The following is a 72,089-nucleotide window of genomic DNA, read 5'->3' as shown; positions in this document are numbered from 1 at the left end:
GTTATTTCAAAATAATGGGCTTGGTAGTGTGGACGCTCCACTTGTTACTTCGAAATAAGGGGAGTGTAGACTAGGGATGTTAAGTAGCAATTAATTTGCTAGTCAAGTAGTCAATGGAAGAGAGATCCATGGGATGAGCTACCGCTGCTCTGTCCCTTTAAGAATTCAGTGTGACAGTGGAGGGAGGATTGGGGGACTTGTGCTGAGACACCTGCGGGACCAGCTGCCTCTTCTCTATCCCTTTCAGAATACAAAGTGGGGGGAGGGTTGTTCTGAGATCCTGAGGGGGACCGGAGACTGAGCCAGAGTCTTTGCACACTGGCATCCCTCTGTCCCTTTAAGAGTGCAAAGCGGCAACGGGAGGGGGGCGGGTGATTGAGTAGTCAATAGTGCTACCCGATATGCTCTTGTTTATTTGGTGGTCGACTACTCGTTCACATCCCTACTGTACTCCAGGGCATAGTGGCCTACAGCTCAAGATGCAGACTTGGCTATCTTATTTGGAGCATCTCTGCTCAGATGATCCAGTGTAAGGAAGGTCATGCACAAACTTTTAATAAGATTTATTTTTGAAATGTGAGTTCCCTGCTTTCCATAACCATTACAGTAGCTCTGTCAGGAACCTGCAGATTGTCTCAGGAAGGGCACATCTCCTGGGAACAATGATACTTCCACAGACTACACAGCCCTTCCTTGTAAGATTTAAAACCAATGCCAGATGCCAGGCCAGACCGTTCCCCTTTAGGTACACTGAGATAAGTGCCAGGGTCAGATAATTTTGTGCTATAGATAGGATAATGGGCATGGCCTAATTATAGCACATGTACATTTCCTGTGCCAGAAGTACCTCCAGTAATATTTCTAGCTGTGTCCCATATGGCCTGCTTCTGTTCCCTTTGCAACATAGAAACATTGCTTGTAATCCATGCATCATTTCCAGAAAATAGTCCCACTGGGTCAAGTAGTTCTGTGACTTCCATCAAATTGTTATCTTACTCAATCACCAGTCTGACAGCTGACATATTTACATTTGAAGGGGACATAAAATGACATCCTCTAATTAGTTCTCAATAGGTGATTTTTAAAGTCAAATAATATTTTGTCAATGATTTCCCATGATCATAAAAATAATGCCACAATAAAACCTTGGTTTTGTTTCTAATTTGAATGTCACATGACAATTTTCCTATGCCTGCTTATAAATACCTTCTGATAAAGTAAACAATATTGACAGTAATCCATAGATTCTTCCATAGCAATGAACTTGCACTGTCAAAAGCCCTTTCAGCTACTGGGGAATGGGAAGTGTGTTGCAGAACTGAACACTGAGGACAACAATGAAATAAAACAGTGCGGATGACAAAACTAAATTAAAAGGGAGGGAATTAGGTGAAAGTGGAGATTAAAAGCAGGAGATGGCGAGAAGATGGGTGAGATAGCATGAGAAAAAGAGCTTTGACAGTGTCGCACTACAGCTGTAGCATAGAAATGGTAAGTCATAAAAGCATCATTCATTTAGGAGAAGGAGGACAGAAAAAAATCCATTATGTATCCCAAGACTGGGTATTTTTGTTTTGAAAAGCACGTGGCTTACAAAAGTTCAAGTCACATCATACAGATAGATAATTATAACCCCTCCCAAAGACCTGGTTTTACTAGACAGTGCTAGCTTGAGATGAGCTCTTAGCCTAAAATAGTGGACTTAACCTGCTACATGGACATGGCCACAATCCTGCTGTGCTCCACAGACCCCTGACTGGGGATTGCTGTAGCTGTACAACATTCAGCAGGCTTGAGGCTACTCTGTGTTAGTTCCTGCAACCTGAGGATCAAGAAATTATAGCCACCTTTATGGTTCCATGAATTGTACCAGGCACTCAATAGCTGGTGCCAACCTCTCTCCTATGTGGTAACTGACAAAAAAAAATATAAAAACAATTACACAAAATAGCAAGAAAGGGAGAAGTACTTATCCATCCACTACCATCACCACTATTTTTTAATCATTTGGCTCCCAGTCAGCTTCCACAGCCAATTTATAGCCTTGCTCCAAAACTTCAAAGTCATAAATGGCTCAGATCCCAGCTACTGGAGATTGTGTCTTCATTTATTAACCATCGAGACAGCTGACCAACCACAAACAGATGAGAACAAAGCCCAGCAGAGACAGAGGCAATGCATTCTGAGTTGTGGGGATCTGGCTGTAGAATGAATTTCCAGTGGAGATTAGATGAATCCAGACTCTAACCACCTTTAGGAAACACACCAAAGCCTTCCTAGTTGATAGATTTTCCACATAACAAGAACAATATTTATACCACCTGCAAGCTCGGAGATGGGGAAGGGTCAGGGGTAGGAGCAAAGGGCCTAGGACCAAGCTATTCAAAAGGGTTTGGGGCTCCCATCTGCCACTACTGCTACTGTGGCAGTAGAGGGGACCAGAGCCCCAGGGCCTTTAAAGCTCTGTCAGAGAGGCAAGACGTGTGCTCCAGGCAACTCTGAAGACTGGGGGGAGGGGCTGTGTACCACAGTCCAGATGGCACTGAGAGCTGGCTGCCTCCAGCCCCACCGCTTCCACTTGAGGCCCCACTCCTACTGGGAGCAGAGAGCCTGCCCTTCCCACACTGTGCTCCATGACCTGCAGAGGCTCTTGTTGCCCCGATGATCCACTTCTTTCTTGCTCCCTCCAACTCTCCCTCCCAAATACTCCTACAGAGCTTTATATAACTTGAAAAGGGAAACGTGACAGATTCTTTAATGTGCTCTATAGAATCTAGTACATAAGAAAGATACTTGATCTACAGTGAAGGGCTGCAGTGTAACAGGCATATAGTAGCATCCAGGATATGATATAGGCCCTACAATGCAAGGTGCTGTACAAACATGTAGTAAAAAAAGGCAATCCCTGCCTTACAGGGCTTTCATTCCAGTTTAAGGAAAGATACAACAGGTAGATAAAATAAAAGCACCAGAAATTTCCAGTGCTTTCATTATTAGCTATGAATAAAAATGAAAAGGAAATAGGAGAAAGATACTAGCCTTGAACACTGGGTCAATGGTTAGGAAACCAACAAAATATTTTCTAAAAGGTGATGTGACAAAGCTGGCTACAGTCAGTGCAATATGGATTGAGTCTAAATACTAGAGGTATCTGAGGCCTAAGTTATGAGATAAAGGAAGCCATGAATCTACAATGTGGTGAGTAGTTTCCAGCAACCGCAAAGCCTTTGATTTCTTCTACTGTATATATGCAATCAAGGGACTTACTGTCTCCATCAGACTGATATAATGTCTTTGGTTGATCATCAGAAATCTCTGTTTGCTATGGGACCAGAAATTGATGTGATCACGCAAAGCATCCAAATGACTTCCTACTTTTAACACTGTTATGGCCTCATCACTTCAACACAGTTTCCAAAACAAGCCTGGCTTTTTTTAGTTTTCTGTAGTATGGGCCAGCCAGCCTGTGGCCACTGCATATATAAAAGTACAATAACACAAAGGACATCTAGAAAAAAGATGGTCATCCCAGAAGAGAGATCTAAAATTGAGAACGGAAAGGGGTTTGGTTTTTTTTTTTTTTTTTTGGTAGTTTTCCCATCATTTTTAAATGAAGGTAAAAATCTTCCAAAACTTAGTAAACTTTTTGTATTTTTAAAACCAATTCTGAGTCACCAAAATGCTATTGCAACATTTCCTACAATCCCCTCAAGAAAAGAGTTAGAATATGGACTACACGAAAGGATTACACCCTCTGCTGGAAAAACACAGACTGAATTCACCAAAATCTTCATAACAAAACAATTCTCATAATCCAGCAGGAAACTGTCAGAATTTTTCCAAGAGACCTGTCTTTTCTTCATCATTGAGGTGAACAAGATTTAGTCTACTTGGGAGAACAAGGAACACTAACTGGATAGTTACAGCCAATTTTTCAGCTTAACAGCTACCCACACGTGTCCTGCCTGAAAAGGTCATTCATCAGCCAGCATGGCTGTTCTACTGTGAAGTCAAAAAATATACCAAACTATTTTTGTCTGGTGTAAATTGGCATCATGAAATGCTCTATCAAGGTTAATGGCTTCATCTTCCAAGGTGCCAAAATAAATCAGGCATTAAGAGTTAGATTTCTTTTTATCTTAAGAGTTGGGAACTGCAATCTCTGTCATTAGAAAGGAGACAGTTCAATAGCGACTTTTTTTTGCATTCCGCAGTAATCACCCATTTATGTCAGATGTGTAAAGTAATAAAGTAACAACAAACAATATTTTTAATGCACCAGTTTATGCTGACTATGTATGATACTTAAAACTAAAAGTGTGTTATCACAAAAGCTTAAGACAGCTTCTTACTAACAAAAGTAATCTTATCCTGGACCAAGAAATTTCTAAAGAGTTGGATTGTATTAGTCAAGATAACAATTATTACAAATGCTTTGTCTACACTACCAAATATTGTTGCCAAAAATTGTCTTTTGGCGACAAAGCAGCGAGAGCATTTGCACTGCAATGCAACTTTTGCCAGAAAAAACACCTACCCCTATGAGAGATGTATTTTTTGTTTCCCCTCCCTTTATTGTTGACAGAGAGCCAGTGTAGACTGTTTGTTTTCTCAATAGAACTGGCTTCTACCTTTATCCCACAATGTTTGCCCTGATGGTTCTGCTCAGTGTTTTGATCTCTGCTGCCTCATAGGCATTCACCCTTCCCCTTTCAAAGCTCTGGGAAGTATCTGAGCTCAGTGAGCTGCTAAGTTTGGGGAACAAACAAAGAACAAATAATTGGAATCTCCTGTTCTACCTTTCTAGGAACGCAGCAGAAGGCAGGCTGCTGTCGCAGCAGAAGGGCTGGAGAGACTGCTGTGCTGTTTTGACATTCCTCAACAAGGAGAGTTCACAGAGCTACTCACAATACCACTCCTAGCAGCTGAGAATGCTGTGGGAGAACTTGGAGGGAATCACAAGAAGTGCAGGGATCAGCTCTCTGCCTTCCCACACTTACCCACATTACTTTGCTCTAACTGTCAACAGGGGAGCTAGCAATGTGGCCATGAAACATTGACAATGGCAGGCAGAAAAAACAGTTTGCCGGGTTTTCACTTTTGCAGCTTGCATGTTGACAAGACTTTTATCAACAAACCTTCCCACTGTAGACACAGCCTATGTTAACAAGAAATACACATCAGTTATTACACTCAACTATTATACTCAATAGTCAATTATTAAAGGAAAAAGCTGCAAAATATCTAACTGATCTCTCAACGTTCTATTTATGGTAAATTACTCTCCAAACAAAACAAAATATTAATACTTAAGGCCCTCACTCCTGCCCCCACCCTTTTCTTCCCATTGTCTTTCTTCTACCCTTCCTTTTGATAGTGTCTTCAGCCTGTCCTCTTGCTTTTTCAGGTCAGAAAAGCTCTTAAGCATAAAACGATTACCGCTTATTGTTGTGTATACCGGACTAAATCTACAGCTGTGGCAAGCTTAACATGCAGTCGAGGAGAAAAGACAGAAACATGGATCGAAGCATAACTTTCAGCCTCCTGAGAGGTCAGAGCTTCTGAGAATCATTTCAGCTTCAAGCAACCCAAGGTTTATTGGAATCACTGTGCTGGCTGACAATCAGATGAAATGCCAAGCACGCTGGCACTGCCTTGCCACTCCCTACCCTGATATGTTCTCTGTGTTGAAGAGATAGGGGAGGAAAGTGTGGACATGGCAGCTTTATGCCTCCACACAAGGATTACCCTACATTCTGGGAATCTTTGGTACTCCTTAAGGATTCTATAGTCATAAATTCCAGTGTGATTCAGGGGACTGGAGCACATGACCTACGAGGAGAGGCTGAGGGATTTGGGCTTATTTAGTCTGCAGAAGAGAAGAGGGGGGATTTGATAGCAACCTTCAACTACCTGAAGAGGGGTTCCAAAGAGGAAAGAGGGTATGTCTACACTACAGCACTAATTCGAACTAACTTAGTTCGAATTAGTTAATTCGAACTAAGCTAATTCGAATTAGCGCATCTAGACTTAAAAACTAGTTCAAATTAGCATTAGGAGTGTGTTCAAGTTACAGTGGGGGAGGTCTAGGTTGAAAAAACTATTTCATGAGAGTGTGGTGAAGCACTGGAATGGGTTACCTAGGGAGGTGGTAGAATCTCCATCCCTAGAAGTGTTTAAATCCTGTCTTGACAAAGCCCTGGTTAGGATGATTTAGTTGGGGTTGGTCATGCCTTGGGCAGGTGGCTGGACTAGATGACCTCCTGAGGTCACTTCCAGCCCTAGGATTCTATGAGAAGAGTGTTGCTGTCCTGTAGAGTGAGGACGGGTGGGAGAGAGGAAGGAGGGAAATTAATTAAAAGTTACAATTGCTTTGTTTAAAGAAAGCACTTCCAGAAGTTCCACAGCTCCAGTGCCCTCCTTTCAGTCCTTTTCTTATGTACATAGGTTGAACCTCCCTGGTCCAGCACCCTTGCGACCTGAGTGGCCCTGAAGGAGGGAGTTTGCCAGACATGGGGAGGTCAGGCATGGGACTCTCCCGGGGCTCCCATCCTGGCCACCAGCCTGGGCAATGCACTGCCCCCAGCATTGCATTGTGGCAGTGGGGCTTTACTCCCGGCTGCCACATCACTCTGGCCAGAGGGGCTCCCTGTCCCTGGCCAGCAGATGTTCTCTGTCCCCAGCTGCAGGCAGCTCCATGTCCCTGGCTGATGGGGACTTTCTGGCCTGAGGCAGTTCCGCACCTCTGGCCAGCAACAGTCCATGTCCCTGCCAGGGGAGCTCCACTCTCTGCTGGCAGGTCTCCCACCCCGTCCTGCTCCATCTGCTGTCTGGGCTTTCTGCCCCCAGGCCACTGGCCCTCCAGGTTGCCTGCCAGCTGAGCTCCCAGCTGCTGGCAACATCTGTGGCCGGGGCTCTTTGGTCAAGCAATATCCGTGATCCTGCTGGACCAGAATTGGCAGGGCTGGCAGGCTCCCTACCTGGCTCCGTGTGGCTCCCTGGTATAAGTGACATGTCCCTCAGCTCCTAGGTGGAGAGACAGCTGTGGAGCTCTTCACACTGCCCTGTGTGCCCATCTGCAGCTCCCATTGCCTGGGAACCCCCTGCCCAAGCCCTCAACCCCCTTCTTCACTCAAACTTCCTACAGCCTGCACCTCACAGCTCCTCCTGCACCACTGACCAGCCCCTGAGCCCCATTCTGCACACACAGTCCCTCCCAGAGCCTGCACCCCACATTCCCTCCTGTACTCCAAGCTCCTCCCCCAGCCCGGAGCCCTTTCCCACAGCCTGAGCCCCTCATTCCAGGCCACATCCCAGAATCCACACCCTCAGCCCAGAATCTATATCCCTTCCCACACCACAATTTCCTGCCTCAGCCCAGAGCCCCCTCCCATATTCTGAACCCCTAATCTCCACCCCCTCAATCCCAGAGCTCCCTCCTACACGCCAAATCCCTCACTCCTAGTCTCAGTCCAGAGCCTGCACTGCAACCTCCTTGCCCAGCCCACAGCCCCTTCCCACATCCTAAACCCCTCATTTTTGGCCCCATCCTTGAACCCATACCTCCAGCTACAGTCCTTATCTCTTCCAGCACCCAACTCTCTGCCCCAGCCCAGTGAATTGATCGAGTGAGGGTGGGGAAGAGCAAGTGAGAGAGGGAGGGAGGGAGGAGGAGCAAGTAGGGTGGGGTCACAAAAGAGGGGTGGGGCAGTGGTGATTGCTTTTTTGCAAATAGAAAGTAGGCAACCCTATTCTGGGCACAGGAGCCAACCAGAGCAAAGTGATTTACAGAGCCAGAACAGAGACACTTGCATATTCCCCCATTATGATTAATGAAAATTAATCACACAAATCCTTGTAATTCACTAGACTAATAACGGCTTTTAGCAAATCAGAATTCAAGGGTTTGCATTCTATATTGTTACTGAGAAAACACTAAGGCTTGTTGAATAATAAAAAGGTTAAAGAATCACTTTTAGAACGAATGAACGTGGTGATGTGTGTGCCAATGTTACTGGCTCCAGAATAACTGGATGGCTGCCAAGTATTCTAGATAATGTTTCACACATTTAAATTGAAATTATGCAACACAAAATCTTTCTTGCTATTATTGCTATTATGATTGCCATTCTCTCTCTCTCTCTCTTTTTTTTTAAGAGTTCCAGTCATCCTATCAAGGAGCATAAAAATACAAGATTTAAGTGACCAGTCACACTCTAGAATGTCCATTCAACATGGCTCTGAACCAGGGCCACTCCAAGAATTTGGAAAGTGGTCAAGGGCCATACTCTTCCATGATATTAATGGAGGAGGTGTGAGGGTCTGGGATGGAGGTTGGGTGCAGAAGGGAGCTTGGGGTAAGAGATTGGGGTGGGGGTTGGGATCTGGGAGGGAATTTGAAGAAGGGGGTTGTAACTTGGGACAGGGGACTGGAATGCAGGAAGGGGTGCAGGGTCCAGAAGGGGTTATGAGTGTGCAGAATAGGGTTCTGATCTGGAAGAAGGGCTGAGAAGCATATGGGAGAGGGTTGTGACCTAGGACAGGAGTGCAGGAGGGGTTCAGAGTTTGGGTTGTGACTGGAGGTAGGGGACTGTGGTGCAAGTCTGAGAGGGGGTTGTGACCTGGAGGATGGGTGTAGGAAAGGGTTCAGGGTATGGAAAGGGGTATGAATGCAGGAGGGGGGCAGGGTGCAGAGGGTTTTGTTACATGGGGTAGGGGTGCAGGAAGGGAGACAGAGGGTTGGGTGGAGGAAGAGGCTTGGGTGCTAGCAGGCCAGCAGGTTCCTTACCCAGGGTCTCTGCCTTCCATGCCCCTACACATGCTCAGAGCAACTGCAGGGCCATGTGTATGCTGCTCTGAATTGAATGCTGGATCCCAGGGGAAGAGAGAAGGATACATCACATGCTGCCTGTCCTGTAAACAGGAAACTCCTATTGGCTAGAAACTGGCCAATAGGAGCTGCAAGATTTTGCTGGGAGCGGGGGAAGCATGAGAAATCTCTTCCCTAGCCCCCCAGGCTTGCAGCATTCATAGTAGGGATATAAAATCCCATTTAATCAGTAAACTGGTTAACCACTTAAACAAGGCCATGGGGGCAAGGTGGGAAAGTGCCTTCCAGCCCACCTGGGCTGGCACACCCTCACCCACAGCACACTGTTCCATCTGGGCTGGGCTTGCCATGCCCATGGTAGGCTTCTCTGGGCTGGAGCAGCTCTATGCCTGTGGTGGGCAGAGGGTTCTGCTTCAGTTCTTGCTGGTTAACCATAACCAGTAAACATCACCAATAAGGGTGATGCTTACTGATTAACCATTCACATCCCTAGTTCACAAAGCTCCGCGATGGCTTTTCTGCATGCTGAGGGAGGGTGGGGCAAGCAGGAAGCCGACTGAGGATCTTGCTGGCTGGATCTGGCAGCTTGGCAGCCTGGATCCGGCCACCTGTCCGTATTTTGCCCAGCCTTGCTCTGCACAGACACCAGGCTCCTCCTGCCAAGTGCACTTTTCAGGATTTGAACCTAAACAATAAATATTTGCATAAACTCTTTGGCAAACACATGAAGACAATTAAGATATTTGCAAAAAATCATGATTCTGCATGTAAACAATTAGCAATCAGTAAAAAGTTTTGCATTCCATATTATTCATGATCAATTCAATCAACTCTATAGTGACCATATAGTATCTATGGAAACCCAAGCCAATCAGAATGCAGGAAATTACATAACTTGGGGGGAAAAATTACAGCTATACAATCAATAATAGTACAGCATTGCTACACTCTAATTGACTGTGTCTATTCCATTTCAGTAGACTACGCTATAATTTATACCAGAGAGTGAGACAGTTAAAGGGTATTTTTGAAGATTTACCTCCCACTATGTAACAAGCAGGTAAAGGCAACAAGGAAGCTAACAATAGAGAGAATGCATGTTGAATTCATTTCCTATTTTTTCTACATTTCATTTGTTCTCTTTTTCTCTCTCCCTATGGGAAAAACTGAATAATTATCATTTTTTCCCCAATGTTCCTTGAAATGGAACCTTTATTTCAATAAGACCAAACTGCAAATATTTATCTTTTCCCTCTGCACTGGAACACTGGATCTCAGAGAGTGATCACTGCGTCCTCTTCAAAAACAACAGAATGAAAACCAGATAATCTCATGTTTGTGGTGTGCACAGAAGGTGAGAGGGCTTGTTTCAGTTGCATCAGCTATTATTCTGAGGCCTTGTCTGCAGCAATGAAGATTTGTTCCTATTACAATCAAACAATAACCAGCAACCAGAACAACAGTACAACCAGGCTACGTCTACACTGGCCCCTAAAAATGGAAAAGCGATGCAAAGCAGGTAAGTCAGAATAGGGAAATCCACGGGGGATTTAAATATCCCCCGCGGATTTAAATAAACATGTCCGCCGCTTTTTTCCCAGCTTGGGGAAAAGCCAGAAAAAAGCGTCTAGACTGGCGCGATCCTCCGGAATAAAGCCCTTTTCCGGAGGATCTCTTATTCCTACTTGAATAAGGAGGATTGCGCCAGTCTAGATGCTTTTTTCCGGCTTTTCCCCAAGACGGAAAAAAAGCGGCGGACATGTTTATTTAAATCCGCGGGGGATATTTAAATCCCCCGCGGATTTCCCTATTCTGACTTACCTGCTTTGCATCGCTTTCCGTTTTTAGGGGCCAGTGTAGACGTAGCCCCATAGTGCAGACAGGCAAATCCACCATTTGCACTGGTGAAGCTTGATCTAGTTTCAAACAAAGTAAATCCTACTGGAGGATACAGTAGCTTTGCCTGTGTATGCTATGGATCGTACTGCTGTAGCTAAAGGCTACAGTGTATTTGCTCCAAATACACCAGTGCCTGTATTTGGAGCAAAACCCAAGTGTAGATATGGTCTAAGGATTATTATTTACTGCATCTGAAACAAGACCAAGATAAGAAGCAAAATTTTCAAAAGTGTCTAAATGAGTTAGGTGCCTAAGTCTCATTTTCAAATGTTATTTAAATGTTTAGGGACATATTGCACCTAGGTATCCAACTCGTCAATGATTTGCATGAAATCAACTAAAGTCATCAATATCTACACTACCATTGTGAATAGGTGAGTAGCCATTCTATTTCGCTGGAGTTTTTTGTACACTTCTGACAGGAATGGAAAGATCTTGATCCTACAGTCTCTCTCCCCTCACCACAACCTGAGTTTCTGTACTGATCATTTCTGTAGGTTCTCTTCTTTGATAAGATGCAGGTGGTAAATGTACTTCACATCAACAACACCTGAAACTTAAGATCTGTTTACATGTTGGTATGGATTCCATGCAGTATAAATACCAAACATGTCAGCAAAATATCTAGTCAGAGATCTCCCTTCTGGTAGCTGAATTAATTAGGGCTGCGTTGTGATAGGATGGAAACTTGACCTTTATCTTGTTTCATTATTTATGATCACACATTGAAGTACATCAAAAGAGTTCTCTTTGGTTAAAGCTAGCTCTTGACTTAGAAATGCAATTTAATTTAATGCACAATAGAAACTAGGAAGCATGAAAAATTGTCATTTGTGTCTTCTTTTGAAATAAACTACTTTAATTCTTCAAAAAACCTGTTGGCTTCTTCTGCTCTATTAGTTCTAGGAGCTCCTACCATAAGTTCCTATTGTAAATCAGGATAAAAGACATCCTGATTTTTCCAAACAATGTATGTACATATTTTGCATGTGCGTCCATGCCTGTATGTTGTTTGGTGTACAGATCCTGCCCCCACAATTAACCAATTCATGCTTTTATTGCATCATGCCCTTAACCAGGAAAAAGGAAGCTCTATGATGAAGACAATTATAAAAATAGAGCAAAAAGGGAAAGAATGAAGCAATTAATAAGCTAATTTCAGTAAGTTTTGCATGCAGTATATACACTAAATCACCAAGAATAAATGTTAATATTTCATTTACACGGTGTTCTTTCAGCAAACTCACTCTCATAGACAAAGGAATTCAAGGCCCTATACCTTCATCATATGTTAGCACAACTTTAGAAAAAAAATGTAAAAACTGTCTAGGCAAATCAGTCAATTCCCATTTCTCAAGTGGTTTCCGTAACTCCTTATTCTAGTGTAATTTTTCAAAATGGAAGGAGAAAATTCTATCTTTGTATGAAAGAACCTGACTCCTTTGGACATACACCAGCTTCAGTGATTGCTCTAGTGGCTACTGTTTCAAGCGCAGTGTTGCTGGTGCATATTCAGACAAGAATGTTACTTAGTATGACAGTTAGAACTGGCACATTTGAGAAACTAAATTCCTAATCATTGAACTACCATAACATATTCCTGCTTAAATTGAGCATAAGGGTATCTAATTTGTCTTGCTCCTCCCTTTCTTCTGTATATCATATCCTCACTGCCTATCAAGTTCACCAATGAGACTGTAAACCATTTGCAGCATAGTGCACCTTACCTGAGACGATCTAATGGTCCTTTCTGACCTTAAAAATGATGACTGTCTTTTAATTTTCAAGGGGCATGGCAAAATAAACAAACAATAATAATTACAATAATAATTACACTGACAATTCAGATGCAGGATCCAAATTTACATTTAAAATAGTTGTCGAGTCTTTATGGTTGCCAAGATAATCTCCTGAGAGATGCAAACTTCTTCTGTTCCTTCCAGTTGAAGTCTTAACTATGAAACTCAAGGGTTACAATTCAATTGTCAATTTTTTAAACTATCTAAATTCTATTCCTTTGAGCAGCGTCATTGTGCTAGAGGGCACACTGATCAATTGCCTGTAGTAACAGATGCTAGGGAGTGTCAGGGTGTTGTAGAGCAATTGGTTACTGCCAAAATTTGCTAGGACTGCGAGAAAAACATGGTTAGTCATGTACTGTAATTTGTTCTTCAAGATGTGGGTGCAGACATGTGTACTCAATGTGTGTGCGTGCACACCCAACACACTGGGCCCAAACAGCTTTCTGAACTTGTAACGGTTGGTACAGCACTAGCAACCTGATCCTCCTTGTAACCTGCAAGTCTATCTAAGGGCAACATTGCCCCAATCCGTTACTCTCAGTTCCTTTGCTTTGGAAGACGTAGCTGAAGACACTGATGTGGAGGACAGGATGGAGGGCAGGCTGTGGAATGCATGTCAACACCCATCTCTTAGAGAACAGCAGTTATGATGCAGACAAGTAGCCACTTTTTCTTCAAGTGATTGCAGACATATTCCACTGAAGGGACATACAAGTACTGTCATCTGGTGGGGCTCAGAGTAACTGAGGGTATGTCTACACTACAGCGCTAGTTCGAACTAACTTAGTTCGAATTAGTTAATTCGAACTACGCTAATTCGAACTAACGCGTCTAGAACTAAAAACTAGTTCGAATTAGCGTTTTGCTAATTTGAACTAGCAAGTCCACATTGAGTGGACTCTTAACCATGCTTAAGGATGGCCGGAAGCAGTGCCGGCAGGGCATCAGAGGAGGACTTAGAGCGTGGAGATGCTGTCTCAGGCTAGCCGAGGGCTGCGCTTAAAGGGTCCCGACCCCCACCCCGGACAGACAGTTCTCAGGGGTGCCCCGCTTGCAAAGCAGTCCTGGCTTGGATTGCCCGGAGTACCCACACTGGGCACATCACACCACTCGGCCATCAGCCCGGCTGCACTTGCCGCAGGCTGCCATCTGGGGAGAGGGGGCAATCGGGGGGCTGCAGGAGAGCTTCCACCCCCAGAAGCCCGCAGAGCCAGCCCAGTCCTCCCCATCGGGGGCTCGTACCCCATTCCTCCCTCACCTCCTTCCACTTACCCTTCCCTAGCCCCCCTTCTTATTGATGTACAAAATAAAGATAACGTTTCTTCCAACATTGACTCTGTCTTTATTGAACAAAACTGGGGGAGACTGGGAAAAGGAGGTGGGAGAGGGGAAGAGAAAGGCTGGGAGAGGGGAGGGCAACTAACATGATCAGGGGTTGGGAACAGGTCCCAGATGAAGAGAGGCTACAGAGACTGGGACTGTTCAGCTTAGACAAGAGAAGACAGAGGGGGGACAGGATAGAGGTCTCTAAAAGCAGGGGTTGGGTGGAGAGGGTGCATTCAGAAAAGTTCTTCCTGAGTTCCCATAAAGAAGGACTAGAGGACACCAAAGGAAAGGAATGGGTAGCAGGCTTCCAACTAGTAAGAGAAAGTTGTTCTTCAGAAAGCAAATAGTTAACCTGCGGAACTCCTTGCTGCAGGAGGCTGTGAAGGCTACAACTAGAACAGAGCTTAAAGGGAAGTGAGATCAAGTCATGGAGGTTGGGTCCATGGAGTAGTCTTAGCCAGGGGGTAGGAGTGGTGTCCCTGCCCAAAGTTTGTGGAAGGCTGGAGAGGGATGGCACGAGACAAATGGCTTGGTCACTGTCTTCGGTCCATCCCCTCTAGGGTACCTAGGGTTGGTCGCTGTCGGCAGACAGGCTACTGGGCTAGATGGACCTTTGGTCTGACCCAGGACGGCCATTGTAAGCTCAGGGCTCAGGGTCGGGGGTCTCACTGGACCCCCTTGATTTTCATGCACACCTGCTCCTGGGTGGCCAGGCTGGCAGCTCTCCTGCCCTAGACGGCCACTTTCCTGTGCCTAGTGCGGAGATCATGGATGAGGTCCACGATGTCCACACTAGCCCAGGAAGGTGCCCCCCTCTTGCGGTCCTGGGCAAGCTCCCGGGAGCCGCCAGCCTGGTCCCGGGAAGAGGGGGTGGGCTGGGGGACATCGGGTGGGTGGCTCTGTGCCGTGCCAGGTGCAGGGTCTGCTGGCTGGGTGCTGGCAGGCTTGCACCTGGCACGGGCACCGTAGCCAGCCCGTGCCCCTTTAAGGGGTCCGGGGCCGGGAGGGGGGCATGGAGTTTCCCTGGTGTTGGCCAGAGTGGCCACCAGGGAAACCTGGGGAGGGCTAGCCTCCCACTAGTTCGAATTAAGGGTCTACACAGCCCTTAATTCGAACTAGCTAGTTCGAACTAGGCTTAATCCTCGTAAAATGAGGTTTACCTAGTTCAAACTAAGCGCTCCGTTAGTTCGAATTAAGTTCGAACTAGCGGAGCGCTAGTGTAGCGCCTAGAAAAGTTAGTTCGAACTAACTTTGTAGTGTAGACATACCCTAAGGGACTGATTGTCCAAAGTTTGCACTGGATCTTGAAACTATCATGACAGCATGCTGCCGAGTGAAGCCTAGAGGACCAAGTAGAAGCCCTGCATATATCTAACATGGGAACATGCCTGAAAAATGCTACCCGAGTATCCTGAGGTCTTGTTGAGAGGGACAGTCTTTGTGGAGGAGGGGTATCCACAATTCCATATGCTGTTGTGATGCAGGATGTAATCCATCTGGAAATGGTTTATGCTGAAACTGCTTGACCTTTCATTCTGTCAGTTTCAGAAACAAAAAGTCAAGGGATACTCAAAGGACTTAGTTGTCTAAATGCTGGTGCTCATCTTCCATCCAATATATGAAGATACTGTTCATTTCTAAATGCAGCACCTGAAATAATAAGGTAAGTATATTGTCTTTGTTAGATGAAACAATGATACAAATTTAGTTAAAGACACTTAACTAAAAGGCTGTTTTGTCTTTGAAAAATTCTATATGCGGAAGTCCTGCCATCACGGTCTGAAGTTTGTCCACCTTCTGGCTGGCATTATTGTTAAGACAAAGTTCCTTTTCTGACAGAGGTGAGGGAGACAGCAGGTAGCGACTCTAAGAGGACACATCAGAGCTGTCAATACAGTATGAAGGTCCCAAAGGAAAACAATGTCCTTGACTAAAAGGAAGAGATGAATAACACCATTTAGACATCTAACCAACAGGAGAACTGTCCTTAAACTGGAGGGTGGATCAAGATTGCTGCTCAGTGAAAACTGAGGAAAAGATCAGAAGATTTAAGGCTTAACAGATATTCTAAAGTCCTAAACTTTGGCATTAATGGGTGAATCTATGAGCAGTGGCCCACACCAAGAAGTGCTTTACATTTAGCCAAGTCAGCATTCTTAGTGGACTGCTTTCTACTAGTAAGCAGGATCTGCAGAATTGCCTCTGAAAAATCCTTTTCTGCTTGATCTAACTGTAACCCTTCTGGCTGATGGAGTCAGCAGCAACAAGGGCCAAGTTCAATATCTAGAGGTTTCTCTTAGCAATACAAAACAGAACCCTCTTGAGCCCCATCCAGTAATCTGGGAAAATGTAACACCGCCCTGAGCACCTCTAAAGAGCAATACTTCCTCACTTGCAAACTATGAGTCTGTGTGTATAACAAGAGAGAACTTTTATTAAAAAGAAAATGGAACCCACAATTAAACTTGGAAAAACACTTCAATCTCATTCATAAGCAAACAAACCCGACCTCATAATGCACTATGCAGTGTCCTTGGCCTGAATTTTCCACCTTGAAGGAAAGTCCAACAAATGAATGTTTCATTTAACATGTCACACCCCTCTCCTTCTGTTACACCCCCACTCACAGTTAGCTGCCCTTGATTCATAAAAATCCAGAGTTCATATTCACAGAACTTGCCTCCCAATCCAGGGGATGGGATAATAAGCGATGTCTCTACCACTGACTCTGCAATAGGCTCTCAGCTGCCTCAGTCTCTCTGGTGCTGGCACGGGCCACCACTGGTTGCTATCTCTGTGCTATCACACTTTCTAATGATGCTGCCACTGATGTGGGCAACTATTTGTTATAGGTCTGAGTTTCTGCCACTTAATCGGGCTCCCAGTCATTTCAGCTAGTCAGGGGAATCTACCAGCCAGTATGGTCTCTGTGTTGACTTTCATGGTCCCCATACAAGGTCTGAACCTTAGCTGTAGACCTGTTGCACAGTGATGTCAGCTCTGAGAATCACCAACCAGAAATGAGGACACTCAGCTAAGTCTAATCAGCTGTTACTAAATGCTGAACAGGAGCAGATCAAATGGTGTTTAGATCTCTTTTGGATAGTATCTATACCACCAGGTCAATACCTGTCCCCACCCAGTCTAATCTTCCCAAGGTTCGGTATCCCTACTGCCTGCTTAGCACGGGAGGTTCAGTGTAGGGTGATGTACTCAATCAGGGAACGCACAGACTTCTTCAAAGTGCTCCCCTGAAGACTTTGCTTGTTCTAGAGAGAGAGAGAGGGTATGTCTACACTTGCCGCCTATTTCAGAATAGGGCTGCAAATGTAGGCATTCGGAATTGCAAATCAAGCCCGGGATTTAAATATCCCGCGCTTTATTTGCATCTTTCAGGCCAAGTGCCATTTTTTGAAATTTACAAGCCCAGAATAACTGCCCGCGTCTACATGCTGCTGCCCAATTTCGAACTACCTGTTAAACCTCATTGCAGGAGGAATAACAGGTAGTTCAAAATAGGGCTTTATTTCGAACGCCCATTTCACTGCCTCTTGTAGACGCAGGCAGTTATTCCGGGTTTGTACATTTCAAAAATGGCACCCAGCTAGGAAGATGCAAATAAAGCGCAGGATATTTAAATCCCGGGCTTGGTTTGCAATTCCGAATGCCTACATTTGCAGCCCTATTTCGAAATAGGCGGCAAGTGTAGACATACCCAGAGAGAGCAAGTTGGAAAGATAGGCAGAAAAGGGCAAAGCTGTGTAAGGAAAGGAGCCCTGAAAGAGCTGCTGAGAAAATCTCAGCCTCTGAGTTGGGTAGATCACTAGCCAAGTTTGCAGAAGACTTTGGCTGGCAGACTGCTGTAGGGACAGGCATGACTGGGGAACTATTTGCCTTCCTCTGAGGTGTGAAAATCACAGAAAACTCTAGCACTCCCAAGAATTATGCAAAATGTTATATGAATTCTAATGTATACTCTAATTCCACTCATTGAGCAAATTGGACAAAATTCCACAAGTTTCATTTTTTTTTCTCTAGCTTGCCATATGGGTGAGAGTTTTCAGAATTGTCATTATACACCACAAGCAAGGGGTGCTCCATTAGGTTTATTTGGGGATGAGGGCTGGAGGGTGAAACTTTCTACAATGGCCTCTTTGGCACAATTCCTCCACCTCCTTCTAGTTGATGATGAAGCATTTCCCAACACTTATTAAACTGGTAACGATCTAAGTAAAGGATAAAAAAAATGACATGCCCAGAAACTTTCTATTTTATAATGTAAATTTTATTAGTGCTGAAAAATGTGATCTCTATTCCTTTGCCAAAGTGAAGATGGTAAAGTGTGATTTTAAAAATTATTGCTGATATTACTCAGCGCTCAGCACATTCTCAGGGGACAGAGAAATACCATGGAAAGTTGTCATGTGTCAGCTGGTCAACACATTAGTCACTAGTCCCAAGACTACCTGAAATTCTCAGCCTTCATTGGAAAATATCCCCAGCAATCCATCCCATGTCACCACAAACCACAGAGTGGATGACAAACTTGGACATCAATCTTTTATGTTGCCTTTTAAGAGAGAAAAAGATAACATCATTTTAGGGATCTATTACCATGCCCTTCACTAGCATCTGGGTACAATGATTTGTTTGGAAAGTAGTTGAGTACAATGATTTGTTTAAAATGTATATACAATTTTAAAAGTACATTGTTTGATATACAGTTAAATGAAGGGTCACCTTTCACCTAAGATTCAATAATGATAACATTAGGAAAGGAAAGGAAAGGAAAGGAAAGGAAAGGAAAGGAAAGGAAAGGAAAGCTTTGAGAACCATGAAACTCTCCCAGAAAACCTTACATTAGGACAATAAAGGATAAGATACAGAAATATTTTCATTTAAATATAAATATATGGCTAACTGGGCATGTAATTCCAGAATTTATCATCAACAACACTGCAAAAATAAATTAAGTTGTCTAACAGTGTCTAACTCTGAGATCTTTAAAAATTTAATCCACTTCACATTGTTAATTTCTAAACAGTGTCATTTGTTTAAAATACTCAGAGATTCCAGGGCCAGAAGGGACCACTGTAATCATCTAGTCTGACTTTCGGAATAACACAGGCCATAGAACTTCCCTTTGTTTAAGCATCCACATTTGCTCAGTCTTGCTTGTGAAACATGTACCTTGCCCCCGGTGCCTTTTTGGGATACCATGTGTGCATGGAGGTCCATCAGTACATTGACCATTGCATGACTGGGGTCATTGTTAATATTCTGAATAGATTTAGACTAGATAAAATTGAAGTACTGGTGAGCTGAATAACAGCGTCTCTACCAGACTTTACTAGCCAGAGAAGACTATGTCAAAATTTAAGAAAAAACAACCCTTCTATCTTTACTGCTGTGAAGTCTGGAAGAGAACAAAAAGTGAGGACTTAAAACCTAAGGATAGAAATTCTGTTCATGACAGTATAAATGCCTCTCTCTGAGCTTGTGTGGGCTTGTTGATATGTCAGCAAATAAACTAACCTTTTTGTTTACCAAAATACTTTAAAGATTTTTTTTCTTTTGCAACAAATAGGTTGCACACACAGAGAGAAATCACGAACATGCTGGGCCTTGCTGAATGCTACTGTGTGTGTTCATTAGGAGTATAAACCAGGTTAGCTATTTGAAGGGTGGATTCAAATCCCACAGGAGTAACCTGTCTCAGTGAGTTCGATAGGTGGAAGTGCAGCTGCTAATGTGGATGGGTCATGGACCCACTGATAGCAGCAAATTAATAAGGTATAGTAGCCCTTTAAAGGACAAAAGGGAAGTATCAGAAGCCAGATTATCTCATTATCCGAGGCAGACAGAAACTCAGGGAATGAGAGAGGCAGACAGGAAGTAGTCCCAGGGTAACAGTTGGTATCTGAAAATCCAGGCCTACTGTTCGGCCAACCAAGAAAAATCTGCCTTTTCCTTCCCCACACCAGCAGATACTGGAAAGAAGACGGGGAGTGCTGGTTATCATCTCCTAAAGTAGGGATAATGAGACTGAAATTGTTTTGACTCTGCTGCCAAACTGTGGAGGATTAGCATTGGGTAAATTGCACCCAAGCAGAGATGTCTGGGGAGACAGAGATATTCTGCTGTGAAGAGTTTTGTTTCCAGCTTTGTTTATTTAAGATGCTTTGCAGTCAGTCTGGACAGAGCTGGGTGGAAACAACTTCAAGGGCCAACTGAAAGCAGCTGCCTCAGGGTCTGAGCATGATACAGTGCATTTGATTATGAGAATTGATGTCTTCAGTGGCTGCAAAGGTCTCAGGGTCTGGTGACTGTTCTCCACTGAAGACAGGGCACTAATAGCCTCTCTCCATCCTCACTGGAGCCAATAGGCTGGGGTCCTCTGACCGTGCTGTCTGGTGACATCTGGGCTATACATCCTACAGACTCTCCCTCACATCCCCCCTCTTTTATATATATAAAATGTCTTATATTTGCAGCATATAGTTTTCAAACCATTCAGCTAATTAAAATTATGTAGCCTTTAATATGGAGAGACAGGTGATCTAGCTTCTGGGATGATAAAATTACCCTTCCTCCAAATCAATTAAATCAAATTAACCACAGACCAGATGAGATTAGTGAAGGCCTGTTTCTTAAAGTGCTTTATCTGTTCTTTTTTGCACAGTAAACAATATAGTCAATGAAAGTAGCTGGATCCATCAAATGCTACCTTATTGTAGTTACAGCCCTAGACTTCAAATGTAGAATTGTGTTTCCAGTCTAAGATGAGTTTACTACAACAACACTTTCTGCAACCTGTGCTTCTGATCCATGCAGAGCTGTGAGGTGAGAGTAGAAAGGAGGGGTACCAATAATCTGTCAAACAGAAATGGATATGTAAGGGCTAAAATCAAATCAGTCTTGACCTATCTACGGTGTATTTGAGGGAGTGTGTCTGTCTGTGTGTTTATGCATGTGTCTGCCCATCTGTTTGTTCAACTACTCCTCCTAAACGGTAAGAGCTAGGAACATGAAATTTGGTATTTGGCTTCCTCTTATCATAACTAAAAGCTAAGTCAGAGTTTGGTTGTGCCCAGAAAACAGAATGTGCCCATAATGGGCTTGCTTCTTATAAAACCATACAGAAAACAGAGAAAGTCACCAGGCAGGTGAAATGGGCTTGCTAGGGGCGCCCCCTCCCATTCAGAACTACCCCAGCCCTGTGCCTCCACCACACAGACACTCTTTGGCAGGTGCGGGGGAGACTGAGGCTTCCCCTACTCCCAGTTCATACGAGCCCTTTAAATAGAAGCAGTTGAAAGGGCTCGCAGCTCCTAGCCCCAACACTAACTCCTTGTCTGGGAGCCACCGGGCAGGTGCGAGTCCTTTCAACTCCTGCTATTTAAAGGGTTTGTGCCTGCCGCTAAGCTGCCGGGCAGCACATTAGCAGCCCCCCGGCAGGAGCAAGCCCTTTCAATAGCAGGAGTCGAAAGGGCTCGTGCCTCCCTGGTGGCTCCAAGACAATGAGTTAGCAGTGGGGCTGGGCGCTGCGAGCCCTTTCAACTCCTGCTATTTAAAGGGGTGGAGTGTGGGAGGAATGGGGGCAGAGCAAAGGTAGAGCAGGAGGGGTTGTCCCAGCATCCCGTCCCCCCCTCCCATCACCACCACCCCACACACACACACACACACAGGGAAGCCCTGTTGGGTGCAGCCCACAGAAGCCGGGGAGCAGGGGATGAGGTTGGCCACCAAAGCCTGCAACACCACACACTGAAGCACGCAGCTGCCTCGACTACCATGAAATTTGCCCCAAATTGCATGGTACCCTATGCAGCTGCACATTTTATGTATTGGTAGGGTTGGCCTTGAAAGGGAATCAGATGATGAGCTATGTCTGCTAGTAGCACATATTACCAGTGGCCAGAGGTCGAATACTTGCTGATAGGCCTCATAGTTATTACACAAAACTCTTTCCCAGGCGTCTAGCTGGTGGGTCTCATATGCTCCGGGTCTAACTGATCAACATATCTGAGGTCAGAAAGGAATTTTACTCTGGTTTAAATTATCAGAGACTCTGCAAGGGGGAGGGGTTGCCTTCCTTTCCAGCATGGGGCCTGGGTCGCTTGAAGGTTTAAAAGGGAATGAATGGTGGATTCTCCAAAACTTGAAGTATTATTTGAGGACTTCACTAGCTCAGCCAGAGGTTATGAGTCCATTACAGAAATGTGTGGGTGAGGTTCTGTGGCCTGCCATGTGCAAGAGGTCTGAGTAGATGATCATGTTGGCCCCTTCTGGCCTTAGAGTTTATCTACGTAGCATACACTGACTCTGGATGTATGTAGTGCTTTCAGAGAAGCCAGCAGGCCTCTCATGCAAGAATAGAACTGAACTATGCTGTCTTGGGCACTGTCCTCTTCCTCAATAATACTATCATAAGCTGGGTGAAACCTTGTTACTGATTGAATTAAAACCTCATTTCAATTAATGTGTGAATGCACCCTTTATTTAAGATAGATGTAAAATACACTTATAGGGCCACACCTAAACCACAGTATACCAAAAACTGTGCCCCCATTATCCTTCCTGCATCCTAAGGGTGCAAAGGGACTTTATTTTTTCTCTAAGTATTGTTCCATTGGTGAGTGGATAGGTGAGTGAGTGAGATAGTAAGAAAGAGACAGAAAAGAAAAGAAAAACCTACAGAAACTGAGAATGGACAAGAACAGAGAAAGTCAGAGGGGGGGAAAGGCAAGAAAGCCATACAGTAGCTGGTGAGCACAGTATGACCCTGGAAAAATCAACAGACAGAGCTTTTGGGTCTAATGTTGGCTAAAGAAACTTGGGGCTGCAAGCTGAGAAACTGCTCATTTGTTCTTGGTTTCTCCTGTGTTCGGAGAAGCAGGACTTTGTTTGTTCTTTGTAAACAAATAATATTACACCAAAGAGAATAGCAGACTATCCCAAATTTCTCTTCCTGGGCCTTGGGCAGAAGGGGCAGGGCCAGGAGATTTCTCATGCTCCCCCTTCAACAGACCCTGATTGGCCTGGGAGCGGGGGAGTGCATGAAGTCTTTTCTACCCGCCCTTAGCACCTAGAGAGAATCGCAGGCTGTTTTAAAGAGTTGGAGATTTTCTCGAGGCACTGTGCGCCCCTTGAAGCAGGAGGAGACTTGGCGCGCTCCCCCGTCTCCAGGCTAATCAGGGCCTGGGAGTGGCGGGAGCATGTGAAGCATGTGGCAACTAGAGAGAACCAGCACTTGTTTTTAAACAGCTGACAGTTCCCTCTGGTGCCATGTGCTCCTGGCAATGGTAGGGGACTTCGTGCGATCCCCATTCCCAGCTCTCGATTCCCAGCTCTCGATTGATCCCCATTCCCAGCTCTCGATTGACCTGGGGGTGAGGGAGTGGCTGGGCAGCTGCCAGCCAGATCAACTGGCTTGGCAGGCTGGATCCAACCCATGGAGGCTGTCTTGCCCACCTATGTCCTAATTGGAACATTCCCACAAACCCAAATTTTGACTAGCCACTCAGGTCAAAAAAGTGCAACAATATACTTGTCTATACCACACTGTGCTAACAGGAAACCTCAAACAGGCCCTACTCAAACCCAAAGGAAGCTAGATAACCGAAGGATAGGGACAGTAGGATTAAAAGAAGAGAGGGGCAATTATAACTACTTGAGTTGCCATTTTGTTAGTCTGGATTTGTTAAATGCCCAACAATAACCAATAATACACTAGAATCTCATGCTATGACTACACTGCAGGTCAAAGAATGACCGTTTTTGCGGGAAAACTTGCGAAGTGTCCACACTACAAGCCTGTTCTTGTGCAAGAAAGTTTACAGTAGATCATCAGAAGAGAGGGCTTTTTGCACAAGAGTTATTCCTCTCCCCACGAGGAATAAGCCTTTTTGAGCAAGAGCTTTTGCACAAAAAGGCTAGTGTGGATGGGAACAGGGGTTTCTTGCACAAGAGACGTGTGGCAGATTTACGGGCGTGAGCTCCCACTCTCCTCCTGGAGGGCGGGGCCCTGCGAGCCCACCGTCCTGAGTACTTCGGGGTCTTACGGGGTCCTTCAGCTCCTGAAGCGTGGCCCCTTTCCTGGTGTCCAAACTGACTCAGTGGCCCACCCCTGGGTAGGCTGCCACTATGTATGTCTAAGTGCAAGGGCGAAACTTGCCTGAGGGCGGAGGATGTGGGATAAGAGGGATCTGGGCCCACCCTCTCCACCAGGTTCCAGCCCAGGGCCCTAAGGGATCAGAGAGTTTAACCCTTACCCAACTGACAGGGTTCCTCCCTGAAGCACGTTAGCCCAAAGGTGCCAAAAGTGCTTTGCCTCGGGCTGCTTCCTATCCCCCTCCTGTTCGCCGGCCCTTCTGGATGAGCTCGTAGAGCTTACCGCTCTGTCATCCCCTCTGGTTCCTGCCTCGCTGCTCCAGCCTCCGGGGAGTCTCTGTCAACTACTCCACCTGGGTGGGGTAAAGCGTTCCCCCCAGGGTGCCCGGTGACTCCTGCCATGTGAGCCGCCCGCTGTCTCTTTCCACTGTCTCTTTCCTCAGGCCTTTTCAAGCGGCCCGCCAAGGGGCGTCATGGCCTGTTGCCCCCCCTCCCCCGGTGTCCCAACACCCTGAGATGCTGGGGTTAGGGGGTCGAAGCTCCACCCCTCCGTGACATGTCAGGTCGCTGGAGGCGCGGCGCCTGCGGCTGACAGCCGCCCTTCCTCGGTGCTTCTTGCCTCCACCTCCTTTCTGACGGGGTGGTCAGAGCCCCGCCAGGCTCTGCTTTGGACCCAGCTGGCCTGGCACACCAGCTGGGGCTCTATGGTATGGTGCCAGTCCACCCCCGCTTCGGGAGAGCGGGGTGAGTCCTGCCAGGCTCTGTGCCAGCCCTGGCCTGCCCAGCGCACCAGCTGCGGCTCTCCAGCATGGTGCTGCTCCACCCCCATGCCAGGAGAGCAGGGTGAGTCCCATCATCACACAACCTCTCTGGCTAAAATGGCCAGCAGAGCTTTCTTGTGCAAGAGAGCATCCACGCTGCCAAGGATGCTCTTATGCAAAGCACATCTCTTGCGCAAAAGCACATGGCAGTGTGAACGCGCCCTTGCACAAGAAGTTCTTGCACAAGAAGCCTGCAGTGTAGACATAGCCTCAGAGTTACAAATTCCAGACTAATGACCTGACCCATCAACCACACACCTCAACTGAAACCAGAAGTACACACTCAGGCAGTAGTAGACACCAAAAAAAGGGCAAATACAACACATGTAAGCTACTAAAAATAAAGAAAAGATTAAAAATGATTAGACAAGTTAAACAAATTGTTTTTGTGCATCTTTTGTTTAAATTAAGATGATTAAAAGTTGCATTTTTCTTCTTCATAATAAAGTTTCAAAGCTGTATGAAGCTGATATTTAGTTGTAAAGTTTTGAAACAACCGCCATAATGTTTTGTTCAGAGTTACATATGACCTCCATTCCCAAGATGTTTTTAACTCTGAGCTTTATTATTATTAGTAGTAGTATTAATAATAATAATAATAATGTTAGGTTGATGAAGTGATATACTATTAATTGGTAACACAGGCCAGACCAAATCTTCAATTACACCCATCTCCAAATAATTATACAATGCTAATTTGAATTGCTAATAATGGAAACAGAAATCTGTGTAATTATAACACTTAGCATCTCAAACATTGGAAAGGGAAAACAATATGGTTTATCTAATTAGATCAAATAAATCATTCAAAACATAGTCTCTTCCTGTCAGAAATGGAGTCATAATAAGTAGTACTGACCTTTATGATGATATGGAATAGCCTCAGTCAATTATGAAGGCTAAAGAAATGCCATATGACCATGGTAACGATACACTCTAGCCCAGTTCTATCCTTGAAATGCACCACACAAAATAACGTCAGCATTTTTGCAGACAAACTGGACATAGCTTAGACAATATTTTTCACTGACACAAACATTTCAAACTGTATGTTCACCAAAATAGCTCAGTCTTTAAAGTCTTTCTTTTGAAGAAAATACTGCATACGGCTCTTAATGCAATCCTATTTTAGATCAAGCCCTAGAGGCTGAGGACAACTGTGTTAAACTATGTAATGTCCAGGCATCACATCTGATAATAGAGTGGTGTAACAAAGCTATGCAATAACAAAATTGAAACACCCTTTTTTTAAAAAAGCAGCAGATCCACTGAGTGCGGTGGATTATTCCTCCTGCCTCTTAGGTCTATAAAAGATGGTCATGGTCCCACTTACTGGGATAACTACACCCTTTACTTGTCTTGGTCTTTGAGTGCAGGCTTCAGATCATCACCTTTGTCAGGATGGGGTCATGTGACCCTCTCACACTCACATCAGGCTTTGGGCTCAATTCCTCTGCAGTGAGCTGGAATTCCTTCAGCAGGTCTGACTTAGCTTCAGTACTTTCAATTTTCTTCCTTCCTGGAGTGATGGTCACCAGGGCTCGTCCTAGACTAAATGGCATCTCAGGCTAGGAGCATCTTCAAAGCCCCCAACTCTATTTGTTAATTTTTTGAATGCCTTATATTTATTGGAAAAAACCTTTAATAAACAATGAATAGTTCTGCAGCACCTTAGAGACTAACAAAACATGTAGATGGTATCATGAACTTTCATGGGCATAACCCAATTCTTCGTCATTTGTTGTTTTTTAAGTTTTTTCTGTTACAGACTAACACTGCTACTCCTCTGAGACTTATATTTATTGCATTTATAGCACATTTCATAAGTCTGATGTATGATTTATCCCTTTCATATAAGACAATATATTTGCCTGCTAGGATCCATAAATCTGTATTTATTCATGCCCTAGATAAGCAAATAAATTCATTTCCTCAGTTTATAAACACCTTTTAATTTTAAGAATAACTGAAAGGTACTAACATCAAGAAATTGAAATATGCACGTAGCTCAGCGGGGGCTCAGGGAGGGGCTGAGCCCCACTACACCACCACACAGTCTATAATAAAAAGGGCACCAGCCCTTGCTCCAGGCAGGACGACAATACACCCCAAAGACCATCCTTAGGCCCGACCCTAATTCAGGGAGGCATAACAGGCAACTACACAGCGAGTTCAACGCCCAGACCCGGGTTCAGGGAGGGGCTCCAGGCAAACACACACAAATAGTTCAAGGCCTGTTTGCAACGACCCTAGCCAGGTCCCCTTGCTCAGGCGGGGGTCTGGCAGATGTAGGCCACTGAATGGGAACAGGTGATGGGGAAGACTGCCACCCAGGGCTCTAGCAGCAGCAGAGCAGTCGGCTGCTGGGTCAGCGGGGATCCGTACCACAACCTACTTACCTTCTGGCAAACAAGGGGTGAATATCCCTGGGCTGTTTCCATTCCCTGCCTCGGGCTGTACCTGGATCCAGAGCAGGTCATCTGGGCACTGTGGTTCGGAGTCCTCCGGCCAGGTAAAGAAACTCTCTGGGCAGTCCTCCTGTAATGGGCCTGGCATCCCTGGCCAGTCCTCAGATTCCTCAGGCTCCAGTTCCTCACTTGGGAGTGCAGCGGAGTCTTCTGGCTTCCTTGGTAACTGGGGTTTGACTGGGTTCTCTGCTCAGCCTTTTATATCCCTGGCCCCACCTCCTGGCTTCCTGTCTGGTGGGTTGTTAGGGCCAGGTGCTGTCCAACAAGTTTCAGGGAGAGGGTCCTCCCTTTTCAAGGCCAGTAGGCAGCCACTCCACCCCACTACAGTGCACTAAGATTGGGTGAACTAGTATTAAATAATTGTTACAATAGGTACAGCCTTAGAATGTTAGCCTTAGTCCTTCAGTTCAAAAGGTCGCTTTCCTCATCTTTGCCGTCATAAACTGAAGCACAGTGTCAGAGAGGTCCAATAACTGGCCAATGGCATTTGCAAATAAAATAGCAAGTGATGTCAGTCTGTCATCAGCCATCATCAATCAAAGATATGTTTACATGAGTCTGAGCTTTGAAAAGCTGCCCTCACCTCTTTCAACTGTGACTGACAGAATCCTCAGAGCTATCCATACATTATAATGTATCCTTCAGCTCTACATGATGAATGAAATGGCAGAGTTGAAGGGAAGAGTGCTGCTTGTGTTGCAAAATGTGATGGATCCAGTTCAACATAGAGGATTTTATCACTGAAGTCCAAACATTCAAGAGCGCTTTCCTGTCCACAGGCAGCGTATTAAGGTCATATAAGAAAACCCAAGTCATTTGTCCAAATTTTTCTTTGATGGATCCATGACCAGTGTTAATGAGCAAGCAAAAACATTCCTCTTGAATTTTTCTTCCAAGCTTCCCATCACCTCATTTCTCCCCTTTTAACACAACTCTCTTCCTCAAAAACAGGCTCAGCTCTTAACTTTTTCTGCTATTTCTTTGGCATCAATAATGTCTCCGAAGGCCACAACAACACCAAGGCAGCTTCTCATCAAAGTAGCAGTGATCACAAAGTCAATTAACTGAGTTTGTAATGCCTTGCTTGCAACATTTACTTAGAACAGGATATCATGCCAAAACACAGTGTATGATCTGGTTTGATACGCTTTGACCATTGTGTTGGATTCTGGCATTGGCTATAGCTGATTCTGCCAGATCCATTATTGAAATACGTTTTTTTTAAGTTTGCTAGTGACATTCAAAGAAGGCAAATCACTCCCAGGAGGGAGCTCAACAACTACGCATCAGCAGGAGAGTTGTAATCAAGAGATCTACAATTCAAACAATGGGGACTGCTCCACTCTATAACCGAGGCTATGTCTACACAACAGAGTTTTTTTGGAAAAAAAGTCGTTTTTCTGAAAAAACTTCACTTACGTCCACACTGCAATGGTGTTCTTTTGAAAAAAAAATCAAAAGAATGGAGGGGTTTTCCTTACATTGGTAAACCTCTTTTTACGAGGAAGAAGCCTTTTTCTGAAAGAGCTCTTTCGGAAAAAAAGTGTGTGGGGACAGGGAAAAGGGAATTCTTTTGAAAAAAGAGGAAAGAGGAAAAAACACAGGTGCCCTTATGGCCACTCCATCCACAGTTATCACATCTTATATGCGACATAGTGTCCATTCAGTGTGGACACTATCTTTTGAAAAGCAGATCGCTTTTTCAATGCACTTTGGCAGTGTGGATGCTCTCTTTCGGAAGAAGTTTTTTCAGCAGATCTCTTCCAGAAAAGCTCCTTCCGAAAGAAACCTGAAGTCTAGACATAGCCCCAGTTGCACAAGATTGCACAGGAGGACTGCCCAATCCAGTCATTCAGCAAAGCCCATCAGGACATGTCTAGACAAATGTCTTCTAGGCACATGAACTAAAGGGAATAAAATCAAGAACAATAGCTGCATGCTTTTGCCTTTCTCTCCCCACCTATGCTAGAAGCACCAAGAACACTGAGAAGATGAAGTCCAGATTTAAGAGGGAAATCTGTGTATTATGAACTGTAATATCTACAGGGGAGAGAAAATTGCTGATCTAGATACTCTCTAGTGTAATACGGTTTAAGATTTTGATAATTACGGTGCAATTATCTTTTTTTTTTAAACATCTCTTGTAAGCTGACCATTTACAACCACTTAAAATCTATCTTTCTGTAGTAAATAAATCTATTGTATATGTTACCTTAAACAGTGTAGTTTGGTTTAAGTGCTTGGGAAATCTCAGCTCAAGTTACAAAGGCTGATGCATGACCTTTCCACACTGAAGAAGAGGTGAACTCGGTAATAATTTTGCACTCGCCAGGCTTCTGACAAAGCAAGATGATACAGCTCTTGGGTGGCAAGGCTGAAGAGCTGCTGGGAATTGGCTGGTGCCTTTCTCTGTGTAATTCATGAGTGATTTGGGGAGCATCCATGCAAGCTACCTCAGTGCAGGGCTCCACATGCTGTTGTGCTGAGTGATAGCAGCCCCTGGAGGGATTTGCTAAGTGTCACTAGCAAAGCATTGTGAAAGACAGTCCAGGCTGAGAGTTAAGGGAGCAAAGTGGTATCACATTTCCAGGTTATACCCCAGGGATCCCGTCAGCCACTTGATACCTCACTGGCCTTATGCTGTAAATGGCTCTCCTAATGGCTCTCCTAATGTCAGTTAGGGCCTTTATGGTCAGATTTGCAACATTGTCTGGTAATTAACACTGAAAACAAGACATATATCCTTTGCAGTACTCTGAAGTGAGACACTAAAACTAAAGAAGATGATGCTGCATCTGAAACAACCAGCTTGAAGGAATGGCAGCCATGAGTCATGAAAAAAGCTCTTGGATTCAGCTTACGGATCCTTACCTGGATGCCACTGTTTCTTGTGTGTGTTTGTGTCATTATCTTATCCTTGACCATGGCTTCCTTAAAGCTTTATTTGATTTTCCTTCAGAACATTCATAAACAGCTTTGCTTGGCCTTTTCCAGTAGCGTCACCCACAGACTGGAAACCGATAAAGTGTTCCTTTATTGAATACAGACATCCTTGTCATCAACAAATCTTACTGTAAATGACATCTTTTCACTGTGACTAATGTCCGGAGTGCAGTCCATTATTATGGTGTAGTACTTCTCTTTGCTGAGCTGCCTCAATATATTGTCAAGCACCTTCTTTGCCATAAGGTAAATCAATTCATTTTGAATGGTTTTGCTGCAGAAATGGTCCATAGTTTCTTTATGAACTACTCAGCATGGGTGCTTGTGCATGATATCATCATATAAGGAGATCTACCAATCCGAGGAAATTATTGTTATGTCCAGTGAACAACTTAGCCAAAGAGTCCCAGAAAGCCAAATTATTCTTTGCAAGGAGCAGGGTAATTTAGATCAGATATTTGAGAACATTCCTATAATGCTGGTTTCCACATAAATAATGCTCTGATTTTCTATGCATTTATTCAGCTTTAGCATGGATTCTACCTCCATCCATTAGGAGTAGGCCATAAAATGGCCAGGTGACTTTTTGTGTTGCTTTCAGAGCATCCATTAAGATATGCCAGTAATTGTACCCAGAAAGCACAAGCAACAATTTTAGCATTTTTGTCAAGCATTTTGCCACAAAACCAGGACACTTTGTCAGTTGATTTTGAGAAAGTTAGCCAATGCTGATGCAGCTGCTCACCATTCTCAAGCACTCTTTTGCTGTAGATATGTTGCTTTGAGATATGTTGCTTCTGCCTATTTCCTGGAAACATATTCTCAGTTTTGCCCGGCCCATTCTAAACTGTACAATCTATATCAGCAGAATTTAGGATTACCGGACATAAAGCAGGATCTACTGTACCGATTTGTGGTGTGCAATTTTTCTCACTGCAACTTTTCTGTCCTTGTGCGATGTTGATTCATCTTTATCATTTCTTTACTTCTCACATGATCCACAATCTTCTTTATCGTCACTCTCCTTTATGCTGCCAGGAAAACTGAATGAGTCTCCATCACTTTCCTCACATTTTCATTCCTTGTCTTCTGGTAAATCTGAAGCTAATTCCTTAGCTATAGGATTTCATCATTTACACTTCACACCTCAATTTCTTTTGCACTGGGACGATCGCTACTGCCTAAAGCCCAGCCTATGATGTTCTGTTTCAGATATTTTCTAATCAGATTTGCCCTTTGTTGCAAACTAGATTGCAATTGAATTTTTCACTTCCTATACTGAGAACCTGAAGGCTTATTTGGGGGCAACATTTATTTTAGATATAAGACTATAGTAGGGAGAGCAAAAATCTAGGTTCCACAGTCTTAGAAGATCAACAAACATTATGTGTTAAGCATAGCAAAATTAGTAACAGCATTTCTTTGACATTGTTGCGTAGATAGGGGTTTGACAGATAATTATGGTATCCTATTAAATATGTCCTTTATTAGTTGCTACTTATACTCCCCAGGTCTGAAAACCAAGTACAATTTCAAAATTCACAATAAACAGCTTCATATTATTGTAGCTGGGCTCTCACTTCGTTCTTATATGACACTGACTGACTGATGACACCCACCCAAGGAATGGCTGACACCATTTTAGGAGGTTCAAAGAAAATGTAGTCCTCAGAAAGTCTGGACGTTTCCATGAGATTTTACAAAGGTCCAGAACATTCTAGGAGGTTAGCAAAAAATGAATTCACATACAAATACCAGAAACATTTTACTTCAAACATTCTATTTTCCCTTTTGTCACTAACATCAAAAAACAGTACTCTGACCCAGGTACCTCCCCACTAACCCTGGCACTCCAGGCTGTTGCTTGCCCATAAATTCAGTCCTGATGGCCACTGTCTTAACCACAATCTTCTGAAAGCAGCGCATCATTTTATTTACAACACATGAATTTCAGAGCAAACAGATCTGAAGACAACAGGCCTGTATGCTTGCCTGACTCTTCTTGAGGTTCATCATTCCCTGGAAACCAGGGAAGCCCCCACTGCCTTCAGGACACTCCCAGAAAACCTATTCCCCTTGTCCATCTCTGCCTATTCTTACCAGGAACACTCACACAACTCACTTCTCCTTTCCCTCCAGAGAGACCTTTTAAGTATTTAGTGTCCCTTTCATCTCTAGGCTTCCAGCCTTATCAAAACAGCTATAGTAGAGCTCTGTTATCCAGCACTTTACCAACTGGGATGTTCTATAAGCTGGCATTTCTGATCTTCAGTAGGGTCTGGTTGGCATAGGGCTCACAGACTCCTTACTTGGCTCCACATGACTTCGCATGGGTGGTGACATGTCCCTGATGCTTCTAGGTTGAAGAATAACCACTGCAGCTACATGCACTGTTACCACTCTGCCCCAAGCACTGGCTCTGCAGTTCCCATTGGCCAGGAACAATGGCCAATGGGAGCTGAGGGGGTAATGCCTGCAGGTGGAGGAGCCGTGAACTGTTTGGCCACACCTCCACCTAGGAGAAGCAGAAACATATTGCTGCTTACAGGCAGCCATCAAAGATGAGTGCCATTGGGATCCAGTACCCTGAAACTCCTCCCATGTCCCAACCCCCTGCCACAAGCACCCTCCTGCACCCAAACTCCCAGCCAGCGCCTATGCACCACACCCTCTCCCATGCTCCAACTCCCAGCTCTGAGCCTCCTCCCACACCCCAACTCCCTTCATCTTAGTTAACTGGAATTGGTTTTTTTTTTTTTTTTTTTTTTTTTGCTTACCAGCACTCCCACTCCTCCAACATGCCAGTTAGCAAAGCTTTTACTTTATAGAACTTCAGAATTGACAACTGACTTAGAAATGTCCGGAAGCTGCTAATCTACAGCTGTTGTGATGTTTTACTACTTATTTTTCCAACAGCCTCCTATTAAGCTACACCTATCCATTCATTCTGAAAAGTCTGATAACCTTTCATAGTTATACATTCACTTCACTTCACCGACAAGGTTACAACCAGTATCTATAGAATGATGACATGTCAATATTCTTAAATTATTGCATAGCACCTCCATGTCCTCCACCATCCCTCTCTTCAGTATGATTCATTCAGGAAAGTGGCTGTAGGCCTTAGGTCTTAGGCTCAGCCACAGCAAGCTACATAAAGGGGATTAGACTTAGTACAGGGTATTATGCTGCACAGGAGGTGCCGTGTTAACTTAGCTAAGCTCTTGTTTCCTTGAGTTGCTTCACAATTCCCTGTAGAGCTGACCCTTTCTCCTCTTGGGTCTTGCAAAGTTTGTCAGCCTTTCCCTGGCATAGGGTTTATCTTCTGCATTGCCAGCATCCCTACCCTCCTGAGCTTGGGAACCCTGGAAACTCATGAATACATTTGGCTGGATCTCTCTGTTTATAACAATGTTCTGTTTCCTGCAAAGGAAATCACTGAAGAGTAGATTTGATTTTGAAATCATTTAGAAAACAATTTCTCCATTTCCGCTAAATGAAGAATTTTATAAAATTAAAGAGACAATTAAAAAAACCTCAATCCTGACAAAAATACACTAAGGCTACGTCTACACTGGCCCCTTTTCCGGAAGGGGCATGGTAATTTTTGAGATCATAATAGGGAAATCCGCGGGGGATTTAAATATCCCCCGCGGCATTTAAATAAAAATGTCCGCCGCTTTTTTCCGGCTTTTAGAAAAGCCGGAAAAGAGCATCTACACTGGCCCCGATCCTCCGGAAAAAGCGCCCTTTTCCGGAGGATCTTATTCCTACTTTGAAGGAAGGAATAAGATCCTCCGGAAAAGGGCGCTTTTTCCGGAGGATCGGGGCCAGTGTAGACGCTCTTTTCCAGCTTTTCTAAAAGTCGGAAAAAAGCGGCGGACATTTTTATTTAATGCCGCGGGGGATATTTAAATCCCCTGCGGATTTCCCTATTACGATCTCAAAAATTACCATGCCCCTTCGGGAAAAGGGGCCAGTGTAGATGAGCCCTATGGATAAATTATAAACTCAATTCTACAAGGGACCCTTTTTTCAGTATCTGAACCATTAATACTTAGAGACCATTAAGTAAAATTATATCCATGGGGCCTAAATTACCTATTGGGAATGCAGCCCAGAGGATTTTTTTTTTCACCCTCCATGAAGCCTCCTGTAGCACAGGAGTCAACTGTATCACAGTGGGGTTAAAAAATAATAGGATTCAAGGTTCTTATGTCTGCTGATTTCTCACAACTATGGCTGATGTGCATTTGGCAAAAGGTTAATAGGGCCAGCTCACAGAGGTAAATGAGAGCTGGGATTGTACAGGTGGACATTGTGTTTGGGGGTAGGGAGCTCAAAGTCTTTGCAGACTGAGGTTTCTCCTACTCCAGTTTGTGGACTCTTGTCACTCCACTTCCCCTAAAAGGGGGATGGGGGGAAAGGAGCACAAAAGGAAGTTTCACAACTCAACTCAGTCCATAGAGTAGACTAGGGAAGCTTTACTCCAAATTATTGCTTGAGTTGTGTTTAAAGACCTATGATCTGCATGCTAAGCAGTTAAAGATTTGGTACATGAGAGCTGGTGAGGGCACTGTAGTGCCCCTCCCCAAGCTATAATTAATAAAATTGCAACCTGCTGTTTAACTCCATGCCACATGTATGTTAATCATTCACCTGCACTTGAAAATTCTGGAACACCTAACTACTGTACAAGCTGAAAAAAAGTGCCATGCTCTGCTCTTCCTGCATAGGTCAATGTGCGTTAGAGGGGTAGGTTTCCAAAGCAAACAAGAAGCTTTTAGATGTTGCCATAGCATCTTCAGAATTGAAGTCTATTATATTAATTTGGGTAACCAGATCAGTTTTGTGACTCATTACTTGAGCAAATGTTTTGATGGTGGAGTTATTTGCCAGTTCTTATGATACTACACAAACCAGATTCTTTTAATTCAATTCAGCACGATGGGTCAGATTTTGTGCTGAGGCAGAGGACAGAAGTAAAGACCCAGGGAGCACAGGGGCAGTGTTGACTTTAGTTAGTTTTGCACCCTTTAGACTTTGGGCTCCTGTAAGGGCTGACATGGCCCTCAGCATAACTGAGACTGGTTTAAAGTTATGGCCACCTCCATAGTGCTACCTATGGCTTCCACCAAAAACGATAATGGCTTTAGTGGCATATGCTATAGTATTGCATCTCCCCTTGGCAGATTCACTTCTTGAATTCTTTTATGAGGAACCATAGTGGACGGCTACAGTGGCCGGATGCAACATCTGCACTGGAGTAATTCTCTCACTGCCTCTTGTGGGCTATTTATGACTGCTATTTCCACCGGCACAAATAAGTGAGGAGATGTACATTTCACTCATTTATCAGACAAGGAACAAAAAGTTTTAATGATATCAGATAAAGAAAACAAACAGTAAACCCTATAACTCTGTATTAAGTTTCATGGCCATTTTTAGAGCAATAAAACTAAATACACATATAATCCCAATAGAAGGGAGCTAGTGAATTGACAAGAATAAAAAAAGTTGCTCTAGCTCCAAAGGAGAAAGATGAGAGAGAAACTAAAAATAAAGTGACTAATTTTGATCTGAGTGGCATTTTGTTTTCATCATGGTTTCCTTTCATCTTCGTAGAATGATATATAATACAACCCCAGAAATCACACAAAAACAGACATTAGATGGATATTTGCACTTTCATGTGCTGGGTTTGTACAGAAGGAAGTGAGATGCTAACAATCTAGGACATGCATTTTCAAAAATGTCCTTCTTATTTTGACTCATTAACAATGGCTGAAGCCTTTGTGGAAAACTAAAATGAGCACTCATTTGGATGGCCAATCTCAGACACAACCTACATCTCTGATATTTAGATGTTACCATAATTAGATTCAACACTGAAACTGAAATACTGAAATCTATGAATCATTTCTAAAAATTGTAGAGTATTAAATCTTAACTTGGGTGTTTAAACAGTACTTGTGTATTCGAATAAGCACTATTAACTAATCAAAAAACAAAATAAATTCCAAAGTATTATCTAGGAAATCTGCTAACACTGACAGAAAAAAGTTATAATGTCAAATATTAGATTTCAGGGTTCCTCTTTTGGCCTATGGCACTTTGGCCATAATAAACTTTGCTGTAAGTACACACAATTTACAGCATTTCTTCTTGTGGAGCTATTCTCATTTTCATCAGGGATTCATCTGGTGTTGTTGAACTCAAAATTAATAAGGTGGCAGCTCATGTTTTTCTGTTCTATAACTTTACTGGAACATTTCTTTGCCTTCTGAAATGCTTGATCTTATAACCTTTGGTGCACACTTGGTGCACTTGCATATGTAATATCAATTAGAAGTATTACATGACCAAAAAGATAATGACAAATGGGAGAGAATGCAGAAGCCAGCAAAGATGAACATACTGTTAGATTGATTTAGGAATAAAAATTAAATGGCCCTAAATATATTTAGACAGGTTATACAATGACACAGTGTGGAAGGAACATGACAATAATCTACAGGTATTTGTTCAGGTGGATATAAACTGATTACTTTAAAATAAATAAAATAAATACATAAAATTAGATTTTAAAATTTAAATTGATACAGGTTTATTTTGAAAAAAATACATATTTAAAATTAAATTTGAAATTCATAATTTACATTAAGACCTACATTTATTGTAATCTACTACAATAATTTAAAATAAACACAAAATAATGTCTTAGTAGTAATTGTGCCAACTTTTTCTTCAAGCTTTTAAAACAGTGTATAGTATTCAGAAGCATATATTTTAGAGAACAATCTTTCACTGTCATGGAGATGTGCTGATAATCTAATGGGCCTTCCCATCGTTATGTTCTATATTTCTGTGATAGTTGTGTGTGATGCAACTGCCTTCTTTTGATAGATGGCTGTTCACAATTTGGCAAGACAGAACTGCTGATCTTGTTCAGTAGCACATTTGCTCTTACCTCTACTGTTTCCAAATGACAATTTGATATCAGAAATTACACTGTTTACCACATGTACTGACATAGAATGTATAGCTTTTTTTTTTTAATAAAGAAGGCTTAGGCAAAAGAACTGTGTATGCTTTTCTATCTCTAACAAATCTCCAAAGGCCAAAGCATTAGCCAAGTCATGAGTGACCTGTGTCCACTCGGAGAGGGAGTGGGAGGGAGGCAAAGTGAGGGAAGCAAGCTTCAACAGTCTTACTGAGCATGTTCAGTGCAAACCAAGCAGCAAATGTGAGGAGTGCATGCCCTCCCCACACACACGTCATCTCTGAACAAAGTCCAGCAGAATGGTATTTCCTTGCCACTGGACTCTTTCTTTCTTTCTTTCTTTCTTTCTTTAATTTGCAATACTTGCTGATATGACAACACAAGTATTTACTTATTCAATGATTGCAGTACAGGAAATTAGCGATTTTGTTAGATACTTTTGCAGCACATATCCTGATTTACTACCTTCTGATAGCTAAAGAGGATTATATTTGTACTCTCATGCTTTTTACTTTTTGAAGACATACACAGTATTGGGAAAGCATGCATACTAACTACCTTACAAAACCGAAGTGAAAGCCCAGCTATTCTATTCATTACGGCTGCATCTAGACTGGCAAGTTTTTCCGCAAAAGCACTGGCCACTTGAATTTGCACAAGAACACTGATGATCTAATGTAAGATTGTCAGTGTTCTTGCACAAATACTATGATGCTCCCGGTCAGGGATAAGCCCTCTTGTGCAAATGTATTTGCACAAGAGGGCCAGTGTAGACAGAGGAGGACTGTTTTGAGCAAAAAAAGCCCCAAGGGCGAAAATGGCGATCGGGGCTTTCTTGTGCAAAACCGCGTCTAGATTGGCACGGATGCTTTTCCGCAAAAAGCGCTTTTGCGCAAAAGCATCCGTGCCAATCTAGATGCTCTTTTCCGCAAATGCTTTTAACGAGCCAGGATGTGGTTGACTGTGTCTCCCAGGTAGGAGAAGAGGCTGGCTGAGTTTGCTGTAATCCCAAATTCTGTAAATAGAAGGTGGTGGGAAACTGACAATAAAAGTCATGGGTGACTACACCAGAAGGGGTCTTTGGCTGATTTGTGGACGGGAAGGTGTCCCAGGGCAAGGGGTCTGAGCGAGGACATTGCCACAGTAGAATAACAGAACAATCCTACCATTGTCAGCAATCTAGCAGAATTTCCTTTATATTCAGGGCCCAATTCCAAGAAGAAATTTATCAGATACATGGATGTCCAGATATAGAACTTCTGGTGCTGCTAAGTGAGACAACTTACTTTCCTGATTCAGTTCTCATGCATATATTCAGTTTGGGCTATAACACAGAGTAGGTCCCACAGAAGGTCCCACTTTGGGAGGGTGGGCAAGAAATTACAGAGGGCAGAATGGAACAAAAGGGATGGAGATAAACACTGACCCCACTTCCCAGCCAGAGCACCAGGGAGAAGTGGGATAAGCCTCAGCGCTCTGGCCCTATTTCCCAACCAGATGACTGGAAGGGGTGGATCTGGATACAAAATGGGTGGGCTACGGCACATTTGGCCCACTAGCGGCTACAATCCTACATCACAGCAATGTCTGGTTCCTTCAAAGTTGAGATCAATTAGGAGTTGAAAAAAAAAAGCTTATATTTTTTTTGTCCAAGCGCTGAATGGAAAAGAAAAAAAAAAGTATGAGGATGAGCTCCTTTAGTTCTAAAATCTTGAATGACACGGTAGCCAGAAACAATCAGGTCAATTCTCTAGCCTACAAAAATGTTTTCGTTTAATTAATTAGTTTTAAATGCAAGACAGTTTTAATCAATTTATTTTTCCTCATACACATTTAAGATAGTTTTACTTTAAACTCATAAAAAAGAAAATAATGTTTTGTGCATTTTAATTGAATTCCAATTTCCATGCAAATACACCTTGACACAAATCACAAGTAAAATTTAATCACTTGGTAAATAAGAAACGAGACACTCATCATTTCCCAATGCAAATAAAAAAAATTCTTACAACTAAGAATCTGAATAAATGTTTGTAAGATACAGAATTGCCTCAATAAGTCTTTCCTCCTGGTTAGCAAAAAGAAGTAGGAAATGTAGCATAACAGCTATAGTTAGTTGCAAATCAACCTGTTTTAATGGTTACCAAACACTGAGAGTCCGCCTGTCTCTAAGGAAATAGCTAAAAAGTACAAATGCAAACCAGGATTAAAATTAATTATTTAAATCAAGGTTTTCTGCTTGATGATTTAAACCATGTTTGAAATTATGTTTTAAATCAATCTACCCTGAGGAAGAGTGAGAAATAGAGCCCACTGAATAGTGATGCAGCAGGAGCATGGAGCGGAGGTTAGGGTAGACTATGTGAACCTCCAAGTCTGCTGAGAGGATTATTCCATATCGTATTAAACTAGTTATTAACCTATTCTGCTTTCTCCTTCCCTTTGGGCTAGTCTGTGACTCTGACTGTTTCCATACAAGAGAGTGTGGGTATGTCTACTGCCGTCACAGGATGCGATTGCAGTTCCGTAGACATAACTGAGTTTGCTTTAATCTAGTTTGCTCATGTACTGGAGCAGTGAATCCACAGCAACTTGGGCACTAAGAGTCTGTCCAGAACCCTAGCTAATTTCTTGGGGGGCTAGCTCAGGCTGCAGTTCATGCTGCAATCATTTCACTGTTTGGGTACCTGAGCTAGCTACATTATAGCACAAGCTGCAGTTATACCAGGTGATTGCAGTCTCAATATACCTTTGGTGAAAGTTACAATCATCCTGAAATTCCGGTGAGAGTCCTACATCTACAGCAGGGGTCTCCAAACTTTTCAGCCCGAGGGCCGCATTAACTATCAAACAGCAGTTCGGGGGCCGACTACACACTTGAGGTCCAAATAAAAAACAATCAAAACATGGATGTTGTTTTTAATTATGTATTTAATATTATTTTATTCAGTTATTATTTAATAACACATTCATACACTACACATGAACACCTGTATTAGCGTGAATGGTGAAATTGTTTCCTGGATGCCAAAATAGCAGACATTTCTGGCTTTAGATTTGTTGTCCCTAACATCAACAGTGACCTGAGATTATCATCGGACAAGTTTGTTCTCAAATTGTTCTTCACGTATTTCATTCTTGAAAATGTTTGTTCACACAGGTATGTTGTTCCAAAGATTGAAAGGTACCTTGATGCAAAAGTTTTGACATTAGGAAAGTCTTCCTTGGGCAAAAACTGGTAAAAACCCACCAGTCCTATTTTGAACTTGTCCCTAAGGAGGTCATTTGCTTGCAACTCAATGACTTCCAGCTGCAGTTCATCTGGGCAACTGGCCACATCTGCTTCAAATGGGTTTTGAAACAATCTCACTTCTTCTGCCTTTGAATCCAAAAAGGTCTCCACGGGCCGGATGAGAGGGCCTCGCGGGCCGCATCCGGCCCCCGGGCCGTAGTTTGGAGACCCCTGATCTACAGGAATCTGGACATACAGGAGTGGGTGATGTATGCCCATGCAATCACTCCCTCGATTAATTCACTCCTCCCTTCTTGCTTTAAGACAGAGCCTAGGTGAGATATCTGCCAGGGTGCAATGTGGATTATATGCAGCCGTGGTCCCTTAATTATCCAGTCTGGTGTGCACTATTCCTTGCTTTGCTGTCTGAGCTGCCACTGTACCCACTTACCACTAGCCTTTAACATGCAAGCCACACCCCAGACATATACCAGAGCGCTATATCCAGGCACTCTTTAATTATAAATACAGTGACACCCACAGATCCATAGTCCCAGCTTTGCACACCAGAAATGTGATATCTTGTACTGTTCAGCTACTTACTGAGAAGTGCCCATTCATAAAGACTTTCATTTTTAACACACAAAATAATCATGCACCAGCCATTGTAATCATGCACCAGTCATTGAGTAGATTTCGCCCAAACACTTCAGTCAAACGCACACTGGTTTAGATAAAACACTAAATTACCAATCCCCTGTGCTATCCAGTCCCCTCTAAATTACATAATGATAGATTTTAAGTGATAATAAATGGTGTAGGCATAGAAGATCAGACCTAATTACAAAAAAAAATAAAATAAAAAAGATGAAAGCTGCAAGCCGTTTTCTAAATGTAACCAAAGCTAGTAATTCTAAGAACAAACTAGTTGTCTCTCTATAAGTTCTCATACAGTTCACTGGCTGATTTCTTACAACCTGGGACCACCCCTCTCACAGTTCAAAGATGTCTTATTTTGTCTTCCAGACAATTTGTTTCCTTGTGTAGAGATGAAGAAGAAGAGAACCAGTGCTAATGCCACTGTCTTTTATTTGCACTCTGCTTCTTCCTTTTAGGAATTCCCTCTTCCCGTCACACACACACATATGCTTTCCCCAACCCAATAAGTTTGTGGTGTACTGGCGAGTCTTAGTGTCTCTCAGGTGATTTGTAAATTTCTTGATCACACCCATTGTGTATGTGAAACTTGCTGTGTAAGTATTGTTACTACCCTTATGTCACCTCTCAGAGGCTGGTCTGTGAGCACTCCTCAGATCCCTTTATAACATATATCAGAAACAAACATATGGTGAAATATCATAACTCCATATCCAATGATGATACACACATTTTAAAAGGTAAAAACTTGAAATGATATCTCACAAGAAATAGTTGTACAAAACACATCATATCACATAACAGTAGTGAATGTTAGGGGGCACAATGTTATTTTAAGGTACAGTGTGTGAAGCTTGGCTCCGTGCCCTACCTACCAAACTAGCACTATTATAATTTCCTGCTAATCTAATGTAATCTAGGTTGGAAGCAAGGCTGGAATTGTGAATCAGAGGAATGTCTGAGGCACAATACTTCCTGTGGCTATTCTTGCTCAGGGCTGTGCCTAAAGTCCAAGTGTTACCCTTCACACCTTCAGCTTTGGGATTCTTGTTCTACCTTAAGGGTTTCTGCTTTTCCCTTATTTTTCTTATTGATTTTGGACTAACTCGTTTTCTTTTTCTTTTCATTTAGCTCTTAAATACAGCTCTGGGAGCATATAAGGGCCATAAAGAAGATGTAAATATCATTCATGTAAGTCTTTCAATAGGATTATTCACATATTTAAAGTTAAGCATGTGCCTTAGAGTATTTCGCTGTATCAAGGCCACAATGACCAGCATCTTGCTGGAATCAAGTTGAGAAAGAGCAACGGGGAAACCCTCTAGATTCTTGTTTAATAGGGCCAGCATTTTTAAATATTAGTGGTAAGCATTAATCATGTTCATGTTAAGAAAGTATTTTTCCCAGCTGTTCATAAATCCCCAATAAATTTGATCTAAAGTAGCCTACGAGTTCCTCTTCTCCTGTCTCCTAAATGGAGATCTTTGAGCCTGAAAATATCATATTTGATTTGGTTTAGAGGAATATCATTGCTAAAGAGATTCGATGCTGATTGAAAGAATATTCCTAGAGTTACTGTTGTGATAATTCACACCTAATTATCCTTTGGCTGTGACATTCATCATAAAATAGTTAAGTATTTAAAAAAATTCTCTGCCTTGTATTTTTATAAGCTGTCAGAAACAGAACATGGGGAGCTTTTAAACTGATTATATAACGCACAGAAAGATCAATTCCATTCTTAGTCATCAGTAAAATTATTAATCTAGCAGTTGCAATCCACACACCCTTTTTTAATTTTACCATAAAAGTGGGAATGAAATTTATCAGTGATCAAATACAATGTCTTCTCTGTATGAATAAATTATCCCATGGTTATAACTTACAAAATGTTCCCATCTCTATTCATTCCAAATGCATCAAGTAATTTGGATGACAGTATGCTACAAAATGATCTGAACTGTCAGGATGCTGCAATGACTTATTGAACAGAGATTCTTCCAGGCTCTCAGGAGCCTGGGATAGTAGCACATGAAGGGGAGAAAGAACTCTCCGCCCTCCGGTCAAATACATTTCAGAATTAATTGTCACTGTATAATAATGAGTGTTTGTTCTTCATAGGAAAATAAATTTAAGATGTAGTGAGCTAAACAATGACAATTGATTATAATAATAATTTGACACCTTTCAAACTATTATTCAAACATACAAAATAGTTTTTTAATTTCTATTTCACTATCAATAATTTTTCTTTAGTAGAGTTGAATTTATATAATGTGTTCATTAGCAAAGCTCATATAATCTTTCTTCCTGTGTTTATGCATCAGAAAATGTAGACATAGAGTATATTTACCATCAACCAAGGCTAAATATTGATTGCTTACATTTCACCTGATCCTTAAATATTTTTCTATTTGCAACCCAAATCTCTTTCCACTCCCACTGTGAATATGTTTCACTCCAGTTGGTGGGAGCCCTATACACTGTAGAAATTTACAGAAATATATATAAAGGAGTGACAAAAGAAGGAGTATTCTAACTGCTTCTCCGCCTCCTTTTTATTGTAACTGTGCAGCTGGAATCAGACCACATTGTGATTAACAGGTATGTAAATAATTTAAAAAAAAATCTCCATCTAGTTTTATGAAGAATAGTATTTAGTTATAGTTTAGTGATTAGAAAAGTTGTTAAAAGTTTTTAAGTTGTCACTTAAAAGGGGCAACACTACTATTTTTTCTCAGAAAGATTATTTATTAAAATAAAAATACATTTTCTTAAACAATAAGAAAGTTTAAAAAATAAAAGCTAGCTTTTCAAGAAACAGCAACTTCTTCCTCAACTATAGGAACTTCAAGCAATTTAGCTTTAAGCTGCATCATTACAGATCCAGATGAAGCATCTGGCTACCAGAAAGCTAGGAAGCTTTACAGCAGTGGTTCCCAAACTTTTCGGCATAGAATCACAGAATACTAGGACTGGAAAGGACCTCAAGAGGTCATCGAGTCCAGTCCCCTGCCCTCATGGCAGGACCAAATACTGACTAGACCATCCCTGATAGACATTTATCTAACCTACTCTTAAATATCTTCACAGATGGAGATTCCACAACCTCCCTGGGCAATTTATTCCAGTGTTTATCCTGACAGTTAGGAACTTTTTCCTAATGTCCAACTTAAACCTCCCTTGCTGCAGTTTAAGCCCATTGCTTCTTGTTCTATCCTCAGAGGCCAAGATGAACAAGTTTTCTCCCTCCTCCTTAGGACACCCTGTTAGATACCTGAAAATGGCTATCATGTCCCCCCTCAATCTTCTCTTTTCTAAACTAAAAAACCCAATTCTTTCAGCCTTCCTTCATAGGTCATGTTCTCTAGACCTTTAATCATTCTTGTTGCTCTTCTCTCGACCCTCTCCAATTTCTCCACATCTTTCTTGAAATGCGGTGCCCAGAACTGGACACCATACTTCAACTGAGGCCTAACTAGTGCAGAGTAGAGCGGAAGAATGACGACTTGTGTTTTGCTCACAACACTCCTGTTAATGCATCCCAGAATCATGCTTGCTTTTTTTGCAACAACATCACACTGCTGACTCATATTCAGCTTGTGGTCCACTATAATCCCTAGATCCTTTTCTGCCATACTCCTTCCTAGACAGTCGCTTCCCATTCTGTATGCATCACGCCCCCTTTCTGATTTTTAGTCAGGTATTCTTCCTCCAATAGTAGTCCTTACTATTTGTTTTCAAGAAAGGTACAATAAGCCCTGCAGTAGACAGCTATGAAATAACCCCAGTGGGAAAATTGCTTTCTAACCCTCCCTTAATTAGAGGTTGGCTTATGCTCTGAAACACAAAAGTTTATAGCTTTCCCAAAATTGATCAGCTTGATTCTCAACTGTTACAGATAGCCTGAAGTCAGCAGAACTGTGTTGGATTTATACCAGTTAAAAACACATGATGATAGCTAGTTTCTTTTTTAAACCTCTTTCTAACTCTATCATAATCCATATAAAAGTTTTTTAATCCTACTGAGTTCTAAGCTTCAATGATATTCTAGTGGTAATGTTAATTCTACACTATTTGAAGAAGTATTTTTGTTTTAAATCATGTGATATTCAATTTCATTTACCCCTTCTCATAAAATAAGAACTAATGGACATTCGATACAATTTTATTGAATCCATTAATTCTTGTATTATGAGAATGGGCAGTTTTATGTACCCTATCTACCTCTTCAATTCCATTCATTTGTTTAAATTTATGTATCTACTGCATCTGTTCTCCAAAGTGAACAGTCACAACCTTTTAAATCTTTCTTCATGTGGAAGATTTCCCATGCCTCTAATATCTTATCACTCTGTCAGGTTTGTTTTCTAGTTTTTTTTATTTAACAGATTATTAACTTCCAGACATTTGTGACAAAGAACAAAATTCCTCAAGTAACTAGTATTAGATCACACAATGCATGGAATTCCACCAACCAAAACAATACCCCAAACTCCAGAGCTAAGAGCCCTCACCTGAGGATTCATTGCTCCTTTCCCTCACATAAGCAAGCTAATGGATGGGGTAACACACTGAGAATGCTGGCCTCAGATGTACAAGCTGCAGACTATGAAAGATCCTTGGCTCCTCTCTTCTGAGTGTGTGTGTAAGTCATACACACTCTGCATTGACACAGCTCCCTTCATTTGAACATTAAGGGTACGTCTAAAGTACATGGCTCCATCGACGGAGCCATGTAGATTTGTTGTTTTGGCAAAGGGAAATGAAGTGGCGATTTAAATAATCGCAGCTTCATTTACATTTACATGGCTGCAACGCTGAGCCGACAAACAGCTGATCAGCTGTTTGTCCACTCAGCGCGCTAGTCTGGATGTTCCCCTGACGACATCAAAGCTCTTTGTTGGCAGCCCCGGTAAACCTCATCCCACGAGGAATAACGGGGCTGCCGACAAAGGGCTTTGATGTCGGCAGGGGAGCGTCCAGACTAGCGCGCTGAGCCGACAAACAGCTGATCAGCTGTTTGTCGGCTCAGCGCGGCAGCCATGTAAATTTAAATGAAGCGGCGATTATTTAAATCGCTGCTTCATTTCCCTTTGCCTATAACCCTAATCTACATGGCTCCGTCGACGGAGCCATGTAGTTTAGACACAGCCTAAATGTTAACAAATTGTGAACAAAGAGCAGAAGATGGGTTAAGGCAGGGACAAATTAGCTGTATTTCTTTGACCTTGCACTTCACCACACACCTGACCACATGCCCTTATCAAATTATAAACTGAACAAACTCTGACAGAGTGTTCCCTATGTGATTCTTCAAATCAAATGACACGAACTTTTTGATCTAGCAGGTATCCATCCACATGGATCTGTTTGCAGCCATGGATTGTATTTTGACGTGTTTCCTACCATAATGGGTACATCTATACTGCGTGGCTATTTTGAAATAAACTATTCTGGAATAGTATTAGAGGGGTAGCCGTGTTAGTCTGGATCTGCAAAAGCGAATAGTTATTCCAAAATATCTTATTTCGAAATAACACAGCTACACTGCAGGGAAGCCTCAAAATTAGTCCAAGGAAGGCTTCCCTAATGTAGACATGCTACCTTGATTTAGAGCCCTAGAGGAATAACTGCTGAGAGGCTATTTTGAAATAGCAGCAATGGAGCATCTACATATGCCTCATTTCAAAATAGCTATTTAGGAATTGGTGTTATTCCTTATAGAATGAGGTTTACAGGTTTCAGAATAAGCCATCCATTATTTTCAAATTATTTCAAAATAATAAAATGGCTGTGTAGATGCTTGCATTGTTATTTCAAAATAACACTAGTTATCTCGAAATAAAGAGCAGTGTAAATGCACTCTTAGTTATCACAGTCACTATATTTTTGTCAGTTTGTTTCTTCATATAACAGGGGGAAATGAATATGTATAAAGTCTTGTTTCTGCTAAAGAGTTCCAGGTTTTCCTTTTCTCGGTAAGTTGACTGGTAGTGCTGCAGTAATGTCTTACTTTACTCAAAGGCATGAAACGATGACCAGAAATATTAGTGTTAGATGTTATCTGGGACTATTTGACCATTGCACAAATTATTATCTTTACTCTTTCAAACTTTCATCTTTGTGCTCTAAAATTCTTCCCATTTTGCCATCTGCTCTGTCATTGTCCTTAAGTGATGCTCTAGCTCTGAGCAATCATGGTCAACTCTCAGACACTTCCTTTATCAACCCCAACTTTTTCTGCTCCTAATCAAGTAGTGTCCAAACTAAACATAAAAAGATGAGTTGTCCATCTTAACACTCACTGCATTATGTGCACAATCGTACCTTTACAACTGATGAGACACAAATAAAGGGGATAGAGGTACGAGACTCACAGATGGTCCAAGAGATCCTCTTTGCATGTTATGAGGACTAAGAGTAGTCTAGATGGACTGACACTGGAGCTCCCTCACCTCCAGCATGTGCACAAGATTCCCACTGCACAAGCCAGCAGACTAAACCTAGTGGTATATATGCACATGTTGGTAAAGACACTTGTAACAGGGAAATTGGAGAGGACCCTACCCTGCTTCTTTATTCATACGCTAAGAGAAAGGGGATTGTTTGTTTCGTAGATTCCTCATACAACAAAATATCCGCTTATATGTGTCTTGAGAAGAAAAAAAGAAAAAAGATTCAAGCAAGCACAGAAGTGGATCCTTGTAGCTGAAGAGCAACCTGTTGATTATTACAGATTAAACCATTTTTGAAAAAAAATATTTTAGCAAGGAAACTGAGAGAGAATTTGATATGATATTTAATACATTTGACAGCCCAAAGCCTGCACAAATAGTGGCCACTTATTTTTATAAAGTATATTTTGTAAGATCATAAAATCATCCCATGATGAAAAGCACATAAAACTAATGACAACACTGAGCACAGTGCAGGTTGTCAACATTAAATCTGATAAATACATCACTGCTTTCGATTTCATTGTAGAATATTCCAGGGATATCATCACAGGAGAAATTGTAATACCTCAAAAAAATCTTTCTGTTAAGCAATGAGGCACACTAATTGCATTCTGATACTTCCCACAGTGTGCTAGGCAATGGTCATACACACAAAGAAAAACAAATTCAATATAATATAAATCTTTGCTAATATTATTAAAAATAACCAGTTCATTTTTTTTCTAAATTAATAAGAGAGTAAATGTACAATTTTCAAAAGCCCCCAGTGTTGTACTAAAACTATTCCCATTGGAGTCAATGGGAGATTTACTTTAAAAATGTCTGGCCTAAAGATTAATTCCCAAAATATACCAGCTCGGCCCGGATTAATCCCCAATGTTAAACTCCAGACTAAAAAAAAAGGTTCCTTTATGTCTCTCATTTAAAAGCCAAATGTATGTCTCAAAGCAAAAACTACTTTTGTGTTTTTTGGTGTTTAAGTCTCCGCTTGACAAAGCCCTGGCTAGGTTGATTTAGTTGGGATTGGTCCTGCCTAGAGCAGGGAGCTGGACTTGACGATGTTCTGAGGTCTCTTCCAGCAGTATGGTTCTATGATACTATGGCAGCTGAACCCTACAAACTTTATGCACATGCTTAAGTGTCTGCAGGATCAAAGCCTGGAAATGGAATACTCTTTGCACTGCTCTGGAGATGGACTAGATAACTTATTAGGGGATCTTTCCAATCCTTTGCTTTTTTGATCCTATGATATGAGTTAGGCTTTTTCCATATAATGCAAGAGTACAAAAATCTCTTGTTTCATTAATAGTAAATCCAATCAGTTATCTCTATCACAAACATTCTAGGACTGAGTGAGTACCCCCCTAAAAAAATAGTCACAGATTCTATTTTTGCTTCCTACTGACCAAGCCCACCGATGAGTGGGGCAAAGGGAGCAACTGTCCCAGTGTCCAGCAACTCAAAAGAGCTATTGCACCTGTGGCAATGGCCAGAGCCCCAGACCTTTTAAATTGCTGCTGGAGCCCCGGACTGCTCTGAGGGCTAGAGAGGGGATGCAGTGTGGTCAGGGCTGTGGTGAAGAAGGGCCGTTCCCTTCCTGCCAAGACTGCCCTCCACAACCTTGCTTAGGGCTCAGCATGTCTGTTGGCTCCTCTACCACTGACACTTCCTCCATGAATCATATTCAGGGCACTAGAAAGCCATACTAGAAGAATAGTATGCATTATTCCTATTGTTGACTGAAAATCTCATTTTCCCACATTATTGGATGAACTATGCCTCCCATTACTGCAAGTAAATTCATCCAAAAAGGGTGAGGGAAGAGACAGAGAACTAAGAGTCAGGTATTCCAAAGTGCTGAGCTCACAAATTTAATATACAAGTCAATGGAAGTTATGGATGTTCAGCTTTGGATGTCAACAAGGGTGTAGGACAAGACAGCATTCCCCAGTAATCAGGTTCTGCATAGAAGTCATGTTTTCAAAGTCTATATGATTATCCCCAATTAATTAATCTATGATTAATGTTTATTATTATATAACTTAAGGCAAAACATGACAAGTTACTGTGGCATGGGGAGAGGAGGAAGTTAAAGGGACGATGATTAAATCAATAATAAGCTCATGCCATTGCATGTATAACTTGACTAATAGGTTATTGAAAATAAAATTTTAAGCATTGACATCACCTTCTACAAAACCAAGAGCCAGAATGTGCAAATGTCATGTTCTGGTTTCCCATCAAAATATACAAATGTAAAATATTGAAATTCCTTCCAAAACACAAGTAGCATTTTTAGCAGTAAAAGGAAAAAGTATAATTATGATGCTCATGAGCAAACCACGAATGTATTATGCTTAAAAGGAAAATACAGGATGCATGAAGGTGAAAAACAAAGGAATAGCATCCCATCTGTTAAAATTGCAGACATACGTCCTTAGAAAAACCCAAGAAGTATCTATGGGTTGTGACAGGAAAGAGCTTGCACACTATTTGCACTTGACTGTTTCATAACAATCTTAATGATATCATTTTGAATGTATTAACAAGGCAGTACAGACTCTTCAGACCCCTTCAAACGTCCTTCCTAAAAATAAACAGAAATCAGTATCTGCTTTCTGGTAAATGCTAACAGAAAAGATGGGCTCAAGTCAAAGCCCAAATACGTACACTCTCAAATTTAAAGAAGATTTTGAAGTCCAGACATGAATTTTGCTGCTTGGACCAACTTCTGGATCATGCTAACAAAACATCAAATGAACTAAGGAAAATGATGTGACATCTCTTGACATTTTCATTTTTTTTTAGATGTTGCCTTTGCCAGTGTTAACAGTTTTTTCCTGGCTATCCAAAACTAGCTTCTTTTGTATTTCCCAGTGGAAAAGTTTAAATAACTGGCCACTTTTCCATCCTTACATCTTCTTAATATGGTATGAATTCACAAGGGCCTCTTATTAAAGTGGGATGTGTATTGAGTATTCTCAAGAGAAAAGGAGTTGCAGGCAATGCATCTTTGAAGGAATGGAAGGAAAAATATTACTTGAAAGAAGGAAAAATATATTGTACTTTCACAAATTATGAGGCAAAGGAAACTGCTGGCATTTTTTAAGTGAGATCTACACAGGGCCAACAAAACCATTCTGAATCTTGAATCTCATATTCAATGATAAACTTGAGAAAAGAAGTAGCAATTAATATATGGGATAAAGGGACCTAATAAATGTGACTGGATTTTAATGCAATCATGCCTGTTTAAACATTTATTAGTGACAAAGTAACACAATACTTACAAAAGCTGCTGCTGCATGCATCTGAGTGCCTAAAAACATGCAGATAATTCAGCTTGTCTGCAATCACTTTCCATGTGAGTGGCAAGACTATTCAAAAAGGCTATTAAAATACTAAGGGGAACAGCTATGAAAATCAGCTTCGCCATAGGGCTAAAACAAAGAAGCTTCTAGCAAAGCAAATGCAATTTACCAAATCCATCCGCAGTGATTTTTTTGCTTTGCTTCTCTGTGTTATCGGTCAGGTTGAAAATGCAAGTTTATCATTAATGGAGAACATTTTTAGAACTCATGGAGCATTACTGAAGTAAATTGCTGAGTTGTTTCTTTTCTCCAAAAATACAAGGTTTGCTGGGTTTTGAAGACATTTCTGTACCTAAGGAAAAAATAGAGCTGCCTGCTAAGATATTCATTTCTTTGTATCACTATATTTGGGATCAAAAGAGGGGAGGAAAGTTTACATAAGAGATGTGGGCACCCAGAGAAAGGTTCAAGAAGTATCAATATTTCAATATTAAAAAGCATCAGATCATTTAAAAAAATCCACAGCCTCCAGTTATTAAAGTTTAGTTTTAAGTTAAAATGAGTTGGGGGTAGTCAAAACTGATCTGCAGTTAAGAATCCAGGTACAGAGCAAGTGTGCTATTGACTACAGTATTGCTAGCCACGTGCAATATGGAAAAATTAGGATAAAAGGACCTAGATCCAGACCCTCTGATATTGAGACTTGAGTTTTTGTCCTCATCACTCTTCTTTCTGCAGTCCAGGGAAGGCCAAGGGTTACACAGTGACCTATATCAGGAATGCAGGAAACAAAGCTCTGACTTAACAACTAAGAGGAAAATCTTTCTGACTACGAGAGACTTGGGATAATATTTTCAAAGGTGACTACTAATTATAAATGCCCAGTTACAGAAAAAACTTAAAGGAGCCTGGATTTCAGGATAGAGAGCTCAGTCACCTAAAAATTGGGGCACTCAATATGACAAGTCACTTCAGTAAATTGGGGCCTTGTTTCTTTTGTGTTTCCAAGCGGAAGTCTAGATACCTGGCCACTTTTCAGCTTACATCAGCGTAATATAGCATGACCCCTTATAACCTCTTGTTAAATTAGGGATTGTTCTGAGTATTCTGGGGGCAAAGAATTACAATGAATCTTTTTTAAAAAATGAAAGGAACATTTCTCTTGAAAGAAGGAAAAAATGTACCATGTGTTCTCAAATCAGCAGGCAGAGGAAGCTGATAAAAATGTTTAGTACCATTTTAGTGAGTTCTGTTCAGGGCTAACAAAAACTATTCTGAATTCTGGACTGCATTTTCAATTACAAACCTGAGAAAAGAGTTTGGTCAGGAATGTCAGAGATACAAACGTTCACAGATGTATAGAGTTTAAGGCCAGATCACATAGTCTGACCTCATGTATAATATGGGCCATTACATTTCATTTAACTACCCCTTTACTGAGCCCTACACTTTGTGGTTAGCTCAAACATCTCTTCTGGAATGGCATCCAGTCTTAACTTGGACACATCAAGAAATGGAGCAACCATTACTTCCCTTGGGAGTTTTTGTTCCAGTAGTTAATCACCCTTTCTGCTGCACATTTATACTTTATATTTGAATTTATCTGGATCCAGCTTTCAGACACTGCTTTTTAATCTGGTGGAGAAATGCACAATAAGGAGCCTTTTAATAATCAGTATTTTTTCCTCATGATGATATTTACATATTGTAGTCACAGTCATCTTGCAATTTTTTTTATAAACAAAGGATTGAGCCCTTTAAAGTCTCTTTATTGTAAGGCTTTTTCGACAGCCTTCAAATATTTTTAGTAACTCTTTTCTGCAACCTTTAATTGGTCGACATCTTTTTTTAAATATGGACATCAGAACTGTCCACTAGGGATATTAGATATCGTGTAATCAACTAGCCATGTAACCTCATGAAATGCTGGCAGTTACATGAACATTCCATAGTCCCCAGAGTCGGGCCAGCAGCCAGTGCACTCGGGTCCCACTCCCAGGGAGGCCCCTCCCACCCCAAGTTGATGCCTCTGTATCAAAGGCAGCAGCGTGGGGTGGCAGGCAGAGACGGTCTGCCAGGGGAACTAGCTTAAAAACCAGCTCCCTGCACAGGCCGTCTGCCTGTTGGCCCGCGCTGCTGCCTCTGATACAGAGGTAGCGGCATGGGGTGTCAGCAGTCCCTGTCCACTCATACCCCCATGGACTGGACTTGCTGATACAGACAAGTCTCTGTCTGCAGCGGGTCCAGGCTCGCCGCGGACAGAGGCTGCTCCGGGGGATGCGGAGCAGCCTCTGTCCCTGGGGAGTTTGGACCCCCTGCAGACAGGGGCTGCTTTGCAGCAGTCTCCCCTTCCCCCTGGTGCAGGTGACACTACAGAGCCAATCCTGGGGGGAACCAGCTTTTAAGTCGGCTGCCAACAGTACCATCTCCTGCCTCCCCCCATGCCTTGCTGTCTTTGTAGGAAACAGCCGGGTGGAGGCGGGGAGGATAGGCAGGACCACGGAAGCTGATAAACACAGGGAGCTGGCTTGAAAGCTTGCTCCCAGTGTATATTGGCTCCAGCTGACCCCCTCACCCTCCACGCTGCTGCCTCTCTATCAGGAGGAAGCAGATGAAGTGCTTGTGGGGAGCTGACTTTCAAGCCAGCTCCTCACAGGCACCAGTACCCACTCCTCCCTCCCCCCTGCCACTTGTTGCCTCTGATACTGAGGCAGTGTGTGTATGTGGAAGGGGGGGGGGGGAAATGTGTGTAGTCAACAAGATTAACTGATAAGCCTAGGCTTATTGGTTAATCGTGTAGTCGTCTACATGCTGATATCCTTACTATCTTCTACAGCATTGTAGTATTGGTCTCACTACTGCCATCTGCAGACATAAAATCCCCTCCCTACTCCATTTCACTGTTTCCCTTGATATTTACTTTCAGGCCAATGATGAAAATGTTGACTAGCATTAGCATTAGCACTTATAATGTGGAGACTCCCTGGAAACACCGCAATACAATTATGGTTTCCCTTTTGACAACCCCTTTTTTATGTCTGCTAGTTAGTTCTTAATCCACTTAATGTATGATTTAATTATATTGCATAATGATTTTTTTAGTCAGAATGTCATGCAGTACTAAGTCAAATGCCTTACAAAAGCCTAAGTACATTCCAGCTATGTTGCTACTTTTATCAACCAAATTTGTAATCACCGCTAAGATAAAAATCAGGTTTTGTGAGGTGTGGGGTTTTTGTTTTTGTTTTTTGACAAGTCCTGTTTTCTATAAAACCATCCTGAATGGTATTAATTATGTTCTCACCAATGCATTTTTTATCAACTGAATCCTGTGTTAAATTTTTCATTATTTCATCTGGGATGAATGCCAGGTTAACTAGATTATTATTACCCAGTTCATCCCACTTGCCTTTTTTGAATATTAAGCAAAATTAGCATTCTTGAAATCTTCTGGAATTTCTTGAGTTCTCAATATTAATTAAATATTATCAGTGGGGCAGAAATCTTTTCTGGCAGCTGTTTTATGAAACTTATATCAGGTATTTTGATATAAAATTGTTCATGCCTAGTAAATGTTATTTATCATCCTCTTTTGGTTACTGACTAGAAAGTACTTCATACCCATGTTATATGATTATACCTTCCTGCTTCTTTCCAAATATAGAACAGAAATATTCATTGAACATGTCTCCCTTCTCTGCATCATTATTAAAAGATTTTACATCTGACTGCTAGGATTTCTGTTGTTACTATCAGGTTATTTAAATTCCTTTTTATTGTGCTTAGCCCTGTCACCTCAAATGTCTTTAATTTCCCTTATTTTTTACACCTAATCATTTCTAATGTATATTGATTTCTATTTCCCCCTTTTTCATTTGTTGTATCTTGGTTTTCCCCCCTCATTTTTGCCTTCACTTCACCGATGAACCAGGATGTTATTGTAGCCAAAGCTGTTTTCTTTTTTGATTGTGGAGTCATAGTTATTGACCATTAATAAACATTAGTTTATGAACTCCCAACTTTCATTCATATTTTTCAGTCTACATTTTTCCACAATCAACTTCTGCTCATAATTTTCCATAGCATTAGGAAATCAGCTCTTTTGAAGCACTAAATATATATGATACTGTTTGGCACTGTTCTCTGTTTGCCCATATTGAATTTAATCAGGTCATGACCACTGGTCCCTAGGCAACCACAGCCTTCCACTCCATTGAAGAAGGAGCAACCTTGTGGCAGGTGTAATGCTGTGTTTCAAGATTCTTATCTAAATTTTCTAGAAAGTCCAGTGATGCATGAGACCTCCAGCAAGCCTCCCAAATTGAAGTTCTATATAACCCCATATTTTTTCCTTCCACATGTTACAGGTATACCTGTATCAGTAAAGGATAGGATGGAAATTATAACATGAACTGCAGGAGGGCCAGGGTGAGATCAAAGATTTATTTCTGGGAAGCTAAAGGATGCTTATATAAATTAAAATGGGTACATGGTCAACAATATGCAAGGCTCTGCAAGGACCTTGACACAATAGATATTATTGAAACATAGTAAGAGGACTTAAAAACCCACAATGGGATACTATAATACCTCGCTATAAGCCATATAGATTAGATCGGTGTTTCTCAACCTTTTTTATAAAGTACCCCTTTTTTAAAAAAAATATTGTAAGTACCCCCAGTACCTACAGTTTTCAAACACACCATTTTTTTCCTACCATTGCAACACATTTGTTTAAACAACTTAATAGTAGCCGGGCGGGCGATGAAGTTTTTGGGTGTAAAAAGTACAAAAATAATAAAGCGCAGTAAAACTTAAAACAAAAATTCAGTTTTCTCCAAATTTCAGTTGTGTTGACATCCCCCCCCCCCCCCCCGACTAAGGGTACTCGTACCACTTGTTCAGAAACACTGGATTAGATGACTGAGGTGGGGAAGTAGCACTATACCTTAAAAAATTCAATAACAACTAATGAAGAAATAAAATATTTGTGGAAAGGCCTCTAGAGTAAATCTGTAGGTACACAAGTCCCAAGTCATAAATACACAAATTCCTGAAGCCAAGTGACCAAGAAAAGGACACTGAGTGAATACAGGTCACATTTCCCAAAACTGGAATTCTCTGGTCCGGCAACATCTGTGGTCTGGCAGGACCAGAGACTTAAAAAGATAGACTTAAAAAAAAGTGAATCAGAGAATCCTGGTAGGCTAGTGGCAGGAGGGCAATCCAGGAGGGGTCAGGCTGAAGTAGCAGGACGGGGCAGGGGATGGAGCTTGCTACACTTCAAAGGCAGAAGCACCCTTATCGACTAATCGAATAATCGTTGCAAATTGCAGCAACTATACGATTAGACAATAATAGAAACTGTATATCCCTAAATACTGAAAACCCTAAATTAAAAAGTATGCAAGGAGGCAAAAATACATGAAAAACCACAGTACGGATAAAAGGCAAGGTTTAACCTGCCATTCAAGAAACATGTTCTTCAGAAAATGGGAAAGCCATCTTAGTTAAACCAATAGAAAAGAAATATGGCAAGCAAAATGTGTGAAGGGAAAAGACCTACTTGTCCTTGTGAACAGTTCAATAAAATATCTTAATACAGTATACAGTGAGTCAAAAGAAAAACAAAAGCTAACAAAATATTGCAATATCTAAGACACTGATTAGAAAATATAGGGAGTACTATGACATTATACAGGTTGGATGTCATTGGTCTGGCACCCTTGGGACCAGACCGGTCCCAGATGAGGGATTTTGCCGGACCAGGGAAGGACATTTCTGAGCCCATCCCACTGCCCCCAAGTCCACCAGCCATGGCCTTGCTGGCAGCTTTTCCCCTGCCACTGGTCCCTTAGCACAGGGCTCCTAATCCCATCATGGCAGCCCCGCCGCCGGCACACACCACTGCCAGGTTCCATCTCTGTGGGGTAGCCCCCCTGATGGGGTCTAGTTGTACCACAGGGCAACAAGCCCTGCTTGGGCTTCAGCCTGGCTGGACAGCTCTGCTGCCTCCCAGCCTCATCAGGAAACTCTGATAAGAAAGGACATAGCTTAGATTTTGCTATGCAGAAAAAAAAATCTATAAGATGTAGACATACCCTAGGTTAAAGGACTTAGAGAGAGATCCAAAGATACGGGCCTGAGTGATAGTTAGAATTTTTGTGTTAAACGTAGTGATCAAGAAAGGAAGTAGTGGAAAGAACTTGAAGGAGGGGAAGAGATTAGCAGCTCTGTTTCTACCATGTTGAGTGTAAGGTGATGGCACACTAGTGTTACCAGATGTCAGAGAGAGAGAGAGAGAGAGATTTTAGTTTGGGCAGCAAGAGACAGGTCCGGAGCAGAGATGTAGATCTCAATTGTCAGCATAGAGATGGCAGTTGAATTTGTGCTTGTGGAGTACATTACTCAGATGGACCACAGCTCTGATCTGGAAAGGCAATTCTTCGGTTCTCACAGAAAAGCAGAAAACATCTTAGGTCTGAGGTTTTCAGTTTACATGAATATTGTGGTGGATCATAACTAAACTAGAGTTACCATATTTGAACATTAAAAAAAAAGAGGACACTCCTAATAGAGAGTATCTACCAGCTTATATTAATATTATAATATTGTCAAGTATGCGTTCTCTTGGCCAGGCCTTGCGCGCATAGCCGAGATCTACCTCAGCAACCTCACCACATCACATGGATAGCAACAAGGCTTATCTACCAATAAAATGGAGCTTGTCAGAGGCCAGCACTCAACACTATATATGGGCATCACACTGCACCCAGACCACACCCATGCCACTCCCAGAGCACAAACAATACTAAATATGGTAATAGGCAATAACATAAAAACCCCTGAGTCCTAAGCTCAGGGAGGACTCCCGAATATTGGAAGACAGAATCTGAGTCTGGCTTAGGACTGATCACCCAAAGGCCGCCTCCCACCCACCAAATATAAAAAGGGGTGTACGAATCTTGAGCATGCGCCGATTCCTTGTACATCTTTGTGCTGTTGTCATTGCTGAGTTTGTAAGTATTTAATTTACCCTCACTGTTTGTTAAGTGGTTTAAAAGAGAGAGGTTAGAAAATATATTGCTCAGTGGTAACTTTTACCTTTGCTATTGTCAGTGTTAAAGAAACAGTTTTTGAAATGTGTATATATTTAACTTAGCTGTAACTTAGGTAAGGTTTTGAAAATTGTTGTGGTTCAATTGTTTTGTGGCAAATATTGGGTAATTGCTCATTTTAAGTTGTTCAGTTTAATAAATCATTCCTTCTTTGATAAAACTTGTTGTCTTTCCATCATTCGGTGTTTTCACTGGGTAATTGGCCTTAAGCCTTTGGGACTCCCACCATTTTACCGAACCGAGAACCAACAAATATTATATTAATATAACAAAATATAACACATTAATACAATGTGAGCATATACTACAAGTAACAGTGAATATACAATGTGAGTACAGAAAAAAAATAAAAAGCAAATTCCAAATCCATTACTTCGAGTCCTTTCTGATGTTTTTTTTCCACAAAAGCCTGTTTAATCTTGGGATCTACACAAGAGGTCATTCTACTACTTTAATTCTCCGATTATGAATTATACAAAACTAGTTTATGACCAAGGAGGCAGGGGAGATGAAGTGATCCTTCCCAGGTTAAAAGGAAAGTAATGGAAGTTCCAGGTTTAGATTTTGTCAAAGGCTTCTTTTTCAGCCCCCTTCAGTCCTCCCTGAATTTGGATGTAAACTTTGTGTCAGACTTGTGTTAGCCAATGAAATTGGCAACCTGGCAAATAATGGATTTCCTCAATTAGGTGGAGCTCAATTCCTCTAGGGCATTTCCCCTTTGCTTATGCAGTACCCAAAAGATGGAAACAAATATCCAAAATATTCTTTCATCCTATATGCCATTCAGAAAAATGTTCAGGCAAAAAAAGTAAAATGAGGAAGCAATAGCAGCAAAAGTTTCTTCAGTCACCCAGGAGAATAATCCAGAAGATGAAGGAATCTCATCACTACATTAAATTCAACGAAGAGAGATCTGATTTTTCAGGAAGATTTTAAGTATGGGTGGATACTGATTTTTGGAAGAAGGACCAGTTAAGTGACTTGGTACATACATTATTGGGACTGTTAAATACCAGATCCAGGCTTTGGAACAGATACGGTCAAATTTGGGGGAACACGGGTTTAAGGATTATTTGATATTTAGAGAGAGAGGAAGGAAGTCAGGATTAGAGGAAGTGCTGAGTGGAGTCAGGCTGAAGGAAAGGCATAGGGGACTGGCTGGGCCAGTCTGGGGTGGACTTTAAGAGCAATGTTTAGAAAAGTGGGGTGAATAATTGGAGGCAAAGGGCTTTTGGGGGTAGGTTCAAAGAGAAGCAGACTGGAAAGATGTGGGAATCAGGTGACAGGTGAGTTGGGGGGGAGGTCATAATGGGATCAGTTACATCTAGGGAGGTGTCAGTAGTCAGGAGGGTCAGTTCATGAGTAAGGGTGAGGGATGTCCATCCATGATGGCCACGGAGACTGATGAGGAGCCGGGAGAGTGTTAGGGATGAAGCCAGGGTTCCTTAGGGAAGGTCATGCAGAAGGGCCTGTGGAAGGGAGCTCCAGGGAGTTCCCGCTTCCCCCTCAAGGTATGTCTACACTACTCCCCTAGTTCGAACTAGGGGGGGTAATGTAGTCCTACGGAGTTGAAAATGAAGCTGGGGATTTGAATTTCCCGGGCTTCATTTGCATAAAGCCGGCCGGCGCCATTTTTAAATGCCGGCTAGGTCGGACCCCGTGCCGCGCGCCTACACGCGGCACGGACTAGCTAGTTCGGATTAGGCTTCCTATCCGAATTAGCTGTACGCCTCGTGGAACGAGGCGTACAGCTAGTTCAGATTAGGCTTCCTAATCCGTAATAAGCAGCACGGGGTCCGACCTAGCCGGCATTTAAAAATGGCGCCGGCCGGCTTTATGCAAATGAAGCCCGGGAAATTCAAATCCCGGGCTTCATTTGCAACTCCATAGGACTACATTACCCCCCCTAGTTCGAACTAGGGGGGTAGTGTAGACATACCCTCATTCACTCAGGCATCTCACCAGGCAGCAGGCTCCTCTGGAGGGCTCTGGGCTCCCAGCTCAAAGGAAACACTGGAGGCAGGAGGCATTTGAAAAAGAATGACCAGGGCAAAATCCTAGAAATTTTTAGATATTTAAAAAACCTGGATGGATGGACCAAACAGAAAAAATTGGATGTATAGTAACCCTAACTAAACAAAATCAGGAGGGTTTATTCAAACTTATTTCAGATGGAGAAAAGGTTATTCAGATATGGAAACTGGAAAAATACCCCCCAAAAAACCAAAGAGGAGTCTGGAAAACAGAAATTGCCTATGAAATTACAAGTCTAGATATCAAACACAGTAATTGAATTCACACCTGATGCAAAAAGCTCATTATTTAACTGAAAATATCCAATTAGATGGTAATGAAATGTCCACAGAGAAACTCTTTTCCAGAAAATATGACCCTTAAGCGTAATGTAGCACTTCAGTGATTCATTTTATGGGCAATTCCAAATTATAGTCCATGCTATCTTTTTGTTCCACATATTGTGAAAACAAGGGGTCAGCTTCTTTGTAATAGCTATTTTCTCTTGTTTAATTAAACAGCATTTAATAGAAATCATTTATCTGTTCTTATGTATTTAATATGTTCTCATCCAACAATCTGGGCTCTTATACAAGATTGTGATGATAATATTTTTTAACAAACCACAACACCCTAAGTAGATCAATCTGCCCAAATCACAGCAAACTCATATCTGCCCACAATGAAATCCACTCAGATTCCTGATATCAGAGGAATTCAGTCACTGGAGCATAAGGCAAGAATAGCAGCATGATATGGGCTGGAACATCATGTTCAAAAATTGAGAGTTTGCATTCAAAAATATTCAGAAGACCTTTGTAGTCTTGCTCAGCAGGGCAATATAATTTAAAATTTCACATGGGCTCTACTAAGCATTTGCAGGTCCCAAGCCATGAAATGAAAATGGATATTCTAGATCAAGAAATCCCTTATTTATGCTATAAAGAACACATACTTTAAAATAAACTTTAAAAAACCCCAAATAATCTTGCAGCACCTTAGAAACTAACAAAAAAATGTAGATGGTATCATGGGCTTTTGTGGGCACAGCCCACTTCTTCAGATGAATGGAGTTAAGGGGACAGTCTCTATGACAAAGAATTAATGGACACAAATCAGATATTCAAAGTGGTAACACATAGAAATCTGTTGGGGAAGATTTCAACTTGCCCAGGCACTCACTAATGGATCTAAAAGTGACAATATTATTACCAGGGAATTTCTAGAACCAGCTGGAAAGAGAAATTGAAGAACGTGATTTCATTTACAAGTTTGACACCTAAAATAGAGATTTAAACAAAGACCTGAACTGGATGGCCCACTACATTCCACACCCTAATGACATAAAAAGCCAATCTCCTAGAATACTTAGAACCCACTCTATCAGCCTCATTTACCATGGACACGCTCATTGACAATATATTTTTTCCTTCTCTTTCTCTCCCCATCCCTTCTCTTTCTCTGCTATTTATTTCCCCTTAAACCACTTTGTGATACCATCTACATTTTGTGTTAGTTTCTATGTTGCTGCAAGACTATTTGTTGTTTTTTAAGTTTATTTATTTAGGGTACATCTTCACAGTAGTGCATAATACCTCAAAATAAACTATGCAATTTGAGCTATGCAAATTGCATAGCTTATTTCGATATAGCTTAATTCAAAATTTGGCGCTGTCTACACAAATTGTGAAATCAATCGCTATTCCAACATTTTCCTTAATTCTTGTGCAATGAGGTTTACAGGCAGCTGAAATAAGAAGCCCATTATTTCAAATGTATATCGAAATAACAGGCGTGCTGTTCAGACATGCAGAACACTATTATAAATCGTGCCACTGTGTAGATGTACCCTTTCAGACTAACAGAGATGCCTCTGAAAGAATAAGGTTGTGTTATGGTTCACTCACTGAGTTCTGCAGCCTTAGCGATACCAGCAGGATAGATAATACAATATCTAATGGAAAGTCCTGCTTCTTAAGGCTAAGACTACAGCTGAAAAATTAATTACTGCTCCAAGAAAGCAATCCATGAGACCACATATAGTTCACTAGTGCAATAGTCTTTAGGACACAACAACATTTGAAAATATGACATTTTCAAGATCTGCTAAGCTATTGTGATATAACTCAGTGTGGCAGCCTTTCACAGTGCTTCACATTGACTGAAATAGTTCAAAAAGTTAGTACCATTTGTCCTCAATTCCTTGAAGAATCTCTCTCGAGAAACAGTCACTTTAGCTAATGAGGTCTGATGAAATGGCCTACTTAATAATTATAGACCATCTTGCTCCAAAGGCCCTTCTATGCAATCTGCAAGAGAACATATGATCCAGATCTAAAACTCTTGGCTCCAGCTCATATTTAATCCATATTTTTCCCAAGAAAATATGTACTGTATTTATTCTACTGTTTTATGTATGTCTAATAGTATACTATGAGGATTCATGAATACCTACATATGCATTTTGATTTTTTGTGTGTGATGTTTTAGGTCACAAATGTATATTTAGCACATACTTCAATGTTATGGATGCCGTTTTAGAGCAAATGCACCTCTTCAGTCCACATTCTAGTGGTACGTATTCCTCAGTGAGTCAGCAAGCTAAGCCCAACCTGTACTGAGCATTGTCACTGAAGGCTCCACCAGACGGTGTTTCTATGAAATAAAGCTTATAGTGTTGCCTGGAAGTTTCAAGCCTCAGTGCAGTGAAGTCAGTATTTCATTTTAAGACTCACCTACAACCAATTTGCAAGGCAACAAAATGACAATAAGGCAATGCATTGCAGCCCTGAAACTTCAGTTCCACCTCAGAGAACAACCGGTGCTGTTGACTTATCACCTCGTTTCACACAGACACACAGGATTACAGTTCAGTTAGCACAATGTCCCTTCACTTACCCAGTACGAATTACATTTCCACTTACACAGCAGTTACTCAGGATTATTTTTAGAACTTTCAGCAAAATGATTTTACTACCAGCCATTAAGTCAGAACAGAAACCAAGAAAGAAATTGAAGCAGTGATGAACACTCTGACAAAGGGTGAAGATAGGTTGCATCTCTATGGGCATAGTCCAAAATGTTTTGCTGACAAGGCACAGATGTAAATCCTGATTTAGAGGGAGCAGCTTTTCTCATATTATTCACTCACATTTTACAGACATTGCGAGGAATTTTAAATTCACTCTGGGGCAAATCCTGCCTCCTCATCCATATTTGCAAAGATGCCAGCCCAATCTCCTTCCAGAGGTAGAACAAATGCTGGGACAGGGACAGGATTTCAGCAGGCCATGCAGTTGTTACGCAACTCAGCAATGGTTCCATGTAATCCAGTCTACAGAAGGCCAAAGTATGGAGGAGCAGAGATACTGCTGTGGATCCTCCCATCTGCCCTCTACTAGCACACCACTCTCACATGCATACCTCCGCCACCTCTGCCAGTCGGAACTACCCAGGTTCCAACCCAGCTGTTGTGGCTAGAAATTGGTGTGAGGATGAATGCCTGGATGTAATGCTGAAATGCCACAGCAACTTACATAAAATAATCTCAACTACTTTCATTTATTCTGTTTAAAGCAGGATTTCTTCTTCCAGCAGCCATGGGATCTAGACTCAATCTTTCCTTATGGAAATGTTCTAGAGAATATAAGAGGGGATCTGGACATTTTTTTTCCAGAATCGGCCTCTGACTTCTACTGAAGTTATGGGGACTGAGCACTTCTGAAAATCAGTCACAACCTATAGGATTATGTCCATATTCAATAGAGTACTATAGAAATAATAATTGATAGATTTTTTTCTACAGAAATTAGCAGTGAAATAATCTTTTTGGATGTGTCTACACAGCATCCTAAACTCAAAATAAGATACGCAATTTGTGCTACACAAATTGCGTATCTTATTTTGATTGTATTTCAAAATAGCTTATTTCAAAATTTGGTGCGTCTACACAGCACCAAATTTCAAAACAACATGCTATTTTGAGACATCCCTTATCCCTCATAGAACGAGGGTTACAGGTATGCCAGAATAGCATGACCATTATTTTGAAAAATATTTCAAAATAATGCGTGTGTTTAAAAGACATGGGGTAGCTATTTTGGATACCCCCCAAAATAGCCCCGCTGTCTAGACATACACTTTTATTGTACCAACTTCTGTTGGTGAGACAGATGTAGCTACAACTAGACTGCATATGACATCTCTTCTCCAAGCTTTTATGAACTATGCTAGAGAATTCTAGCAGCATCCTGGCTTTTATATTAAATTCCAGGGAAATGTCAAAAAGCCCTGTAGAAATATTACCATTTTCTAAGAAATTACATAGGACTTTGCCATAGTCATTATCTACCCATTTAAAACGGTGTGTTTACTTCCCCTTCCTATGATTAGTAATTTCCCAGACAAACTCCTTTAAATAAAAATATCCATAATCCTGCCCACTTGCTAAAAGTAACTGTCTCCAGCCTGATCCTCTCTGCAATCTCACTTAAAATGCAAAATGGGGATAACAAGCTTAGCCTCCTTTGTAAAGCATTTGGAGATCAACTGTGAAAAAAGTGCTATATAAGAGCTAAGTATTATTAAACCATTGGCTTTGATCCCTCTCTTTAATATGAGGAATGGTATTTATAGTTTATAAAACATGCAAAGTGTGCTTGGTAGTTTAGACCTCAAATGCAAATAATACCCTGCCCTGTGGATCTTACCATCTAATTGTAAATATGGCACACAATGAGTGAGCGAAACAAACATGTGGAATGCAGGAGAAGGAGAGGAAACGGGGGAAACAAGGACACAAAAGATAACAAGATTATGTTGTTACTTAGGTTGTGAGCAATTCTTGATTTTTCTCTGACATTTATTTTAATGTGAATGTCCTTTTTCCTCTTCACTTCGCTGAGTGACCTGAGCCTTTTGGAGTGATCTGAACAAGGAGACGCAACGTCTGATGGACTGGAAAGAGTCTTACATGGATAAGAAGCAGCATGGAAGCAGGTGTAATTATGGAAGTGGAAGGGGGTACACAAAGACGACATTAAGACTGGCATCACTGACAGTGCAAACGGGGCTATGCTAAGAAATGAGATTGAGATATAGGTTGGGATTAGAATTTGTTAATGGAAATCCTGATGAGAGCATTGATAATGTCAGAATGATGGGCAAGGAAGATGACTTCAGCAATTGCATTGTCAATAAACTACAGAGGCTTGATATGGGCGTCAAGGATGCCAAAGTGGAAGAAGTTGCACCAGGTGTAGGGACTGTCATTAGAATACATTTGACAGAGCCTAGGACAACAGAGTCCTGACCTGGCTGAGTCCTTAGGGATATAACTCAGTATAATTAGTTAAGTAGGAGATGATTAGGGCAGAAATCAGGGATTGAAAGGAAGAACTAGATTTCAAAAGACAGGAAGTACTGTATACAGCAGAAATCTCTCTTTTCTTGCTGAACCCACTCAGAGAATTTTCTCCCAAGTTCAATCATTGTTCTTAGTCATACTCTTATGGTTCAAATGGTCACATATATATGCTTATTATTTTGCCTTTTGTTTGAGGGACAGGAAATTTGGATTCCAACCCATCATTTTCTCACATCACATAATTGTTTTACCTCCTGGCTAAAATCATCACTGTTCAGGCTTCCTAGAGCCAAGCTGCAGGCTGTCCTCACATTCTAATTTTAACTCTTCAGTATGCTTCCATACTGGCTCTCTGAGTGAAGGGAGATTTTTTTTGTAAATAGGCCATTCAGGGGGAGTCTACAATAGATTGACTTAGCAATGTTTGCCTCAAATTTCCCACCACGTTTGCAGCTGTTAATTCCATTTGGTGACTGATAAATGAATTCTGTTAACTCAGGATATAAAATAAGTGGGAGTGGTTCTTTGGAGAAAGATGATCGTGGGCTGAGTAATCCTTTGGAAGCAGCCTAGATGCATCAAGCCTGGGAAAATGGTCTGAGATGAATTTTTTTTGTATTGTTATTAATTTCTGTTTTAATAAAACTAAATCCAAGGATTTATGTATGAACAGCACCTTCTCATGCTGATCTTTTTATTTAAATAATAACCTCTCTTTCTCCCTCTTCCAGATATCCATATTGAGGTTAAGTAATTTTCTTTCCCCTTTAAATTAAATTTAGTTTTCAGTTATGAATCAGCCTTACTGACAGATGCTTTGTATCACTTTCAGGTGCAGATTGCTCACCATATTTACCTTGCAAGTAATTCCAGTAAATGTTGTAAGTGCTATCCAATAAGCCAGGGGTTTTCAAACTCTGGGTTGCGGCTTGTAAGGGCAAGCAACTAGCTGGCTGGCTGCTATGTTTACCTGTGCCTCTGCAGGTATGGGCAATCACAGTTCCCATTGGCCACAGATAGCTGTTCCTGGCCAATGGAAGCCAAGGGAAGCAGACGCACATGTAAACAAAGCATCTTGAGGCCAGCAAATGACTTACCTTTACAAGCCACCACTCAGAGTTTGAAAACCCCTCCAATAAACAGATGTGCAAAATCTCAAAACATTAACTTCCATTTTATCAATCTGTATCCCTTTCCAGTATGGAAGAAAACACACAACTGAAATTAAGTTTATTTCCTTTTTTAGGTCTGAATACAAATAATAAAATAATAATAATAATAATTAATAATAAAACATCATAAAGTTCAAAACCATCAGTATTTTACTGAACCCCAAGAAATCTCAGGTGATTTTCTTATCTGTGTACAGTGCTTAGACACCACAGTAATAAACGGATTTCAAATGCAACTATACTGATATTTTATTTAAGATTGTCACGGGTTCATACAACAGGCAGTTTTCAGGGAAGAATTATTAAAAAATTGTTATTTGAAAACCAGGCCTGATTCTCCACCACTGAAGCTGACAAAGAAAGAAAACAAAAATGATTGACAGTATATTCTAGAGTTGACCCTGCCATTAAATTTGCCAAAGCAAAAATACTTAGGTGATACTTTGCTTTTAAGTAGAAATAAGAGATCCTCTGGAATACGGCTTTATTCCGGAGGATCGCGCCAGTCTGGACGCTCTTTTCCGGCTTTTCCCCAAGCCGGAAAAAAAGCGGCGGCCATGTTTATTTAAATCCCGCGGGGGATATTTAAATCCCCCGCGGATTTCCCTAGTCCAAAGTTTGAAATTAGCATGCCTATTCCAGAGAAAGGGCCAGTCTAGACGTAGCCAATGGGTTTTCAGAGATCAAAGGAAATATATTTAAAAATATGTATTGCGATATATATATAAATATCAGTTTCTTCAGCTTTGATAGTATTCTTTCTAACTGTATGCAAATACATTCTGGTCTGGATTGAGGAAGGAAGGAAATCAAAACCAAGTATAGATTCCACAATCTGAGTTCTACCAGAAAGTCTACTTTCTTTCTAGATGAGGTCATGGTTATCATCATCATCATCAAGATAATTAGAACATAAAGCAGAGCAGCACAAAACATATTTAAAATAAGAACGAGATATTTTATTATAATTAAAAATTCAGTCTTCATTGTTTTCCTCTAACAACTGCCGAGAGATCTGCACTTGCTGTTTTGACATACTGAATGATGTGACTGATCTTCTCTCTAAGCCATCCCCAAATACTTATGGCCAAGTTTTCTTTTTACTCTATTTAATATTAAACATCAAGCTACTTCTGTGTGCCATGGCATAGTACCCAGTACTATGCAGCATCAAGCTTACCACATTTCATGAGACCATTTAAACCATTGCTGAAGCAGCCACTCTGAATTATTAGAATGCATGTCCTCCATTTTCCAAACACACACACAGTGTTCACACTTCCAACTGAGAAAGAGGTACCATTCACCTAAGAGGAGCATTTACATTGGGCTGGGGAAACTTCAGAGTGTCAGCCACATGCAGTTCATCAGGGTTAGCCACTGGTAGGCCACCAGACGATTTCTTTACCTGAGCACCTCTAGGCACAGCCACTTGCAGCTCCCAGTGACCATACTTTGCCATTCCTGGTCCATGGCAGCTCTGAGAAATGGTGGCCCAGCCTGCGCCACTTCCCATAGCTCCCATTGGCCAGCTTCTCCCATTGGCTTCTTGCAGCTCGTGTTTACATGATCACATCAAAGAAAAACATTGGTGCCCAGCATGATGTAAATTGGGTGAATTATGGCTGACTGATGTTATCACTACCTTTTTATTCATCATTTAACAGCCACTGACTTGAACTGTGAGCTTTTATAATTGACTATCAAAAATCTTTCCATTGACTTTACTAACAAACAATACAAATGATGGAAAAACAGCAACATCAATACTAACTAACACTTCCCACAGCAAGGAGGGAATCAAAACTCTCTCAGAAAAGCCAGAGGTACTCAATTCATGTACCTCTGGCTTTTCTGAGAGAGTTTTGATTCCCTCCTTGCTGTGGGAAGTGTTAGTTAGTATTGATGTTGCTGTTTTTCCATCATTTGTATTGTTTGTTAGTAAAGTCAATGGTCTTCTGTTGATATGCATTTTAGTAGTTAAATTCCTTAACTGTCATTCCTCATTAAAAGTGCCATCTTATAGGTGGAAATCAGGTAAGTATTGCATTTAATTAATATCAGCAGAACTGACTTAAATGGGGCCTGCGTGTTGTATAGTCTTGCTTTAATCTTCGTATTCATGCCCATCGGTGTGAAAGAAGCTCTTTGCATATATTTGCTTATACAGTATATTTGCATGTATATGCAACCACACTTAAGTTGCAGCCCTTGGCATGTGCTGTGAGTATCATTGTGGCTCCCGGGGCTTCCAGAGTTGAGTAGCCCTGGTCTAGTCTATGTAAGCATGGAGTGAGAAAGGCCTGAGTATCAGAATGGCCTAGATTGCTGTGTTCTTAGACCCCTTCTGGGCTGGGCAGGCACAGGTCAAGGTGGTGGAAGGAGGTGTCAGGCCCCTACTCTCCGCTGGGTCCCTTAGGGCCCTATGTAAAACCCTGACCAGGGGGTTTAGTGTCTCTCCCGATGAGGAGTCAGAACTTGCTGCCCTGGGCTACCTTCTATATGTTTGTTCAGTTTGGGGCATAGTCCCTCTAGTACAATCTCTCAGTGGCTGCTACCCATAGAATTCCCTCTTGGGTCTGGCCTGGCATTTGATGCAGATATAGCAGGGTGGTGCTAACTGAACCCAAAGGTTTTCTTTAACCGTTGCTGTGCTGGCTGGTGGTTCCTCTGCTTCATCACATACAGGTATCATTTCAAACTCATGGGTTTAGCAGACAAAGCATTAACAAGCCCTGTGTACTCTGTGACATGCCAACCACACCTCCACACATTCCCACTCCCAAGCAGTCCATAGACAGCTTTTGTTGGCTGAAAGTTAATGGCAGCCTGGACACTAACTCAGCAGTACTGCTTATTTTGTGCCCTTATGCACATACTATATCCTGAAGAATGCCCACTGAACTCAATATCTCTGGCACCATCAGGAATAAACACCTATGTCCTACTTGTCATCTGTATAAACGTTACAGCAGCTAACAAGTCACTTCAGGAGGTCTGGAGCTCCACAGCAACTCCTGTAGGCAAAGTATAAGTGCAAGAGCCATTATTCACGCTCTGTAACATGAACACAGAACTCTGTGAATCGCCCTAAGCCTTCCCAACAATGGCAGTACAAATACCTACCCTACTACATGTTCCATTGGTAGGTCCGACTGTGAGCTAGCTGCAGTAGCTTCCTACAAGTATCGGAAGGATGTGTTGCTGGTCTGAGTAGCAGTCATTTACCATGCACCAGAAATTGCCATGCTAGGAAAAGAAAAAGAAAACCTCTGAAGAGTGGCTACTTTGTTTCACCTGCTTCAGAAAGAGATAGTTGCTGGTTGGGTCTTGGTGTAGCTCAGCTGATTTATTGCAACCATGAAGGGGCTGGAGGCAGCTACCTAATGGAAAGGATGCTAATGTGAAATTACCCTTTCCTCTCTGTGCAGTCCGCAGGCCCCTTTCCTCTGTTGTCTTATTTCATTCCCCTCTGTACCTCCAAATGGAGCACATAGCCCAAAGGGTGGAACTGATGAGTAATTGTCATGTTGTTTTGCTGCCATTAAATTGTATTTATTTGCGCCATGTCAGGGGAGTTTCCGTCTGACCAGTTTCCCCTTTTCACATTTGTACAAACATAAGAAAATTAATGAATAAGTCAAACATCTTTTCTGTTTGCTTTAATTATTATCTAAATCATGTTACCTAATGAGCTTCTAATTTTTACTTCTTTGAGAAAGTAAGCATGAGAAATCAGGAGCTTCAGAGTGACAGATTTACTTTTACTATCAATTCCTTGTATCCTGACTTCTCTTGCAAGAGCAATGCCATAATCACACAAGCTATTGGATGGGCAAATGCCCCCCCCCCCAAAAAAAACCCAAATAAAACAATGTTCCAGGGGCAACATTCAGAAATCAGAAGAAGAAGCAAATGGAAATATTTTTCACAGTCACTTTGATAGAATGTCCAGCCGTCTTTTCAAATCTTCCCATCTCTTTGGAAGTTGGCCAAGCGGTAATTTCAGTTCCTGTGAGTGCCACTCAGCAACAGCTGCAGTCCATCACTTGTCAGTGAGCCTCACTACATATCTGGTTTATCATATTTTATTATACCTGCTCTCAATGATGTCCTGCACTCCAATCTGCTGTAAATTTTTTTCACACTACTTTTTGTTTTCATTTTTATTCTTATCTGACTTGTGTTCAAAACTTAGATGCTGCTCTAAGGTTTCAAAAGTTCTTTGTCCAATACTTTGCTGCATATACTTAAAGGCTGTCTGCTGGTTGAATTTAGAATCAATAATTTATACATCCAAAAGATAGTGGGAGGACAATTTTTTTACTTTCTGTCCTTAGCTAAAAAAGGCTTTGCGTAACACTTTTAATACTGGCCAAAGCAATGCTGATTAATCAGCCATTAAAAGTGAACAAATTCATTATCTTATTGTTCTGTGATCCCACCTCAGCATTTTCATATTATTTAAAATTCTTCCTTCCACATCTGTTTTTGAGCCACACTGCCCACACTCCAGTCTATGTCGACTTGTTGAGGTTTACCAGTTTAAAAAATAGTGCTTCACCACTGACAGTAGAACTAACTTTTAAGTATTGACATATCCTAGAATGAAATCAGAAAGTGTAATGTATCCTCAGGAACGTATCACTAAGAATTGCATGATAAAACATTATCTCTAGATGTAGAGCCAGGAGAGTACGGCACTACAGCGACACAACAGCATCTCCCTTTTACAAAAGTTCTTTAATATGTAATTTTATTCAGTGAGGCAGAAATTTTAAAAAAACCCTGGTGCCTAAAGTCAGGTTCCTAAGTCAATATTCAGGCCTTGCAGAGGAAAATACTCACTTGCAGGTGAGCCTGCTGTGTACCTCCTGCCCTTTGCCTTGGAGCTGCCTCCCCCATCCCTGGAAGCTTCCTGCTTGCTTTGCAGGGCAGAGGAGGGAGAGGAAGGGTGCTGACGTCAAGGTGCCCCCTTCCCACCTTGTATCCTATCTCCACAGAGACTTGGGATGGAATTTGCTGGCTGCTTTTGGGAGTGGTGAAGGGCCAGGGCAGGGGTGAACCTACCTTAGCCCCACTGCCCCACCACCCAAGAGCCACCTGAGGTAAGCAGTGCCCAGTTGGAGCCCACATCCTGAAACCCTACCCCAGTCATGACTCTCCCTCCCCACATCTCATGCCCCGGCCTATCCCCAAGTACCCCTGCATCCAAACACCCTCCCAGAGCCTTCACCTAGCATCCCCACTGGCATCCCAACTGCCTGCCCCAAGCTCAGCTCAGAGCCCCTCCCACACTCCAAATCCCTTAATCCAAGACCAGAGTCTGCACCCCAACCCGCTGCCCCTGGCTGCTGAAAGTGAGGGAGGTTGGGGGAGAGAAGTAGGGAGGATGGAGTGAGCCCGGGGGGGGGGGCGGGGGGTTCAGAGAAGGGGCACAAAGGAAGCAGGGACAAGGGTATTTGGGTTTGAGGTAGATCTTGGATCGAACTTAAATTCAAGAAGTGATCTCATGCTAGGGTCAGGTTGTGGTGTGGCATTTCTTTTTCTTACTA

The sequence above is a fragment of the Pelodiscus sinensis genome, chromosome 1 (genome assembly GCF_049634645.1).
Source record: "Pelodiscus sinensis isolate JC-2024 chromosome 1, ASM4963464v1, whole genome shotgun sequence".
In the NCBI taxonomy this organism is placed as follows: domain Eukaryota; kingdom Metazoa; phylum Chordata; order Testudines; family Trionychidae; genus Pelodiscus; species Pelodiscus sinensis.
This window is presented reverse-complemented; position numbering follows the sequence as displayed.